This window comes from Nuphar pumila, chromosome 5 (genome assembly GCF_984573655.1).
Source record: "Nuphar pumila chromosome 5, dmNupPumi1.hap1.1, whole genome shotgun sequence".
NCBI classification, from domain to species: domain Eukaryota; kingdom Viridiplantae; phylum Streptophyta; class Magnoliopsida; order Nymphaeales; family Nymphaeaceae; genus Nuphar; species Nuphar pumila.
Window position 1 is genome coordinate 11,129,447 of NC_143253.1, and position 65,393 is coordinate 11,194,839.

Genomic DNA, 65,393 nt, shown 5'->3' on the forward strand with positions numbered 1-65,393 from the left:
CCCTCGAAAGAGCCAAATTTTTGTGCATGGACCCTTTGTTTGGTAGAACAATTTGGTGTCATGAGGAGGATCATATCACAATTTAAATATAAATATACTCTATTATAAAGTTAGGGAAAATGTGTAAGTGCGTGATCACTTTCTAAAATGACCAAAACGAACTCGTGATGGACACTCCAAGCGAGGTTCCGCCAAACAATAGCTTTAGCGGCGACAATCGCCACTAAAGGTGTTGTATGGGACATTTAGCTGCGACAAAAGTCATTGCTAAATCTCTGAGACCTTTAGCGACTTTTGTCGCTGCTAAAAGTGTTAGCACGGAAACCCTTCCGCTGAGCGCCCATCGTGTGTGCGATGGACACCCAGCAGAAGTTCACTTCGGTGCAAGTTCGAAAGTGATCATGCACATACGTGTTTATGTTTTGTATGCAAATAAATACACTTAAACCGTGGCAAGTCACAAAGATCATTGAGATTAATCACTTGTTGTCTAATTAACGATTAATCATGTTTTTTTATAACCTATTAATCACAATTTTATGAGGAATTGACTTGGTGAGTTTGACCAATCTTTTCCTGATTGATCTTAATTTAGAGACATTTAGAAGCGAGAAAATGGTAAGAAAAGTGTAATTAAAAAAGAAAAATAACAACTTTTCCAACCATTCCAAACAAGAGAACTTTTTTTTAAGAAAAAGTTTTTCTAAAAAGTGTACTTTTTTATAGAAAAAATTCCTCCACCCCCAAAGTGAAAGAATTCTTCCTAATATTTTTTTTTATAAGCGCAACTCATCTCATCCCATGTTGTCACAATAAGAGCTATTGTTTTATTATTGTGATAATAGCCTCCTTGACCATTACTATTATGATGTTGAACATAGTTTGTTGTCAGGTTTGACATTGATTCATCATGACTCATATTAGTGATTTGGGCTTCTTCAACCAGCAATAGGCTGTGAAGCTCGTCTATGGTGACTGGCTCACTCCGAGTGGAAATTGAGGTTTTAAAAGCTGCATATTTCTATGGCAAACCTCTAAGTAAATGCAATACCATATCCTCCTCGATGACAGGTCAAGAGGCCATTTTTCGAGTTGGTGAGAAAGCAATCTTGCCTTCTAAAAGTATTCATCTATAGTTTACACTCATTTCTTTAAATTGTGCAATTAATCTTTCAATTATAACACCTTGAAATGCGACTTGGCAGCATATGCATTTTTCAAAGCATTCCAAACCTCATAAAAGGATTTTAAATCAACAATTTAAGCATAAATTCACTCAGAGAGAGAGAGAGAGAGAGAGAGAGAGGATAATCTAGCTAAGAAGGAGCTGATCATGCCTAAGCCATGTGACAGTTAAAATTGATGACTTGAGTTTTACGATAAAATATAGTTGGCCGAGCATCTCTTGGTCCCGTCTATAAAACTATATAATTCATAAGACAACAGTACGTAGGGGAGTAAACTGCGACTCCCACAACAGAAAATTGACTGTTGTTAGTTTGGTATTCAAAAAATACTATAAGCTAGCAGGAGCGGGCAACATTGGAAGAGAAGGTGAACTCATCTGAGAACCGGCTGATGATGACGCTGCCATTGAGCTTTAAGATGAACAGGCAAGAAACAACACCATCTGGTATGATGTTGACGAGGCTTTTACGGTGGCTATGATACCATAAAAGTGCTGATATCTTTCAGACATTCACGGCAGATTAAGCAGCAAAGAGATGAACACAGGAGCTAACGTGGTTCCATGCAAACTGCACCCATGTCCACGATATCAAGATCTCACGCCCTTTTTCACCGTGTGAGTTAACCACTATATAAATAAGGTATAAGATCTTGGAGAGATCAAGAGATCCTTTACAATCACACCTTTCAGCATTAGGACCTATATTTTGGATAGAAGTTATCTTGTTTGTTAAGATCAACCTCTCATTAGGTATGGTGTTGCATTTAGAATCGATCCTTTCTTTTAGTTTTTTGCCATGGGCTTTTAGGTCTTTTGACCTTATAGCCATTGGGTGTTCCCCAACGGTTAGAGGACTATATTTCTAGCCATTGGGAGCTCTCAATGGCTGGATTGGGGCCCTCTTGGTCCTTGTGGTTTGCCTATAAATGGGACCTCTTGTCCCCTTCTCATGTATGTTTTTTTAAGCATTCTCACGAGCTAATAAAGATTATTTTTTTTTTTTTATGTTTTTGTGCTCTTGAGTGATACTTGTGAGGTGTGCCCATTAGTGGCTTGTATTTTGCCCTTAGTGGTTTTGTGCTTGTTCTTGTATTGTGGTTTCATTACACATGATAGGCCCGAGGAATTGGTCATACTAGGTGATATTCCAGGCTTGACTTGCTGAAGCTTCCAAGATCCACCATGTTGCAGATAAGAAATGCGGAGAGGAAGCTAAATAAATAGCACGCAGAATGTCACTTCCATAGGAGCAGCTGAGAAATAAACTACAATTTTTTTTTCGCTAAATTGTTTGCTTCAAAGTATATTTCAGCTAGTTCTTCCCAGTCATTGTAATTGACAGTTCCTTGAAGCAAATAGTTAAATCTTGTCACGATTCATATATTTTACTAGTCATTTTCTGGTAAATGCTTTGCAAAGTCGTCAAAATTTCTAACTCTACCTGCTTGTGTAGAACCACCCGATTCCAGTTGTTTTGGTTGAGAATAGTGGGAGATGTGAGACAAATGATCTTGGTGAAAAGGTATTTTATTTTGTGGCTCTTAATTTCTTTTCTCCTTTCTTTTTCTTTATCTGCACCCTGCTCTCCTTTAGTTAAGCAGCAGCATATGTACAGGTTCTTCCCAACGGTACTGTCTGGCTTCCAACCTTGGTTGAAGAAATTGTTCATGTCATTTCAAATGGAAGCAAATCAATTCTGGTTGATAAGAAACTAATTGAAGGCCCCAACCCAAATGAGAGAGGAAAGCTTTGGATACCTCTTATCCTGGCACTTCAGGTATTCTTTTGTTATTATGCAAATGTGTTACAATTTGATGAATCTGTGGACAACTGATTCACTGCTTGTTTTGGAATCTTCAGTATTTCTTTGTGATTAAACCAATCCAGCGTTCAATCAGAGACGATATTAATTAGGAGAGCCGGCCTCTCTGGGAGCTTCGAGATTTGGGGTTAGCTGATCGTCGCTTTTGATGCTTCATCTCTTGAATGTATTTTTGTGAAGAAATCTTTTAGAATGCATCCAGGCTTTAGCCTCTTCTAATGATTCTGTGTGTGTGTGGGATCATTTAGCATGGTTTGCACTTTGCACATAAGCAGGTGAATTTTTTATTATTCAATGATCAAGTGGATTGTCTTTTACTTTTTCTGAATGTGCTGAACTGTTGGAAAAAAAATGAAAATTGTGTTCTGTTTTATGCCAATGAGAGAACATGCTTCATTCTTAATCGATATCATGCTAAGGATGGTATTTTTTGTTTGGAGTCTTGGAATTGGATGTAATTGGGCCATTTCCCATCAAAATTTATTTCTTTTCCCCTGTTTTGATGGCCGAATTTTGATGGAAATTGGATTCCAACCAGTTCAGACCTCATTTTCTGAGTGTACTGTTGCGGATATACAACTATCCCAAGATGCTCCTGCCGCGTTGATCACGCCTTTCCGAAGATTCCTTTTTAAGAAGGCAGAGAATATTGTGGCATCTTTTTCATTTGATAACAAACCCCTGTTATGCTTTTCATTGGCATCACTCTGAAGACACTTTTATTTAGCTCATCAATTGGGCTTTATTACTTGACCAGCGTGCAAACTTTAACAACGAGGACTTTACAAGTATTTTAAGCCTCTTATCTAGTCTTATTGATTTGCAGGATGGCATTTGATAATGGCACTATCACATTATGTTGACTCTAGTAATCATAAACGGAAAATGACCGTATTTTATGGGTAATTTTACCCGATTCCTAAAAACCATATAAATTTTTTTTTTATGTTCTTCTGATATTCAAGATCACATATATCCGACATCGTTGGGACCTTTTTACCCTTCACAACTGCCAATTTAGGCATATTTGCAATAAAATTGTACCGCCCATCAGCTCTGTCCAATACCAACTTAAATCCAAAATAGCAGATTTTTTATGCCAAAACTCTAGAACTCTATGAAATTTCAGTGAAACTCAATTGCAAATGTCCTTTTCTCGCGAGTTTATGAAAAACAATATTTTACCATTTTTAACTTTTGTCAGGTACGCAGGACAGAAAAAAGAAAAAAATTGAGGCATAAAACCTATTTTATACTTAATTAGGTTTTTAATACCTTTGCTGAAAAAAAACTCCAATACATTAAAGAATTGTGCCTTGCCATAGATTGATTAAATTCCACTTGAGTTCAAAACCCGTGGGTGAGTCATAAGGTAAGGCTCTCATGATTAACCTTAGCTGGCGCTTTGAGAAATCTACTTCAACGACTTTTTGAGGATTGTTATCACATTTGGAACCTCGGCTAATATCACATAGGTCCAACTGGGTGGATCTCTTTGGGTATTCGGGTTGTTGGGTAGGCATCAATTTGCCTGATTTGGCCATGTACACGCCTAATTCTAGCTTTCAATGAAACTCTCTCTCTCTCTCTCTCTCTCTCTCTCTTTCTTTCAATGAAACGTTCATGATTTCTGCTTTTGAAAACCTAATTCTAATTGTGTACAGTGCTGGATGAGTTTCATCGTAACTCTAGACTGCCTAGGCAGTGTCATGTTGGATTAATCTCTCTTATTCCAAAAGAAAGTGTTGCCACATATATTATGCGCTTCCATCCCATTTCCATAATGGGAGCCTTGTATCGTATAGTCGCAAAGATATTAGCCTCAAGACTAAAATTGGTGGCGTCTAATTTTTTTTCTGCTTTTCAGTTTGCTTTTATTCCTAATAGAAGAGTTCAACAAGCATATATTTCGGCTTCAGAGGTCATTCACTCCATGCACGCGAGTCAGACTCCTTACTTCGTGTTGAAGCTTGATTTTAATAAATCATATGATTCTATGTACTGGCCTTTTCTGTCGCAAGTGGTGAATCACATGGGATTCGGTAGTCATTTTTCCAGATGGGTGTCAGAGCTTATTACCAATGCACAAGCCATGGTGTCCATTAACGGGGTAAAGGATGAGCAATTTTCTTTACGGCGGGGCTTACGGCAGGGATGTCCGCTATCTCCGCTTTTGTTTAATACAGTGGCAGAAGGACTTGCAGTGATTCTTAGACGCGCGCAGACAAGGGGCTTCTTAGAGTCATTGGATATCCAAGGCTTTTCTGGTCATATTATACAATATGCAGACGATATGCTAGTTTTTGGAAGGGCTTCAATACAGCAGATGTTTCGCGTTAGGTTTATTCTCATGTTTTTTGCAATGTTGTCTGGGCTAAAGCTAAATGAAAATAAGTGTTCGATCACGCTTCTTAATGGCGATCCGACCAGTCAAAATACGGTGGAAAAAATTTTCAACTGCGCAATAGGGCCGTTGCCGATCAAGTACTTGGGCCTCCCCCTACAAGTCAAGTCAACCTCTAAAACATCATGGGAACCCGTTGTTGACAAGGTGTGTCTTAAGCTCCAGTCTTGGCGTGCAAGATATTTGTCTCTTGCGGGCAGAATTACTTTGATCAAGCATGTTTTGTCAGCAATTCCAGAATTTTTCATGTCGGTCTGTGTCATGCTTGTCAATGTTGAGCACCAACTGAAGCGCGTCTTGTCAAGGTTTTTGTGGCGTGGTGTAAATGGACCTTATAAGAGGCACTTGGTGGGATGGGACTCCATCGTTATGCCAAAGACTATGGCTGGCTTAGGAATTTTTGATTTGCATAAAAGAAGTGTGGCATTGGCTGTGAAGCAGTGCTGGTTGGCTCATACGTCACAGGATGCATGCGCAAACTTCCTACGGCTAAAATATGGTCTAATCGATTCGCTTGCTATTCGCCGGGGGGCTCGTGGACCATACACATCGCATTTGAGGAAAATGTGGTTTAGGGCATTGCGTTTGTTTCTTGACAGGGATTTGGACGTAGGGGTAGACGGATCTTGGCTTCAATGGGCAGTCTCGAATGTGGGAGTTTTCCAAGTCCACAAGGTCTACCGTTCTCTTCTGCCTCCAGGTCAGGGCTGGATCTTCAACAATGCTCTATGGGCGAAGGGACCATCTCCGAGGACCAAGGTATTGGCTTGGTTGATTCTTCATGACCGGATACAGACCCATAACAATATCAAGAGGATGGGTTTTCAGTTTCCCAGTTGGTGTGTGCTTTGTCGACAGGCTGAAGAAACTACACAACACCTTTTCTGGTCGTGTGAAGTGTTTCAAAAATTGTTTTCTAAAACTTGGAGGGCTCCATCAGTTGTTGTGCGGGAGGGTTGCTTTGCGTTAGATCTTATCCTCGACCCTGCTATAAGTAGACGCGAAAAGAAGTGGAGGACTATTTGGAGAGTTTGGTTGTTTACAGTGTGGTGGTTCATATGGATGGCCAGAAATGATGCTACTTTTCGGGATGTCCTGTTCAACCTTAACCGTTTGACCCATAGGGTCTTGGCTGATGTGTATGCTATCTTACACATATATCTCAAAGACCTGCCTCTGCCACAAACCGATCCTCATATAGATGTTTGTGGTCCTCTATGAGTGTTCTGCTTTGTGTTATTGGTGTTCTCATGTTATGCTGTTGTGTTTGTGCTTGTGGGTCTCAACGCTTTGTTGAGTTTCACTTTTAAGTAACGTTGATCGCTTTTCGGCTCTCTCTCTCTCTCTCTCATTTTTCATTTCAGTTTTCTCATGCTATACAAACAAACAAAAAATTTTCATTTAAAAAAAAAATCATATCAAAACTTTTCATAGGCAACATCTTCTTTTTGTTTCTTTCAAACATGCCAATATCATAGAAGTTCGTAAGGAATTGGCAAGGACAAGGTAGGCTACTATGGTTACACCAGCAAATGGTTGAACACAATTTAGTGTAGTCACGAAAAGCTACCCCCAATTTAGTTGAAGGAATCGACAAAGCATGAAAATAGCCATTTAATTTGAGCTTCGAACAACCAAGTAGATCCCATGTTGAAAAGTCGCAATTAGTCGTGATTTTGTAAATGGAAATTGGCACTTGTTTTATCAAAGATTTAGTTGATTACTCGGCCAAGGATGTCTACGATGAATAGATTTAGAATCGAATCGGTCTTCAAAAAGATTCTCAAAATCGTGATTCGACTGGTTTTTAAATTTAAAAAATAAAAGAAAGTCCTAGAACAGGGAAAGAAAATAAATGAAGTAAATATATATGAATTATAGAGTTAAGTCAAATATTAATACCAACATTTAATGGTTAAGCAAAATAATAGGGAAAATATCATAATTACCACAAAAAGTGAATGAGATACGTCCTTAGAAATCATGTTGTTTCCCACAAACACGTAAACTTATACATTGAATCCTTTCGACTTAGGGGTCACCTCACCGGCCCTCCGGTCCTGGCAAGTCCCTTTTTACTTAAAACAGAGGGAGCAATTGAGCAGGTGTGCTTTCAAAAATTCCCAAATTCAACCGAATGGGAGAGAGGCAAGCGGCTTAGGTTCAAATCTCATTAGTGTCACCTATTGTGCAAGTTAAAGCATGCAGCAACTCTTTAAGAGTCTGTTTGCATGTCGCCAAAGAGGAAGCTGCGAAACCTATTCCATGGAAACAAAATCGGATCTCCCACTGAAACGTGTTCCACAGAAAAAAAGAGTTCAGTGTGTATTTCGGCACGCCTATGGGTTTTTGCATTTTCATATTTGTTTCGCTATTGTGGGCCCCGTGGAAATGCACCCCAGTCCCATCCATTAATTTTCTCATAAAGCGCCTACTTTTCGTGACAAGCAAACGGTTCTTAAGGACAAGGGGTAAACTTACGGAGTTTTACACTGTTAGAACAATGATTATAATTATGATAGGCTTACTCAGTGCAGTTAGATACCGATCATCAAAAAATACTGACTTGGACTAGAAAGATAGCTAGAGATCGATGTCACAGTTTTAGAAGCCAGGCTCCCAGAGACCCACATCTCGTCGTCCTCTACTTTTCCTGCCCTCCTTCCTCCTCCTCGCACTTTGTGCCTAATCAAACTGGTTGTCATGACTAAAGTCTTTCTACTGAGTGCATCTGCCACTACATTAGCCTTACTAGGGTAGTAGAGTCCTTTAGGAACTCTAATTATTTGTGTTGCCTCAAATTCAAATCACGCAACGTAAAAATGTACTTGAGGCTCTTGTGATTAGAAATGACCTCGAATTGTTCTCCATATAGATAGTGGCGCCAGATCTTCAGCGTGAAAACAGCTGTCGTTAATTCCAAGTTGTGCATGGGGTAGTTCTTCTCATGCACCTTTAGCTGTCGAGAAGCGTACACGATGACCTTCCTATGTTGCATTAAGACACAACCCAATTCAGTCCAGTCTCTAAAGCATCGCTATACACTACAAAACTGCCTGCCCCAGAAGACAAAAACAACATTGGGGCTGAGGTCAACCTCTTCTTCAGTTCCTGTAAACTCTCCTCGCATTGAAGTGACTAAACAAACTTCATTTCCTTCTAGAAAAGCCAAGTCACCAGAGCAGCTACACGAGAGAAGTTTTGTATGAATCGACGGTAGTAGTCCGCCAATCCTAAGAAACTCCTGATCTTCGTAACTATCTTCATTTGCTCCCAAGACAATATTGTATCCACCTTAGTTGGATCAACCTCCACACTCTTCTATGAGATCACGTGGCCAAGAAATATCTCTTTGTCAAGCCAAAACTCACACTTCGAGAACTTAGCATATAATTTATGTTCTCTCAGTGTCTGCAACATAATTCACATATACTCTCAGTGCTCCTTCACGCTATCTGAATATATCAGAATGTCATTGATAAACATTATGACAAATGAATCCAGACATAAGTTGAAGACCTGATTCATCAAATTTATAAACATTGCAGGGGCATTAGTGAGTCCAAAAGACATCATTAGGAACTCATAGTGCTCATTTATGGATCTGAACGCAGTCTTTGCAACATCCTCTGTCCTTATTCGCAGATGATGGTACTTGGAACAAAGATCGACCTTGGAGAACACCTTTCCCTTTCTCAACTAGTCGAATAAGTCATCAATCCTAGGAAAATGATATTTGGTCTTCATCATCACCTAGTTCAGCATGTGGTAGTTTATGCGAGTCACATGACCCAACCTTTTTCTTGACAAAGAGAACAAGTGCACCACAGAGAGACACACTTGGCCTGATGAAGCCTTTGTCAAGAAGTTCCTACAGGTGCTTCTTCAGCTCAAGCAGCTCTGCAAGTGTCATGCGATATGATGCACGCAAAACCGGTGTTGTGCGAGGCACTAGCTTAATCGAGAACTCGATCTACCTGTGAGGTGACAAACTTAACAAGTTCTCGAAAAAGGCATCTAGAAACTCACAAACTACATCAAACTGTTTCAAAGGTGTCTCCTAACTATTCATCGCGAACACACTGGTCAAGAACACCATACAACCCTGCTTGTGGTACTTGGAGATCTTCAATGCTGAGACAATCTTTACCTCACTCATCAGTCTAGTTGCCTGGAACACTAGTGCAAACAAGCTGAGGCACTCCAACAAAACTGTTTTCTCTCGACACTGAAGGATAGCATTGTGTCTGAGTCTATACTGAGAATGATGTCATAAAAAGATATATCCAATATGATCAAGTTGACAGATAATTCATGTCCCTAGATGATCACTCGAACTGCAAGAAGATATTTCTCGCAACAAGAAGATATATCCCTCAGACACATCACATCAAGAGTTTTCTCTTGGTTAGATGAAGCAAGGTAAGCAAACTCACAAAAGAAAATGAAATAGAGGAATGAGTAGCACCTGAATCGAATATCACACGAACATAGTGGTTAACGACTACAAAAAATACCTTTGATCAGGTCGATCTAATTGCCTTGCGTGGCAGCATAAACTCTCTCCTTTGTCCTCTGTTGTGCCTGTTGCTGTGCTTTCTGTCATCTTGTTTAAGCCGAATTGTGGCCCCAGAAACAACATTCCTAGCATTTTGTTCATGAAATTAGGCATAATCTAATGATAGCTGCGACACACTGTTCCTTGTTGTGCATGTCAAATACATTGTGAAACCCAAAGTTGTAGATCACAAATTTATCCCATGTAATTCTAGAATAGTTGCATAGATGCCCTGCTTCTTCTCAATGATGTTTCTCTAGCATAGACTTGCAGTGGCAGCCACTTAATGGGCCTGCCAACTGAAAAAAGATACCTCTGTTATGTAATATTTTTAATTTTTTTCCACTTGTGATATATACCCATTGAAATAATCTTCCTCTCCACGTCAGGTGAATACAGCTGAAAGAAAAAAAAAATCACAATATTTTTTCATAGCTTTGTATTCAAATTCAAGGCGCGTTTCTGTTGCCATGAAAAAAGTTAGGGTTTCTGCAAAAATATGCAAGGCATTTTTCGTAGGCCTCACTGTGGCAACGCAAACATGGTGCCTGCTTTTCTTGCTGTAAGTAAACCCCAAATCGACGCCCCTCTCCATTTCCACTGTGTATTAACAATCTGTGGCTCCCAAGCTTTAGTAGACGTAGCATCATTTCTCAAGAAACTTTCAGCCCTGTTTGGAAACTACCAGTCGGAGGTAGTTAGAGTGGATTTGTGGAATGCCCAGCACCAAAATCGTTTGGAACGGATGCACAGATGTAGGAAATAATGGATCTTGAGTGATATTCCTCCTGGGTGAGGTGGTAGTTACCAAATACTACAAGACTTCCACTCTGACAGAGTTCCCAACAACCTTTCTTAGTTTTAATTTCAATTTTTCAAGTGCATTCCAAACTAGGAATGGCATTGGACTGGAGGAAAACAGGCCTCGCCCGGCTTCTCTCCGTTTGAACTGGAGTTGGAGGACATGAAACGGGAGGTTAAAATTAAAACCTGTGCAGGGATGAAGGTAGAGATGAACTTATGCATTTTTCTGCCTCATCCCCGGTCTTAGTTAGTAAAAATAATTAAAATACCCTTCTATGGTTTGCCCTTTTTTTTTTTAAGGATGAAAGTGAATCGGGGAAATGAGGTCCAGTCTTGCCTTGTCCCGTTTGGACCAGAGATGGAGGTAGGGGTGACAATCTGCTCAGGTTGGTGGGTCGGGTAGGCGGGTCAACATACCTCAACATGAACCCGACCCATTTATTAAACGGGTCGGCTGTGGCAAACACGAACCCAACCCATTTATTAAATGGGTAACCCGACACGACATGGTTAACCCGTTTAATAAACGGGTCGGGTCGGGTTGGGTAAACAGGCGGGTTGGTGGGTCGGGTTTGGGTAAACGCGTTGGTGGGTCGGGTTCTAGTAAACGGGTTGGCGGGCGGGTCAGGGCCGGGTAAACGGGTTGGCGGTCGGGTTCGGGTAAACGGGTTTACCCGCCTGCCTAACCTGTTTATTAAACGGGTCAGCCGGGTTGGCGGGTTGGCATACCCCTAACACGAACCTGACCCGTCTAATAAACGGGTTAGGCGGATTGACCCATTTACAACACGAACCCATTTAAGCCAAACCCGAACTCGGCTAAGAAGCGGGTTGGCGGGTCGTGTCAGATTTTGCCACCCCTAGATGGAGGACATGAAATGGGAATGGAGGTAGGGATGGAGGTTAACATCAAACCCCGTGGGGGGATTAAGGCCGAGATGGAGGGCAAAAATTTTGAGATGGGGCGGAGGTGGAGACCTTGTCCCCTACATCAGCCCCGGTCCACTGCCATCTCTATTCCAAACAGCTGGTAAATCCTACGCTGAACTGTTCTATTTATCCCAAACGTGGATTTGTCAAAAAAAAAAAAAAAATGGAGAATCCTTATTTTGCATCCCCATCTGCCGCAGCAGTTTCCAAACAGGGCCTTAGTTGTTTCCATGCAAACAAACAACCAATCCCCCCCTCAATACCAATGGGATAAAATATTGGAATAAATCGGGGTTATCCCTGCCAAAAGCAATTTCTGTTCACATGCAATCCCTCGAGCAGTTTTTGGTTTTCATATATAAAGGCTAATTATGTTACAGCCAAATATTTTCCTCGAAAAAAATTGTTAACTTTTTTCCTCGGAAAAAGTTATTAATTTTTTCCTCAACAAAAGATAAAGCAAAATATTAGCTGTTTTTGAGTTGAATAAAATATTAAAATAAAAGCTTGGACATTATATTTTGATAAATTATGACAAAACCACCCAAACAATTGATAAGTACCTTATTCATTAAGCAAAGACAAGTAGACAACCAGGGGCGGAGCCTCATTAGGGCCAGGGTGTGCCCACCCTAACCTGAAATTCTCCCAATAGGGAGATTCTGATAAGAGTGGGCATTGCCCGCCCTTACCTTGTGTAAAATCGGGTCAGGGTGGGCACACATATACCCGACCCTTTTAACTCCGTCACCCTTCACTCTTGACCCCAACTCTCTCTCTCTCACCGATGGTGCGCGTGAGCGGCAGTTTGCCGTTCGATGTTGAGGACTCCAGCACTGGTGGCACCAGCGATGGTGCACACAACCCTGCCTTGTGGTCCTCTCTTTCTCTTGAAACTTTGACACGGCTGTCCGCTGGACGACGATCAATTTGGCACACGCCCATGGACCTGATGGCTGGGTCATGTATTTTTTTTCATTGCATTTTTTTTCTAAAATGCTTGATCAAGGCTTTTGATTTTAGGAGTTTTATTATTTTTTTCAATTAGCATAATGTATTGTTAGGCTTTGTTTTGTTTTGTTTTTTTGAAATACCAGGAATGTTTAATTAAGGTTTTAAGGTTTTTGTTGGTTATTTCAATTAACATTAGGCATGAATAATGAATTTTTGATTTTGGTTAAATTATTAAGAATTTTATTTTTTTCAATTAGCACAAATCTATGATTTTTTAAGATTTAGGGTATTGATTTGGATTTTTCCAAACGACATGAACTTGTAATTAGAGTTTTAAGGTTTTTTTATCCTAATTTCTTTTCGGTTATCATTAAGCATGATTCAATTAATGAATGCTCGATTTTGGTTATGAAACCCATAAATTTGAGTTTTGTTTTGATTTAAGTTTTTTATTTTGATTTTTCAATCAACAAATACTTAATTAGATTTTTTTCAATTAGCATTATCTATGAATGATGTCTGTTAGGATTTAAGGTTTTGATTTGGTTTTTTCATAATGACATAAATATTTAGTTTATGGTTTTATGTTTTTTAATACCACTAGGCATGGATCTATGAATATTGTGTGATTTTATTTTTTTTAGAATATTAAATATTTATTTTATCAATTTACATAAATGCTTAATTTATGATGTTTGTAGAAATTAAGGTTTTGATTTGGTTTTTTGGAATAACATAAACATTGTAAGTTCGATCCGTTCTCATAAGATTTGAGTTCTAATGAGATTTAGAAAGTGAATCTCATTTGCACAATACCACAAAAGTAACCAAACTTAAAAAGTGAGTTGCCCACAACACTCCAAATGCAAGTCTTTGCAAATGAGACCTCGTGAAATTTGAGTTCTCATGAGATTTAGAAAGTGAATTTCATTTGCACAACACCCCACAAGTAAGCAACCAAACATATTTTAGTTTGAGGGTGTTTTTGTGTATTTTTAATTACCATTAGGCACGAATATATGAATAGCACATAATTTTATTTTGGTTAGAATATTAGATTTTTTTATCAATTAACATAAATGCATAATTTGTGATGTTTGTAGTAATTAGGGTTTTGATTTGGTCTTTTTTTAGAATGACATAAATGTTTAGTTATGGCTTTAAGGGTTCTCTATGTTTTTTCTAATTATTATTAGTTACAAAATGATGAATATTGCATGATTTTATTTTGGTTAATATATTAGTGTTTTTTCAATCAATTAATGCAAATGTATAACTTATGATGTTTGTAGGAAGTAGGTTTTTGATTTGATATTTTTTAGAATTACATAAAATTTTAGTTATCATTTTAAGGTTTTTCTATGTTATGTTCAATTACCACTAGACATGAATCCATAAATATTGCATGATTTGATTTTAGTTAGAATATTAGTTTTTTTATTAGCATAAATGCATAATTTGTGATGTTTGTAGGAAATAGAATTTTGGTTTGGTCTTTTTGATATAGGTGTATGTGTATGCAGGTATAATTTTAGGTTTTTTTAGTTTGTATACCTATATACCAATGTAAATTCTAATGCACTTGTGCTACCCTAGTTTAGATTTTTGGCTCCGCCCTTGTAGACAACTATACGGAAAGGCTCTCTCTCTCATAAATTATGACAAAACCACTAAGAACCATAGCTAAGTGCCCACCCTAGTTTAGATTTTTGGCTCCACCCCAGTAGACAACTATATGGAAAATCTCTCTCTCTCTCTCTCTCTCTCTCTCATAAATTATGACAAAACCACCAAGAACATTAGCTAAGTTACCTTTCTCGTTAAGAAGCAAATAGAACTATAAGTTCAGGCTCGGCTCATGTTCGTAACCAGAGGATCCTCTAGTCAGCTGAGCAGAGCCCGACAACAAAAATGTGAAAGCATTGCCATTGCCAACAATACGATTTGAATCTCAAACCTCTCTCTGGAGCTATACAAAACTAGTTTTTATAATAAATATTGCACTTAATTTTTATATGGCATATTTTTACAAGCTCAAATGAGCTGAACTGAGCTGAGCACCGCTTGTTTGTGTTCGGCTTGTTTTTGGTTAAATGAGCAACTCATGGATCAGCTGATCTACTATATGAACGAGTTTAGGTCCAGCTGAACCATGAGCTGCTTGGCTAGTTTTCCAGCCCCAACTGTAAGAAACATTAAAAATCTCTCTCCCTTTCTCAACCTCTTTTATGTTGTTGAATTAAAATACCCACAAATTACAAAAATATAAATTTTGGATCGCAATGAATGGATCCAGTGAACCAGGTTGAGTCCAATGCGGCACTCCCACACACAACTTGAGTAGGGATACATAAGGTGCTGAGCTAGCTCGGGCACAGCTTGGCTCGAACTCTTTCAAAAAAATAAATGAGCTAAGCTTGAGCAAGGGTTCAGGCTCGGTACACGTAAACGAGTCGAGCTTGAACATGCCGTCCAGCTCAATAAGCCCAATTAAGCTTGACTCACAAAGAAATTAGATTTTATATATGTATGCACTTTGTTCATAATATGGTTAGAAAGAGAGGTCATACCTTAACGGCTAAGTCATTCGAGCTTTCCTCGAGCTTGACTGGAGCTGATCCCGGGCAATGGTTGTTCAAGCTCGGCTTGAGCTCGAGCTAAGCTTGAACAACCATATTTTCTTCTCGAGCTGAAGCAGCTAGGCTCGAACCCAGCTTGTGTGCATCCCTAGCCTTGAGGGTATTCCTGTGTCTATTACTGGATACGGATCTCATATTGCTGTAGACAGTTTGGATACCTTTGAAAATGATGGATCAAATCGGGTTGGTTAAACTTGGTTGGCTTATGACAAAGTTCACGGTTCTTTGGGTTTGGTTTGGGGTTACAACATGCGCTGCATTGGGTTCAGCTGTAGGGGTGTCAATGAGTCGGGTTTACCCGGACCCTACCCATACCAAACCCAATAGGGTCCGAGTATAGCGGTAAATAAGAAGACCCAATTAATTTTCTGGTTCGGACCCGAAGGTCCAATTAATACATGAAGCCGGATATAGTTTGTGAAATTTTATACCATACCGGAGTCCGACCCAAGTTTTGATTAAGACCCATAATTTTTCAATGTAAAAATGAGAAAAATAGTTTTTTTACTGGGTATGGCCCAGGTCTGGTTCATGTAGCTCTTATTGGATATCCGGGTGTGGTTTCTCTTATGGTGGGTCCTATTAGACCTGGGTCTAGACCCGATACCATACCCAAAAATTGGGGACAGATCTGGTTTCACCTGGGTCCGAACCAAACCAGACCCGTTGACACCCCTACTCAGCTGGGGTGATGGATCCATCAGAGTGGCTCGATGTATTGGGACCTAGCTAGCTTCTACTTGAATTCAACCTGGTTTTAGAAAAGTCGAGTCATTCTGAAGTAATTGAAAAATGGATAAAGTGCTCGACTGGTTTTGCTTGCAAATAAGCAGAATATCGGATCCCAAAATGGAACTCGACAATTGTGGACAGCAAAAAAAACCCAGCTGTGCACTAACCATGCCTGATACTGTGCATCCAAGATCTCACAAGGAGTATCGGCTTATATCACAGGGACACGTGGTTTGGAGTATTACATGTAGAGCGTTCAATGAGAGACACGGACAAGCCATGTGACATGCTACATCACACACATTTTTACCATATTTATATATTTTTGATAGGTTTTTGCATTTTTTTATTAATGAAAAATACTTTTTGCATATTTAACATTCTTAAAAAATGTTTTTATGTATAGCTATTTAATGTATGTATCACATTTATATTAGGTACTCGTGTCCATGTCACATAGGAATCAATTTTTCGGTGTCTTGTGCTATGACACTTACCTTGACCCCATGCAATTTAATAGGACCTCTGATATGTCACATAGGAATCAATGTTTGGGTTTCTACGTTATAAAACTCCACGAGTACTTTCTCTGCCCTTACTAAGATTACTTTTTTTTATGGCACACCTCTGGTATTGATCTCATGACTTCCTTCAAGTTGAACGCCTTAAACCGACCCACCTAGCCAGGTATGAGGAACCCTTGTGTGCGTTGATTCGATATTTCAGTCCAAGCTCCTATCACTTGCATGTCCAGATCCAATACAGTTCCTAGGCATCTATGTGCAAATTTCTGACTACGACTTACGGCCTTCAATCATGAGGTGGAACTCCTATCTGCACAGGCTCACACTGATCCGACTTGATCAATCAGAAGCAGCAAGTTAGCTAGGCTCTCTCCATGTTGGACTCGGATTCAGGTATCATGCTCTGATCCAAACCCGATCAGTCAGAGCAAGTACCAACATTGTTGCTACGAAACATACTCACCTTTTATATGATTCAGTTCCAGGTAGGGGTGTCAATGGGTCCGGTTTACCCAGACCCGATCCGGACCAAACCCCTATAGGTCTTTGACTCTGGGTATGGTGACAAATAAGAAGACCCACTTAAGACTCGGGTCTGGTCTCAAAGGTTCGATTAATACATGGATCCGGGTATAGTTTGTGAAATTTTATACCAGACCCGGGCCCAACCCAAGTTTCGATTAAGAACCATAAATTTTCAATATAAAAAAAAAATATTATTTTACGGGGTATGGTCCTTGTCTGGTTCATGTAGTTCTTATCGGGTCTGGGTATGGCTTATCTTATAGTAGACCCGATTAGGATCAGGTCCGGACTTGATACCATACCTGAAAATCTGGTTCAAGTTTAGTTCTACCTGGGTTGGAAGCAAACCCGACCGGTTAACACCCTTAGTTCCATGTAGTCCCACTCTTACATGAAATCACAAAAGAAAAAGGAACTAACCATTGGGTAATATTCGGTTATCTGGGGAGCCGAGATTGCAGGCCCCACCACCAGCCACACTCACCAAAGCAATTCCTTCCCAGGCCCGCAACTTACGAACCAAGGTGGCACCCACTTGTAGAAAATAAAGTTTTCACGAGTGACAGGACCCATTATTTTAATGGCGGGCCCTACATGAATCTAGGGGTGTCAACTAATCGGGTTTGGTTCAAACTCAGGTAGAACCATTGGGTCCCGACCCGAGATTAATTGGACCTAGCATAAGAGAAACCATACTTAGACCCCATAAGAATAAACCAGTAATATTTTTTTTATCATTTTTACATTGAAAATGTGTGGGTCTTAATCGGAACTCGGGTTAGGCTCAAGTCTGTTATAAAATTTCACAAACTATGCCCGGCTCTATGTATCATTCGGACCTTTGAATCCAGACCGGGTCTTCTTATTTATCACCTTATTCGGACCCTATAAGGTTTGATACAGGTCGACTCCAAGTAAACCCGATCCGTTTACACCCCTTCATATATCTAAAGGTCATCTTAGAGTTGGGCCACCATCATGCATCTCATAACCGTCATTCAAGAGTTCAAGATTGATAAGGGTTATGCGAAGGACCTTAATATTAATGAGCTATTAATAGACTTTCCGTTGGTAAAAAATTCCAATCATGGTCGTACGATTAGAAAGGACTAAACGAGGATGACGGTTAATGTGATTGTACATTTTTAGTGTACTGCTACTACTGATTACCTTGTCATTTGCGGCCCGTGGGCCCCAAAGCAATGATGAAGGGGCGACAAGGTGAAGCAGCACGGTGAGGTCTTGTGAGACCGTACATTTTGCATTAACAACCAAGTCGTTTGATATTCCAAATTAATTGATAATTAGAATATAGGAATGATACGGTGCTCGAGAAGTAATTACTCCAACCTAATAAAAACTTTTTTAGATGATCAGACCCTATAGATAATGATATAAGCATTATTTAAACACGTTTTGGATCATGTGATTATAGGATATATGTATGTTTTTTAAGATCTTTAAAAATCAATGGCTCTCAATGTATCAAAATTTGATGACTTAAAAAAAAACCTTATTTTTAAGTCAAAATAACATGCACTAATTTCAATCAAATAAAGTATGTTAAGTACATCCATAAGGTTTAATTGAAAAGATACAACCTACGATCACTATTTCTAGTGCAAAATCTTGGGAGTAAAAAACTCAGGAGATTTTTAATTTTTTCATAAATCTTACATTTTTTTGGCAAAATATTAACAATAAAAATAACTTAAAAATATAAATAAATAATTTTTATAAGAAAATATAAATAAAATACATTTAAAATTAAACATCTCACAATAAATATCTGCTAAAACCATAAATATAGCAATATTATAATTTAAAAAATCTTGCCAGAAATTGCCATTTTAAACTTTCAGGCAATTTCTCACGATTATCGCAAGATTTTTATAAATCTAGCGATATTTTGTTAGAGAGAGGGAGTAGGCTCCCGGAGCACTGCAGCATCTCTCATTAAACTAATACTAGAGTTGCCAGAGGTACTTATACTTTAATAGGATGATTAGCATTATCTCTCACGTACTCATTACTAGAGTTGCCAGTGGTGGTTAGACTTCCCAAATGAGTTAGCATTATCTTTCACGTACTCCTTCCTTTGCCAAACTGCCCTTCAAAACTTCCAAAATATCAGCTGTATCCTGAACGTCGGCATGACATGCTTTATAAAGGATCCAAGTAAAAATGTAGACCAAAAGTAACGGTTGATTGGACAGCTAGGATGGAATGTAAGATGAAACCCATCATGTGTGAAACGAATGAATCCGTACTGGGCATGCTTTTGTCCAAACTCGGTCATTTTTTCCCCTTCAATTTCCAAGTCTATGGCCTTTTCATCCTTTAATGTGCATCCAGGGTGTCAACGGGTCGGGTTTGGTTCGGACCAGGTGAAATCAGACTTGGACTAGATTTTCAGTTATGGTATCGGGTCTGGACTCAGGTCTAATCAGGTATACTATAAGAGAAACCATACTCAGATCGGATAAAAACTACATGAACCTGACCCGGATCATACCCGATAAAATAATACTTTTTAATCATTTTTACATTGAAAAATCATGGGTCTTAATTGAAACTCGGGCCGGGCCTAGGGTTGATATAAATTTTTACAAACTATACCTGGATCAATGTATTAATCGGACCTTCGGGTCTGGACCCGGCTCTTAATTGAGTCTTCTTATTTGTCACCATATCCGGAGCCTATAGGGTTTGGTCTGCATAAACCCGACCCGTTGATACCCCTACTTATATGTAGAGTGTTCAATGCGAGACACAGACAAACCATGTGACATGCTACATCACACACACACATTTTAACCATATTTATATATTTTTCATAGGTTTTTTGCATTTTGTTATTAATGAAAAATACTTTTTTGCATATTAACATTCTTAATTTTTTTTATGCATAGATATTTAAAAAAACGTGTCTTCACATGTTAGGTACCCGTATCCATGTGACATAGGAATCAATTTTTCGGTGTCTTGTGCTATGACACTTACCTTGACCCCATGCAATTTAATAGGACCCTACTGATCGGGTAGTCCTGCTCATGGGTGGATATTTCAGAGTGCGATCCGGATTTGGATGTGAAAAATGGAAACATTAAAAGCAAGTCTGACCCGGTTACTGATCAAATGCAGGATTCTTTACCAAATCTGACAGAACGGATTTGTGTTGGTTGGAGGCTTTTCTTTTTCACTTTTAGTAACAAAGATAAACCATTGTTATGATTTAGACATCTCAGTATAAGCCGAGAGGCTACATGCCTGTTTGGGTGTCTGCGTTATACAACTCCATGAGCACTTTCTCTGCCCTTACTAAGGTTACTTTTCTTTATGGCACATCTCTGGTATTGATCACATGACTTCCTTCAAGTTGAAGGCCTTAAGCCGACCCACCTAGCCAGGTATGCAGAACCCTTGTCTGTGTTGATTGGCCACTTGCTTGTCCAGATCCAATAGAGTTCCTAGTAGGGATGGCAGTGGGGCGGGGTGGGGCGGGGGGACAAGGTCTCCACCCCCGCCCCGCCTCCGTGGCGGGGATGGATTTTATCCTCCACCCCTGCCTTCATCCCCGTTTCATGTCCTCCATCCCCGGTTCAAACGGGGATGAGGCGGGGTGTGGCGGGGATATTGCGGGGAAAAGTGGTCGGGGCGGGGATGAGGCGGGGATCGTGGTGGGGCGGGGAAAAGTGCACGTCCACCCCTGCCTCCACCCCCGGACGGGGATGGATTTTAACCTTCGTCCCCGCCTCCATCCCCGTTTCATACCCTTCATCCCCGGTCCAAACGGGGTGAGGCGGGGCCCCGCTTTCCCCCGGTCCACTGCCATCCCTAGTTCCTAGGCATCTATGTGCAAAGTTCTGACTGAGACTTTCGGGCTTCGATCATGAGGTGGAACTCATATCTGCACGCCTGCATACTGATCCGACTTGATCAATCATAAGCAGCAAGCTAGTTAGTGGGTCTCCATGTTGGACTTGGATCTGGGTATTACGCCCTCATCCAAACCCGATCCTTTCGAACAAGTACCGACATTGTTGATATGGAACATACTCATCTTTTATTTGATTCGATCAGTTTCTTCCAGGTAGTCCCACTCTTGCATGAAATCAGAAAAGCAAAAGGAATAAAACATTGGCTCATATTCGGTTCTATGGGGAATCCAGATTGCAGGCCTCACCACCAGCTACACTCACCAAAGCAATTCCTTCCCACTATGTAGGGCCCGCAACTTAGAAACCAAGGTGGCACCCACCTTTGTAGAGAATAAAGTTTTCACGGGTGACAGGACCCATCATTTTAATGGGACCCTAGATGTACCCAGGGGTGTCAATGGATAGGGTCTGGTTCGGACTCAGGTGGAATCAGACTTCACCTTGATTTTTGGGTATGGTATTGGGTCTGGACTCAGGTCTAATCGAACCCACCGTAAGATTTATCATGTTCGGACCAGTTAAAAAATACATGAACCAGACCCGGGCCAGGCCATACCCGGTAAAATAATATTTTTTATCATTTTTACAATGAAAAATCCTGGGTCTTAATCCAAAACTCGGGTCGTGCTCAGGTCTGGTATAAAATTTCACAAACTATACCTGGCTGCATGTATTAATCGGACCCGAAGGTCTGGACCTATGTCTTAATCGGGTCTTCTTATTTATCACCGTACTCAGACCCTATAAGGTTTGGTATGGGTCAGGTCCAAGTAAATCCAACCAGTTGACACCCCTACATGTATCTAAAGATCATCTTGAAGTTTGACCACCATATGGCATCCCCTAATCATCATTCTAGAGTTCAAGACTGGGAAGGGTTCTAAACACGACTCTTTATTTTTTTGGTCTTCTAGGGTTAGGTGAAGAGAAAAGCCTCCATGTACCAAGGACAGTCAGGCAAAGGACCTAATGTTACGAGTGTCAATGGGTCATGTATTACCCGAATCAAAATAATACTAGAGTTGCCAGTGGTGGTTAGACTTCCCAAATTATTTATAAGACTCTCATCATTAATTATCTAAAGAGAAAGAATAAAAATGGCCCCCACGAACTCCTCCCCTGAACAAACAAACCACCCTTCAAAACTTCCAAAATATCAGCTATATATATCGGCATGACATGCTTTATTAAGGATCCACTCCTTTGACAGCATAGTCCACAGCCAAGTAAAAAATGTGGACCAATTCTAATGGTTGATTGTAAAAGTTAAAAGATTGAATGTAAGATGAAACCCATCCTATGTCGAAGTACTGGATCCCTACTCGGATCACTTTTTTCCCTTCATTTTTTCAGTCTTTGGTTTTTTCATCCTTTAATAAAAGTTTTTAACTTTAAATTATTCTGTGGGGTCGTCTTGGCCTTTGTTGTAAGAGGCAACCAAGGTTAAGGATGAGATATTCAACAACCACTCCTCATTAAGAAGGGACAGTAATAGCTTTACAAAGTTGAAGAATGAGATTCCATTTGTGGGATAAAGCAAATCTCAAAAGCCTCAGCAGGTGTCCCACACACATTTATGAAAGAGAGAGAGTATATTGATTCAAAAGGGATAATTCCTCCCCATTGGGGCCAGTGGAACAGGAACAGATTGTAGTCCGCACGCACATGATTGCGGGTCTCCTAGGGATCCTCATATCCGTTTCCCTTGATCCCAGCGTCTGATAGCGTTTGAATAGCACAATTTAATGTGAGACCCACACCAAATTTGTACTTCCTTTCAAAATTTCAAATCCTCAACCTAAGTTTCCCAAACCCCACAAAAATTTTTTAAAAAAAATTGTGGGGCCCATTTAGGTGGAGACCGTCCTGTTTGATGGGTTTTGGGTGCCGTTCATCTTCTAGATGGACGGCATCCAAGTTCTGTGCACGGTTCCTTGGACCTGATCCGCTCTCCTACTTGAGGAGGTAAAAAGAAAACCGAGGGCCAAACATGGGATGTGCGAGTGACTGACAGCAAGGAGAGGATGACATTGCCGAAACAAACCCCGAAGTCGGTGGTATTTTTATGTCGTTCGTACTGGCTGATTTACTGTTATTGATTCCGTTCACACAATGTTACATCTCAGTCCGCTCTCTCTCTCTCTCTCTGTGCGCAATGGCGAGACCGCTACTCTCGGTCGTCCCTCTCCTCCTCCTCTTTCTTGCTGCAGAGAGCCGTTTGATCGTCACTCGATCGTCTGATCTCGTCTCCGACGGAATCGACGGCCGGGGTTCTGCGGGCTACCCGTTCCTGCTGCAGCATGCGTCGACGGAGGCCTCTTCCTGCGATCAGACGTACGGGTTCCTCCCTTGCACCACGACGGCGCTCGGCAGCCTCTTCTTGGTGATCATCTATGGCTACTTCATGTTCCTCGGCGCCACATATCTCTCCGACGGGAGCGAGCTCTTCCTCCAGCTTCTCGGCCCCGGCATCGTCGGCGGCATCTTCCTTCCGGTGCTCGGCGCGCTTCCGGATGCATTGCTCATCTTAGGTGATCACGATCTTGATTTCCGTCGCTCCCCATCTTTTGCCTCAGTCTCGTACTGATCTTTTGTTTAGCTACGAAAGATGAAAATTTCAAGTATGTGTTGGGGTTTTTCTGTTCTTCCTTTCGATCTTCATCCTTATTTATCGGTATTTCTGTCATTTTTACATGTAATGACGTGAATTAGTCTCTGAAGTGTGTCTTCTGGTATCGTCTCTGTGCTAATGCTACTTCTTTCCGTCATGATTTTAATAGATACTCTTTTTGGTTTTTGTGATTGGTGTGGCTCGTCATCGCCGTAAGGATGTGAAAATTACAAAGAATATGCTATTTTGTTTCGTGAACGTTTGACTCATTCTTGTGGCCTCTGTGAGAAGTTGTTTGGTTCTGCTTTCCTTATGTCGGTTTCATCAACTTTCATGAAGTTTCGCACATTCTTGTGACTTTCTGTTTGTACTTCATTACACCGTTGTTATAAGTTTTGGATCGAATTGATTATTTGTTTTGGAAAAGTTCTGTGATTTTGCATCGTTTTTATGAATTGTAATGGATGCTTCTCTCTCTGATCCTTCTCTCTCTCACCTTTCCATGCGATGAACGGCATCCCAAAGACCATGGTTAAACTCTATGTTTTCAGCCGTTCATCTTGCAAACTCTAGATGCCGTTCGTCTAGGGCATCAACGGCTCTGAAAAAAAAAAGTGGGTCCAATCTAAGAGATGCAGAGTCCAAGCATGGTGTTTGGGATGCCATTAATAGCATGGATGAACGGCATCAGGGTGCCCTCTGACGGATCGCTCTGACCTGATACGCACTCACCTACAATCACTTAACATATCCCAAAAGCAAAGGATGCAAATCGTGTTGAATCACAAAATACAGAAGGGAAAGGCCATCAGCCTCAAGTGAATGTTATCTGGGGGTCAAAAGAAGGTTGCGATCATGACCAAACACGTGCTAGCCTTGCTTCAGTGCTTTAGCCAACAGTTCACAGACCAGAAGGATCAGAGACAGCCCAACGAAACATCAACATTACTAAGACAAAGGGTCAACAAACGTTGAACCCGAGAGCAAACAAACAGCGGACCCAAACCACGGGCCTAAAACACGAAAGGAAAACAAAAAAGCATTAGGACAGAAGGCCAAAAAAGAACAAAATTCTGACAAATTCAGCTATGGTCAGGAGGAAGAATGACATCAGAGTGACCTCTGACAGATTACCATCAGAGGTCGCTCTGACCTGATACACGCTCTTTGTAGGTAGACTTAGTATATGCCTTGGAGTACAGTGTTCTGCATCGAGTTGTACTTGGTGCTGATCATGGTATGGATTTGGGTTGGAGCGAAGTATTGATGCCCACCTTAGCTGTTCTATCGTCTCATTTTTGTTGGGTCTAGTCAAACAGACTCAGTTAATTCACATATATGCGATTGAAACAATCGACTTGAATGGACCGACAAAACATATGATGAACAGTATATTTCTGACATGATTCTTTTTCAACTTTTTCACAGAAATCTCTTAAATCCATTCTATTTTTCTGTTTGATTCTTTTCTAAAAAGATTCTCAAAAGTCGCATGTGCAATCCATGTCATTAGTAATGACGTTTCTTACGTTTTTGGTATAACAAAGTTCTAGATATTTGAGTTGTAGATTGAAGCCACCCATGAAAAATGGTAAGAATTATACATGTAAAACTTGTTTTCTTCAAACCTATGGTAGAGAAACCACGGCATATTGGCCTCTCACTTAGCTGCATACTGTTGTCAATACAACGCAATAGCCACAAAACATTTAGGGGATGCATGCCTGAGACCTGACTGGGAATATCATGAAGTCAATCCAAACTTTGAATTATGCAGTCTGACATACCAACAGTATCCTTAAATCAACTGCATTTTTTCCTGGCGACTTTCAGAGTATGTATTTCTTCTAGTGCTGTTACTTTGTTTATCCTAGATAAATACGTGGCTTCATTTCCATGGTACCACCAACTCTGGCTACTTAAATTAGATATTTATTTTGTCACATACGTAGTTCAAATAAGAGGTCATGATTCAATACAATGGATAATCAGGTTATATGTGCATTGTGTGACAGATAATTTTTTGTTCTATTTTTGGCTAAGATTGATTAATTTGTGCAGTATCTGGGCTTTCTGGAAGTAAGGAGACAGCTCAAAAACAAGTGTTGATTGGAATGGGGTTGCTTGCAGGCTCAACTGTGATGTTACTCACTGTACTTTGGGGTTCCTGTGTTGTGGTTGGAAAGTGTGATCTTTCTGATGTATCAACTGGAATAGATGGGCAAGATTCAAAAAGATGTAGTTTGACGGGTTTGTTCACTTTCCATTTTCACATGCTGTCTTCTCTGACATTTGGCTCCAAAGTTTTCATTATCTGCACTGATCTGAAATAGGTTTAATCAAGTATTGCGTTTCTCCCATTGCACATATTTTGTTGTGGTTTTGTATTGTGCTAAGCATAGGAATATATTTTGGCTTAATTCATTGCCTATTTTCAATAAAAAAGGTCACATTTCTACCTTTCACAGCCCCTGGAAATTGGAAACTGATTATATTCAAGAATTCACTTCCTAACGTTTTTCAGTCAATCTTCCACATCTCTAATGACTGATAAAGAGAATTTCAATTAAACCATTGCTAGATGAAGTCCGAGAGTGTTACAGAAATGAAGGAATAAGAGGAACTTGCCTCAGAGTAATGTGGAAAACAAATCACTAGCATGATCTGCTACACAGAAAATAAAAAGAAATCTAATTCTGAATCTGATGTGTGCAAACAATTATGAAGAAATATTAAACATGATATGGTTACAAGATGTGTTATCGAACTTTATTACCAGCAAAAATTTATAAAAAGATTCACCAAAAAGGGAATAAGCATTGCCCGTAACTCTGGAACATGAATACATTTCATGACTAACAATAAGCATAGTAAAGATAGATAAATGACTACAAGAAACATGTGGATTAGTGACGACCTAAATTCATCGTTAATCCATCGCTAATTCGTCGCTAAACAGTTTAGCGACGGATTAGCGTCGGATTAGAGACAGATAGCTTTCATCGTGATTTTTTTGATGCTAAGTAGTGACAAAACTTATCCGTCGCTAATCTGCGATGGATTAGCGACGGAAATGATCCGTCGCGAGTCTGTCACTATTTTAAATTAGCGATGGATAATATCCATCGCGAGTCCTTCGCTATTTTAAATTAGCGACCAATAATATCTGTCACTAATCCGTCGCTAAATTTAAAAAAAAAATTTAAAAATTTTTGCTTGCTGCCGGGAGGTATTCCGGCAGCAATAGGTCGGACTTGGAGCGATTCGTCGGCGGCAATGGAGGAGGAGGACGACCCACCACCGGATCCCAGCAAGTCGTACTCCCTCGACCCCAAGATCTCCGATTGGGTCTCGCAGAGGTCGGAATGGACCGATCTCGTTGTTGACGACCATGACGGAGACAAGGCCGGTGTCGGGGCGGATGGCGTCGCGGAGGCGGTCGAGGTTGAGGAGGTCGTCAGAGCCGACGGGGAGGTAGGTGGCGTGGAAGCGACCTGCTCCCTGGTGCGCTCGACTGCCTCGTCCGACTCCTAGCTGTAGAGGTGAGTGCGGGAATGGGGGTTGCCGAAGCGGCCAGTGAAGAAGGGCAGCATCGCGTCCAACACCCGCGGTCCACCGGCGATGTCGTCTGCATGTCCAGGTACAACGGCCGCCCCGCGATCCGCACGCCCTCCTCTGTTGCGTCGGAGTTGGGCGACGACAGTCACGGCGGTCGACAGTCGCGGCGGTCGACATCGTCCAGCAGGATCGTCCAGTGAGCCTTACTGCGGTGAGCATGAGGCTCGACTTCATCGACCAGCGGGAGCACGAGGCTCGGTTTAAATCGAACATCAATTTAAATTTCGAACGAGAGAGAGAGGGAAAATTTCGCGTCTTAGGTGGGACGGTTTAAATAAAAAATTAACGACGGATTTAGCGAGGGAATTTTCCGTCGCTAATCCATCACTAATTAGCGACGATATAAATTTCTTCGCTAAATCCGTCGCTAATTTCCTACAGTTTTGCAGTGAAATTTTTTTGCCGTCGATCTGTCGATAATTAGCGACAGAATTTATACCGTCGCTAATTTCAAAAATATTTCAAAGATTGGCGACCGATAATGTTCTCTCGCTAAGTCCGTCGCTAATTTGCGACGTCGCTAATAAGGGTTTTTCTTGTAGTGAATGATAATTGTGAGGAAAAAAAAAATGCTGACAAAGCATTAGAGTTCTGTGGTTTCCGAAGGTTTGTCTGTGTGGATAGTGCTTCTCAAAGAGAAGTGCTACCTTGGATTGTTCAGGGGGTTTTGCTGTCTGACATGGAGATCTTGAAAGTTGCCTTTATCCTTTTAAAACACTTTGAATTGCTCAAACATCTTGGTTGTTTGAATTGAAGTGGGTCAAACCCTTATGAGGTTTCATCTTGCTTCTTGCAACCCATTTCGAAATGCTTAAAGCTCTTTGTAGTGAGCTAGAGGGCTGAAAACTTGAGTGACAACTGCAGAGTTCAAATTGAAAAGGTTTCCGGAATTTCTTGGCAATGAGCAGATGTTTTAAAAGGTGTACAGATCATCATTGATCCTGATCCACATGAATCAGGTGGCATGGCGTTACCAGTTTTAGGCCTATTTCATTAATTGGGGTTCATGATACTGTGACAGAGATTCTTCCAGGGAATGGGTTTCTTCCCTCATTTGTTTTACTCTGTAACCACTCTTAGTTTTCCTTTTCTCTCCTTGTTTATCAATATTTCTACCAATCAGTTTGCCTCTAGTACCATGAGAGCTTTTTGCTGGTGGCAAAAAAACTGTGTGATGATGATGGAGAAAGGTATAGATAAATATAGAATCTCATGGCAGCACAGCACCAAGGGCCCGTTTGTGTGCCGCGGAAACCTATGGGTTTCCGTAGAAATGCACACAACCCCGTGCATTTCCATGGGGCCCACTGCAGCAACACAAACACGAGATCCTTTTTCTGCACGGAAAGAGGACGTCGATTTCAACGGGTCACCCCACCTTTCCGTAGAATTACTTCCCGTGGGGGGTGATCGGACTCGAGTTCCGCGGAAGAGCGCTCCGTGGCAGTAGGTGCCGCGCGCGGAGCTCTCTTCAGCTGCATGCAAACAGGCCCCAAGAGAATCATCCTACACACACATTCATATGTATGTGTACGTTAATTAGAAGGATTCCCTTTGTATCTTATCCTATTCTCTAGCTTTCTTAAGAGGCAGGCGGTCGCTTTTGCCAATTGTTGATGGCTTTTTTCAGAAGATTCTAAATAGGAGAAGTCCCCCATGGATTCGAGAAGAAGGGAATGAAGAATGTGAAGAAAACAAAATGCAGCATTTCTAGCTCTAGTTTCGGATGAGCTTCTCCCCGTGTTCAGATTAAGATCTATAATACTTGAGCATTATGATGTCAGAAAGAGATATGTGAAAGAGCAATGGGATTATGAAAATCATTAAGGTGTCTCACTTCTTTTACCATGTTTTACTGTTTCTTGCTCGACAGGCAACAGTTAATTAAGATCATTGTCCTTTTTCTTTTTCCTCATTTGAAGGGCTATTTTCTGTGTCTGGTACCTTAGGTGGATCATATCATTTTAGATATCATTTTAATACTGCTTGTCTGTGGCATATTGGGTTACAGATTAGTGATCTAGAGCCAATGCTGGAGTATCAATTTTTTTTCTTTACTCAACATATGGGTTCCTCTATTTGCAGGCTCTGGTGTTACTACTGATAAAGCTACCAGTAAAGCTTCAAGAATTATGATTCTGTCAGTGATCCCATTTATCATTGTGCAACTTCCACAAGTTTTTAAGCGTACTTCCTGGGCCAGTACTGCTGTCATGGTTGCACTTCTTATAGCTGTAATATTATTAATTTCCTATTGCCTTTATCAGGTAATTGATCTCTCTTAGTCATTTGACCACTCTAAGCATTTTATGCTCATGTTATCTTTTTCCTCTTTTTTTTTTTTCTGTTTGGGGGTTGGTTTGTCATAGATGAAGCAGGTCATTCACCTCTTGTGGATTTGCTCATATTTGGCCTCTGTTTGTCCATGTTGGATGTCACTTGTGTGCATCCTGGTTTCGTTTTATACAGGTCTTTGCGCCATGGATTCAGAAGAGAAGACTTGCTTATGCAAAGCATAAACATGTCATAGCAGGCATTTTGAGGCTTATGCACCAACGTTCACTTGGGAAGCTCCTCAAACCTGATGGTACACCTAACAAAGAGATTATAGAGAAGTTAGTATCCTTGCTTCATCTTTTTCAGTTATGATAGGTACATGCATTTCTTACTTATTCTATTTTGTATTACAGTTTGTTTGATTGGATTGATTCTGACCATGATCACTACATTTCCCCTGGGGAGTTAAAGGCACTGGTTGTTGGTATCCAGTTTAATGACACAGATTTGGATAAGCAAGAAGCTACAGACAAAATGATGCATGAGTTTGATTCTTCTCGTGATAACCTGCTTGATAGGGATGAATTCATTAATGGAATTTCGAAATGGCTTGGTGAGGCAAAAAAAGTCGTTCACACTGGTCACTATTCTTCAAAATTTTTCCTTGAATTTCATCAGGTATTCTACCAAGAATTTAAATCTTAATGTTCCTCAGAGCATTTTATGTAGCATGTTCTTATCTTTCATTTACTGTCGTGACAGCAAACTGTTAATGAGGTATCTGTTCTGAGTGAGGAGAGTGATGAGGTTGTCGAAAATTTTGCGGATCACTCAAAGGTGTATTTGAAGGCTGTGCTGCTGTTGATACTGGGAACAGTTATTGCGGCCATATTTGCAGACCCTCTTGTGGATGCTGTTGATGATTTTTCCTCAGCAACAAGCATACCTTCTTTCTTCATTTCCTTTATTGCAATGCCTTTGGCTACAAACTCCAGCGAGGCTGTCTCAGCACTAATTTTTGCTAGCCGGAAGAAGCGAAGAACTGCTTCTTTGACATTTTCTGAGGTTTGAGCATCTCCCCTCTTTTCTAATTTTCTTGCTTAAGTTGTACTAAAGGAAAAAATATGCGTTGTTTCTTATGATTTGTACTTTGAAAACTCACTGAGCTAACACCCATTAGCATGACACTATCTCATATATGAACTTGGTTAATATGCTTAGCTAGAACCCATAAGATAGATTCATCCTAAGTTTTTTTAGCTTCATTTTCTAGGCATAGTATGAGCCCACTGGGTTGATTCTTGACCTAACCATGTCAAACTGGATTAAAGGGTCAACCCAGCTGGTTTTCAGTGCTAGTGAACGCAGTGCATAATGTGCAATGAAGATATGTTTTTGATTAACTCAAATTAATTTCATATATCAAGCATGCAAATCTGACTAATGCAAAATATCAATTGGCTAAAACTTGCATGCTGTCCTTAAATTCTGGCTAAGAGGACTAACTTTCGTATGTGTTCAGATAATTTAGAATTAGGTAGACTGAGGAAGTCACTTTTTTCTAGCTAGTTTTTTCTGAAATATTTAACCTATCCGTTTCATATATTACAATAATCCATGCCAAAAGTTGTTGTTTTTCAACATTATATGTAAGGGTAAACATGTTAAGTTGCTGTTTGGAGAAAAGGCTTCTTAGTCAAAATCTTGTTTGCACAAGGTTATAGAGAAATGTTTTGAACATCTATAGTAAAGTAAATCTGTCTACACACTGAGGTTTGTGTTCTTTTGGAACAAAAGCTAAGATGGGAATTATTTTCACCTTCAGCATTTATTTATTTTGATGTCTCATGGTCTCCTTAAGTTCTATATATGATATCATCTCCTATCAGGTCACTGTTTGTTTCTTGCTGGCATCTCCTCTTACTAAGATGAAGTTATGATATTATGTTTCTAGTTGGTTATATCCTGTAGAGCATTATGATATGGTCATTGTGCCAGTGTTTTCTACTTATTGAGTTATTGGTATTGGAATTTTGTGATACTTGTTGATAATCATTTTAAGCATATGAATTTTCTTCAAGATTATAAATTTGATTTAAATTATAATTTTTTCTTGCTATATGATTATCTTGAAACTCAATTTGGTTCTAAATAAAAGTTATTCATTTTTAGCCCAAGAGGCCTATGCTTATTTGGTGGGGGTGACTTGTGATGTCACCAAGTTGAAGGGACGTCATGAGTTTGAAACCTGCAGGTGCATGTCCTGTTCTGTGAGGTTGAAGCTGGGTGTACTCCTTGGTGGGCAAGGAGGACCTGGGTTTTTAAACCAATGAACTCGTGAGTGACTGAGGTGGCTTTCCCCCAAAAAAACAGATCTTTATTTTTAGTTGGGGAAAGCATAAGCAGAGTTTTTCATAATCCTGATCTAATCACTTGAGCAAAATGATATGGTTGTCTGAAAGAAAGTGGATTTTAAGATTGCTTATGCTATATTATTCTTTTGGCTTAGAGGCAAACCACATTGCTTCCAATATCTAGCTATGAGTTTTTGCATTCCTCCCCAACTACCTGCTTAAGGTTTCAGGGTACTTGCTATGGCTTGCTTCCTCTAACAAGAAGCTACCTGAAGTCACTGAAGTGTTGTTGGTTAATATATCTAGATAATAAGAAAGGGTATAAATGTTTCAATTCTGTATATGCCTGTGGACATGCAATTTTTGATAAGTACATAATATTTGTCAGAAGAATGAGGGTCATATTTGTCGGCTGTCCTGTTGACCAGGTTTGATCTCAGGTTTGACCATGCTGGATGGTTTGACAGACATGAAAATGTTATTTTTAGGGTATTTTCAATCTTGAAAAATTACAATATTCATATACCAAATGAAAGAGAGTCAACACTTGAACCCCACAATTTTGTACCCTAAAACTTCATCTTCTTCTATCTTCTTCATTCTTTATTCTTTTCATAAAAGGGTCTTCAAGGAGAGAGTGACAAACCATCATACATAGTGTCAGAGCCTTAGGGCTTAAATGGAAGGGATTTTAAGCGCCATGTTTGTTGCCAGGGTATGTTCTCCTCGCCCCAAAGGAGCCTATGTTTCGAGCAAGAGTAGGTGCATTTGGAAGGCATGTTTGCACAGGTTTTGTGAGGATTTTATAAGTATTTTAAGATTGATTTACCTGGGTAAATTCCGTGAATACTAGTTTCTCATTTGGAACCGAGTGGCATATTTGACTAAAGGGTTGTGTTAGGAGTAGGGTTACCAGAAGCGTTGGTAGGAGCTGGGAAGCACACTTTCCCGATACGCCCTTCAGAAGCACGAAATGCGGTGCTTCCAAAACGCCTAGGGAAGTGGCCATTTTAATTAGGAAGCACGCTTCCTATTAATACGAAGTGCGCTTCCCAGTTAATAGGAAACATGCTTCCCAATAAAGGGAAGCAAGTTTTCTTTATTTTTTAATGATTGGACAGTTTCACCCCTAATTAAATATTTTTTACCAAAAAAACAAAAAGAAAACATTTTTTTGTAAGGTCCAAATGGTCTTTTTTGTGTGTAAAAAACCCTAAATAGCATAGGGTTTGGTGGTTTTCTTCATTCACAATGCAACTCTCTATGGTTTCCAGCCATCTCCAATGGTGTTCGAGCCTCCTCTGGCGACCTCCGGGCTTCCGACCTCCGACAATGGCGATGGGCACCCTCAAGTCCTTCTCTCTCTCTCTCTCTCCCTCGCTCTCGCTCTGACTCTTCCCTCTTCCTCTCTCACTTGCTCGGTCCCTCTTCTCTTTGATTCTCCCTCTCTCTGGTTTCCAGCCATCTTCGACGGTGTCCGAGCCTCCTCCTGCGTCCTTTACTTCCGACCTCCAGCAATGGCGATGGGCACCCTCAAGTACCTCTCTTTAATTCCTAAGAGGCAAGGGGCATCAAACATATCTAACTTCAGGCTGTTTCGATGATGGGTGCTCTGTATCTCATTATATCTAAGGTGTTGGCTAATCGGTTGCGCACTGTCATTGATCAACTTGTCTCTCCGAACCAGGGGGGTTTTATTCCAAGTCGAAGTTTGCAAGGGTCTTTTATTTGTGCAACTGAGCTTCTTCACTCTTTATAGTAGACTGGAGCACCGTACTTCATGCTAAAATTGGATTTTCACAAGGCTTATGATAGTTTGGCTTGAGATTTTCTGATTGAATCTCTAACAAACATGGGGTTTGGCAGCCGACTTATAGCATGGGTTAAAGAGTTGGTCACGAAATTCGTATCGACGGTTTGCATCAACGGACTGAGAGGGGAAGAATTCAAGTTGGCTAGAGGTGTGCGACAGGGTTGTCCCCTAGCCCCTATCGTTTTTAATATCGCGGCAGATGGTTTACCTATTCTCATGAAAAGGGCAGAACAAACAGGCTTCTTGAATTCCTTGGGCATTCCTGGTTTTATTGGTCACACAATTCAATATGCAGACAATACTTTATTATTTGGTCATGCGAATGTTAATCAAATGTCCAGGTTGTGCTTCATTATTAAAGTATTCGCTGCAATTTTAGGCCTTCGCCTGAACGAGAATAAGTGTACTCTGGTCTTACTCAATGCTGACCCTCTTCTCCAATCGGCTGCTGCAAGGATCTTCAACTGCCCAATATCCGACCTTCCAGTCAATTTCTTGGGTCTTTCGTTGCACTCACTGCAGTCGGCGGAAACTTTATCTTGGATGTCTACTATAGAGCGGGTGCAAGGGAGATTGCAGTATTGGAAGGCTAGATATTTATCTTTTGCGGGACGAGTGACGCTAATTCGCCATGTTTTGACCCGATTACCAGAGTTTCGTATGAGCATGTCCATTATATCGACGACAGTAGAACGGACGATTAACCGTTTGCTTTTGCACTTCCTTTGATCTGCGAATGTGTCTCACAAAAAGTACCCGCTTGTTTCTTGGCAACAGATCGTTCTCCCGAGGCAGCGAGTCGGCTTGGAGATTTCGGCTCTAAGAAAAAGGAGCATCGTTTTAGTCTTGAAGTGGGCTTGGGTAGCTTCCACATCTCAATCTCCTTGGGCTACATTTGTTAGGCAAAAATATGGTAGTCTACCTGACTTCCTTCTTTCGACGCCCAGTTCAGTGTGTCATTCGTGCCTTTGGCTAGAGTGGCGGAAGACACTTTGCTCCTTCAGTGGCAGGGATCTTAGGCCTATCCATGGCCACCCGTGGCTTCACTGGGCCATGGCGAGCGGAGATAGGTTCTCCATTAAGCAAGTTTACCATTCCTTGTTGCCATCCGGGATGGACTGGTTTTCTAGTGATTGTATGTGGGGTAAGGGGCCCGCTCCAAGGGCAAAAGCTTTGGCGTGGCTCATGGCTCTGGATTATGTTGAAACCTAGATTAACGTCACGAAATAGGGGATTCAATTTCCTAGCATGTGCGTTCTTTGCGAGAAGGCAGTAGAGGACACGACTCACCTATTTTGGCTTTGCCTGGTCGTTCTAGACTTATTTTTTCAAACTTGGGGTGCACCATCTGTTCAAACTCGTCCGAGTTCTGTTATTCGGGACCTCTTGCTTAGTCCCATGATTTTACGGAACAAAAAAAATGGAGATTATTGTGGTTGGTATGGTTGTTTTCAACATAGTGGGTAATCTGGACTGAAAGAAACAACATCTTCTTCAAGGGCATCAAATTCAATTTCGGAAGGCTTCGCCAACGGGTCATGTCTCATGTATGATGTGTATCTGGCTCTTAAATTACATAGTAGAGAGGGGGGTCTGATTTGCTTGTACTCTGAATTGTGCACAACCACCATCTAGATTGTGACTGTCTTACTCCTATGTTTCTCTCTCATCCAATATTCTGTTGGATGTATTTTGGTAATGTTGAATGGTGAATGTTCTCTCTCTCAAGTACCTCTCTCTCTCTCTCGACTCTTCCCTCTATTAAAGTCTATGTATTATGTTGTTTTAAATTAAGTAATGTAATACCTCTTTGTATTAGGACCTAATGTATATGACCTAAGATTTGGGGTTAATTTAGGAAGTTCATTAATTTCATTTGTTTGTACACAATGGGTGTTGACCCCTTTATTACTCTTGAGAGGATACCCTCTCATTATTAACTTTATTGAATACAAGCCCACGATAACTATGGTATCAGAGCTTGAGAATCGACTCAAAAAGGATTAGAGAAGGAAGGGCTGGAGCTGGTGTTTGTGGGTTGGCTGCCAAGCTGACTTCAGCTTTTGGAGGGGTGAATCATACGGTCACCTCAAGTTATTGAAGATTTGAATTTGGGGTTTGTTAGTGTGAGATTTTAGAAAGATTTTGAATAAAAAATCGTGATCATTGGAGCAGTGTGGGATTTGTTATGATTTTTCTCAGTTTTTTTTGAAATAGCAATGAACAATGTTCTGTTTTGATTCCTGTGCCTATTCTGATCTTATCTAGGCTTTGTTGTTTGGGTTTTCTTCCATTTTGGTCGTTTTTGTATAGAGAACCTATTAGAAGTTGGTTTTTTGGCCTGATTTATTGATTTGATGGAGTTTTGAAGCTTCTTTGGTTGCATAGAGGTGACGATAACAGTGATTTTGGGTGTCAATAGTGTTGTATTGTGTTGTTTGCAGCATTAATGTGTCAATAGTGTTGTATCATGCCTGTATGTGTTATTTGCAACATTAATCTTCTTGTGTGGGTGCTGTTAAGCATTTTGGATTGCTCTTTGAGTGTCTTGGAGTAAAGTTGGGGTCTTTGACACGTAGATTGTGACTCTTAATATTGTGTTGATTGAGTTTTGATTATTGGGTCTGCATTATTGGGTGTTGTTGTTAACTCATGTGAGGGTCATTGAAACCCTAATCTTGGTATTTCCAACAGAGTTGTTGTGAGAGGTTGATTGAGTGTTCCTTAGTAGGCTATATTGGAGTTTGTGAAACAGGATTTTCAGACCAGATTTCACAAATCTTGAAAATCTGATCTGGTTTCTCGTTTTGGGGTGCTAGGTTTGCATCAACCAGTAGTTGAGTTTGTGCGTACTCTCCCTCTATTTGGATCTTGTCTTGTTGTGTTTGTTGTCTTTGTGCAACACTTGATATTGTAGTTGGAGGTTGTTGTAAGAATGGAGAAGAGTGATCCGATTCAAATTATTCTGGTAAAATTGAATGGAACTAATTACATATATTGGGCTAACTTCATAGAAGCAGTAATTGTGGGGAAAGGATTGGGAGGCTACTTGAATGGCTCGAAGACAAAATCCAAGGCTTCAGATGAAGATTTTGATAAATCTATAGAAGAATGAGTCATGAACAATGCGAGAGTCAAGGCATAGATTCTTGGGTCTATGGAACAGTGAATTGCCATGAATATTTCAAAATTTTATGAGGCAAAGGAAGCTTGGGGGTACCTCAGGCAAGTCTATAGACAAGAAAATTGGGCAAGGCACTATCAACTCACTCAAGAGTTGAGGAGCATGCGCCAAGGAAGCGAGTCGATTGAAGATTTTTATTATGGAATGCAGAGAATCTGGGATGCTCTTGCTCTTATGGAGGGTCAGAAGAAGTGTGAGAAATGTACTAAGTGCGAGTCTTGTACATCATATCAAACATGTCTGGGGCTTCTTGATCAACATAAGAAAACTGACAGAGTTATTGAGTTCCTTGATGGAACAAGGAATGCTATTTTGCATCGCTCCCACTTACCATCTGTGACCCAAGTCATTGCAAAATTAATTGCAGAAGAGACTAAGATAAAGTCTCTTGGATTACATCTATCTGGGGATAATGTTATGGCTGTGCCTAGGCAGATTTGGAGGCAGAGGTGGTGGTAGGACAGGAGGACGAGGAGATTTGGGTTTTGGTAGAAAAGGTGACCTTAGTTCTGTTCAATGTCATTATTGTAACAACTTTGGGTATATGAAAAATTATTGGCCAGTTTTTAAGAAAAAGAGAGGTGTGGTATATGCAACGTCTTCTAAGAATGAAGGTGTAATATTCAATGATGAGCAGTCAGTTGTCCTATCACTTGCTAGTAGTGAGGCATTAGGTGGTGGGAAGCTTCAGGGGCTAGAACAAGTTCAATATAAGATTCAGCAACAGATCCAACAACTCCAGATTTTTGCTCAGTCAGCCATTGCCTCCTCTTCTTCGCTCACTCTTGCCTCCTCATCTGGTAGTACTTTCTTAGGTATCTTAGGTCATTTCTCTAGTTTGCTAATAGACTCTTGGGCTTCATGTCATATGACACCTCATGAGTCTGTTATAGCAAATTGTAGACCTTGTCGTGGTAATTTTCGCACTGCGGACGGTTCTTCTATGTCCGTCTCCAAAGTAGGATCAATTACTTGTGATTCTTATTTTGATAAAAAAATTAATCTTTCTCAAGTGTATCATGTTCCGTCTCTTGCTATGAATTTTATTTCTGTTGGTCAACTTACCAAATTTAACTGTAATGTTATCTTCTCTACTGTTGGTTATGTTGTGCAGGATCAGTTGTTTGGGAAGAAGATTGAGATTGACCATAGGAGAGGGGACTTATACTACTTGGACTGGATTGATATGAGTGAGAATAAGAAAGTTGAAACTAGATATGGAGCCTCAATCATAGATGAGTTGGTTTTGTGGCACCAAAGACTGAGTCATATTTTCAGTTCTAGATTGCAACTTTTGGTGTCTTCAGGAAATTTTGGAAAGTCCAAGTTAGTTGTGTCAAATCATGTAAAAGATTGTGTAAGTTGTAGACTGGCTAAGAGTCTTATTTTGTCGTTCAAGTCTAGTGATAGGGAGTCAGAAAGTCTGTTTGACTTGATGCATTCAAATGTGTGGAGACATTCTCCTGTTTTGTTAAAAGGAGGATTATCCTATTTTGTCACTTTCATAGATGATTGTACAAGATTTACATGGATATATTTTATATGAAATAAAAGTAATTTTTTTGAAATTTTTAAGAGTTTTTGTGCCATGATTGAGAATCAGTTTGCAGCTAAAATTAAAACTCTTTGAATTGATTATGGAGGTGAGTATATAAGTTGTGCGTTTGAAAGGTTCTTGCAGGAGAAAGGTGTGGTTCATAAAAATCTTATCCCTACACCCCTAAGCAGAATGGTGTAGTAGAAAGAAAGAACATACATATATTGTAGACGACAAGAGCTCTTCTGTTTGGAGGAGAAGTACCCAAAGGGTTTTGGGCAGATGCATTATAACTAAGCATTTATCAAATAAATTGTATGCCTTCTGGAGTTTTTAAGGGCATATCTCCTTTTCAAATATTATATAAAAAAGTTCCAAATTATGATGTGTTGAAGGTGTTTGGCTATGAATGTTTTTTTCTGTTACTTGACATATACCGAGATAAGTTATCTCCTAAGGCTGTCAAGTGTTGTTTTCTTGGTTTTGCTAATGGACAAAAAGGGTACAAGTGCTATGATCTTGTTGGAAAGAAAGTATGGGTATCTCGACATGTTGTTTTTCATGGGAAAATACTATACTTCAGTCGGCATGAAGAAAAGATAGGAAATGAGACTGACTTGTTTTTTTTTGGTTCTTTTTGGAGAAAATAATGGTATAAAAAAGGGAATAGAGGGTCAAGGGGAGCAAGGGGATAATTGACTTGTTAGGGAAAATAGGTTTGGTCAGTCTTACTCAAAGCAACATGAAGATGTGATTGAAATTCCCTTTATAGATCAAGTGGAAGAGCAGGGAAGTGAAGAGGCCAATTCTGATCCCATTCCCACATCAACTGATCTAGGCCAACAAAGTTTAGAGTTGTCATCTTCCTTCTTTACTCCAGGTACGTAAAAGTTCTAGATCCTGTGTGTCTCTCTCTCATTTTTGTATCATATGAGTCCTTTGCTCCTCATCATCATGCATTTTTGGCTTTAATCCATTCGTATGTTGAGCCAGAGTCCTACGCAGAAGCGACAGGAAAAAATGAGTAGCGAAAATCCACGGTTGATGAAATGAGTGCACTTGAAAGAATGTATGCATGAGAACCGGTGAAACCTCCTCCAAAGAAAAATGTTATTGGAAGCAAGTGGGTGTACAAAGTAGCTAAGGGATACAACCAACATTTTGAAATTGTCTTTGCTGAAACATTTGCTCCTGTGGCTCATATGACTATAATTCGTACACTTTTAGCAGTGGTTGTAGTTCAGCAGTTGGATCTTTGGCAGTTAGATGTAAAGAATGCATTTTTTAATAAAGATTTGCAGGAAAAGGTATAGATGGAGCTACCATAAGGATACTTAGATCCAGAAGGTAGAGTTTGTAAACTTCGCAGAGCACTATATGGACCAGTGTTGTGAAAAGCGTTGAGGCGTAGCGAGGTGCTCTACCAAAATCTGAGGCGAGGCGTAAAGCGTAAGCTTCAATTTTTTTTTTTAACTTAAAAAAACTATCTAAAATTATAAATAACTAAAAAATTCTCTATTGATGAAGCAACAACCAACAAGAAATAAAAAATCTTAAATAAATACTGAAAAAATATGCGATTAACATGTAAAAATAACATTAATGCATTCACATTTTTATCAGTTGTTGCAGAAAAAACCATTGACATCATGATATCTTCAAAATATAGTCAATATTGGTGACTGGTATTTGTATGAGTTCAACACCAAAACAACAACCTAGTAGAAGTGCCCACATCACATAGATTATATTAAATTTTTTATACCAATGTAAAAAGTGTACAAAAGATACTGATACGTAGAAAAAACAATGGCATGAGTATTCCTAAATATTAGCAAATGGTCTGCCTCTCTGCTTATTTTTCTAAAATAACCATGTTTGATGTCACCATTTTCTATAGCTACTATTATCTTGTAATATAGGGATGGGAATGAGATGAGCAGCCTGTGGCTTGTCCAATTCAGCTAATTTTAAGATCTCATAAAAGGGGCTCGATTAGCCAAGCCATGAGCTGATCGTGAAGGGTTGTCAAGCTGAGCATGTGCAAAGGGAGCACAACTTCACAAGTCAATTCTTAAACATATATTATATATTTTTTTACAAGATTCTTATGTCATGCACAATGTCGTAGAGCATTTGAATGGAGTATGTCGTTTGTAAAGGGGTGATCCAGCATGTCGATTCCTATTACTAACAATGCTAAAAGATACAATACTTTTCATATGAATCCAACTTGAGATCTACTTGTTGGCTCTGTTTGTCATGGCTTCAAGCTCGGGTCAGCACCAACACCTGAGTCTGATCTCTAATTGGGTTTGACCCAAATGAACAAGGCTGAGCAGGCCAAGCTCGGCCTATGCAATCCTAACATGACCACCAAGATCACTCGACACTACTATGAATGGATACCAGCTCACTAACATCATCCAGTTCGTTCAAAAACAATCAAAACCACCTGGTTCCTGCCAACACCTGATGGTAACAAAGACTTAGTAGACCACATAGTTGCATGGATTGACACGGGCAACTCAAGCAAGCTGGTTGCAAGTTGACAGTGAAATGAAATGGGGATCTTCGAAACACGAGCTTTGATTAACAAGAGCAAGTGTCAAAAATGACACTAAAGCATAACCCTTAAAAAGGGTATAACTGGAAACAAAATAAAAATAAAAAATGTATTCTTTATTGATATGAAAAACCAATTGCTTAAGAAGCATTGGAGTAAAATACAAGAGGGGCTGCACCCCTTTATATACACAGCTGAAAGAGGACTCAATAGAGCTGTTGGGCACAGTCCAACAGCTCTATTGCTAGTCAAGTCTGGACAGGACTTGACTAGCAACAGTCATTCTAGTTCAAACTGAACTAGATGACATAAAAACAAAAAATAAAAATAAAGGAAAAAAAATACAGAAAAGAAAGAAATTAAAAATGTATTTATATATATATATAATAATATAATATTATTATATATACATATATGTACAGTTTTACATTTTAACACTCCCCCTCAAACTTACGGTACAATGAGCGAAAGTTTGTCTAAGAGAAAGTGAAATCGGGGAGCAGCGAGAGGCTTTGTAAAGAAGTCTGCTAACTGATATTCTGAAGTGACATATGGCAGATCAATTATCCCGTGTAGATATTCCTCTCTGACGTAGTGACAATCCATTTCGATGTGTTTGGTGCGTTCGTGGAATGTTCTGTTACTGGCAATGTAGATCGCACTTTTGTTGTCACAACACATTTGTGAAGCCTTTGTTGCTTCAACTCCCATGTCAGCAAGCAGTCGTCGGAGCCAAACTACTTCCATGGTCGTGGTTGCCATGGCTCTGTATTCAGCTTCGGTGGATGAGAGAGATACCTTCTGCTGCTTTTTACACCTCCACGAGATTAATGATTCCCCTAAAAAGACACAAAAGCCAGTGGTTGAGTGTCTGTTATTGGGATCACCTCCCCAATCAGCATCAGTATATGCAATTAAATCAAGAGAAGAGGAGGAAGATAAGAAAAGTCCTCGTGAAAGAGAGGACTTGATGTATCTGATAATACGCATGACTGCTCCCATATGAACAGAAGTAGGAGCATGTTGAAATTGACTTGCTGTATGAACAGCATGTGCTATATCTGGTCTGGTAATGGATAGATAGGAAAGTGCCCCGACAAGCTGTCTGTAAGGAGTAGGGTCTGCAAGAAGTTCTCCATCATCAATCTTCATTTTAACATTAACAACTTCTGGAGTGTCAACTTTCTTATCATCAGTAATACCAGACCTGAAAACAATATCAAAAGCAAATTTAGTCTGAGATAATAAATATCCTCTAGGAGAATAAGCAACTTCAATGCCTAAAAAATATCTCAACAAGCCCAAATCAGTCATTTCAAAATGAGATTTAAGAAGTGTTTTGATTGTTGCAACTCCCTGTTTATCGCTTCCGGTGATGATCATATCATCCACATAGAGAAGAAGCACAATGATCCCTGCATCAGAATTCTTAATAAACAAAGCAGTGTCAGTTAAACAGAATTGAAAACCAATATCAATCATAACACGACTAAACCTATCATACCAAGCTTTTGGTGCTTGTTTAAGTCCATAAAGAGCTTTTTCTAAGCGAAGGACTTTACCCTTAGGAATACTTAGACCAGGAGGGGGTTCCATATATACTTCTTCAACTAGCTTTCCATTTAAAAAAGCATTTTTGACATCCATTTGAAAAATAGACCATTTTTTGATAGAAGCTAAGGCAATTAAGGTTCGGACAGTAGTCATACGAGCCACCGGAGCAAAGGTTTCTTCATAATCAATCCCATATTCTTGGGCATAACCTTTGGCTACTAAACAGGCTTTATATCTTTCAAGAGTACCATCACTCTTGGTTTTAATTTTATAAACCCATCGACATCCTATAGTTTTCTTCCCTGGAGGAAGATCTTGAATATTCCATGTAGAAGCCTTTTCAAGTGCATCTAATTCAGCTTTCATGGCTTCTATCCATTTGATATCATTTTTTGCTTGAAAATATGTGGATGGTTCTTCATATGAGTGAATTAATGCAATAACTGCCCTATATGTGGGTGAGAAAGACTCGTATGATACAAACTTTTCTGGAGGCCTCGAGATTCGGGATGATTGTCTAGTTGGAATGTTAGAATATTTCTCAAGTGCACATGGAGTATTAGACTCTTGTCGCCTGGAATATTGAATACTAGTATCTCTATGAACTTCTTCATTTTCAACATTAAGATCAATAATTCTGTGATCATCATCAAAGTTACAATCAAGGTCATATTCATCAGATGTTGATGTTAGATCTAGCAAAAAGGAGTACTCAGTGACGTCTTTTAATTTTCTAAAATCAAAGAAGCTCTCCTTTTCAAGAAAGGAAACATTTCTAGACACATATAGTTTATTATTTTTGAAGTCAAAACATCTATAACCTTTCTGGTTTTCAGCATATCCTAAAAAGGCACAGGGAATCGCACGAGGGGAAAGTTTATCATTTTTGTCAGTAAATATGAAACATTTGCACCCAAATATTCTTAATCTAGAGTAGTCTGGAGAAATGTTCATAAGTTTTTCAATGGGAGTGATATTTTGTAACGAAGAAGATGGCATCCTATTAATGAGATAGGTGGCAGTTAAGGCAGCTTCTGCCCAAAAGTCTTTAGGGACTTGATTTGCTATTAATAAAGTTCTAGTGGTTTCTATAATATGGCGATGTTTTCGTTCTGCCAGTCCATTTTGTTGAGGTGTATAAGGACAAGATCTTTGATGTGTGATGCCATGCAATTTAAGATAATTTTGAAAATCTGTGGATAAAAACTCTCCCCCTGAATCTGTGCGAAAAATAGTAATATCATTTTGAAACTTGTTTTTAACCATATTATGAAAAGTTTGAAAGTATGAAAATACTTCAGACTTATGTTTGAGAAAGTACATCCACGTATGTCGGGAGAAATCATCGACAAAAATAACATAGTAAACAAATCCTCCTTTAGAAATTACTGGTGCAGGACCCCAAACATCCGAGTGTATTAATTCAAGTGGTCTTGAAGAGAAAAAGGTTCTGTTCTGAAATGGTAATTTTTTCATTTTGCCGAGAATACAATCTTTACAATCAAATGATTCAGAGTTACAAAATTTCCCTAGATTTGGAAAATGTTGGATTTTGGCTATATGTGGGTGACCAAGTCTCTTATGCCACAGTTCCAACTCTATTTTTTGAATATTATAACAAAAAGCTTTCTTCGGCATTTCCAAAAAATCCATGTAATAGAGCCCTCCTTCTCTATGGCCTTCCCCAATCAGCTTGCCTGACTGGCGATCCTGTACCCAACAACCATGAGAAGAAAAAGAAATATTACACCCATAATCAGAAATTTGAGATACAGATAAAAGATTTAAATTTAATTTGGGAACATGTCTAATTTCTGGAATAAAAAATTTTTTTGTTTTATAATTTTTTTCAAAATTTCCTATTCCTTCTATTTCAAGAGAAGTCCCATCAGCAGTAAAGACCTTTGACACACTTGTTTTATTTTTAACACATTTGGATAGACTTTGATTATTTGGGGTCATATGAAAAGATGCACCAGAGTCAAGAAGCCAAGAAATTTTACCTAAATCAGAAAAAGATGAGGCTGCTGCGCCGGTTGAAGCTTCAGATGAGGAAGAGGCACCTTTGATGAGAGGCTGAAGAATCTCCATTAGTTGGGCCAGGGAAACTGGTGCATCCTGATCTTTAGGCTCCGATCCAGCAATTGCAGCTCTTTTTTCTCTCAGTTCCTTAAGTTTGGGACATTGTGGCCTGTAGTGTCCCGGTTCATGACAGTGATGACAAATAACTTTCTTCTTATCATAGTCACCATTTTGTCGGTTAAAGTGAGGAGGCCTATATGATCGAACATGATTCCCTGGTCTAGACACGGCTAAAACGGAATCATCTTCAATTTTTAAAGAACCTTTCCGGAGACGATTTTCTTCCATTGTTAACTCTTCAATAGTTTCAACAATAGAAGGAATTTTTCCCCTGTGAAGTAGGGCCGATTTAGTGGTTTCAAATTCCGGCCTTAATCCAGTGATAAACTGGTAAAAATGTTCAGCATCGAGTTGTTTCTGACGAAGCTCGATGTCTTCGGCACAATGCCATTTTGGTTCTAAAAGGGAAAGTTCTTCCCAAAGTTCGGACAACCCATTGTAATATTCACGAATAGTTTTGTATCCTTGTGTCATCATTCGAACTTTTTCTTGGAGGTTGCACACGTGTGCAATATCTTTAAGGGAATACATATTCTTAAGGTATTCCCATGCCTTATCGGCATGATCAAATTTGGCAAGACTTGAGCATTTTTTAATGTCAACGCTATTGATAAGCCATGACATTATCTTCGCATGAGATATTCTCCATTCTTTCCATTTCTTCTCGTATGAGGCAATAGCCTTGATTTTCTCTTCTTCCGATAGAGGGACCTCTTTATCTCCCTCCTTTTTAGTAAGAGATAGCTTAGGTTCCGAATCGGAACCATCCACAATCCCCCATAAGCCTTTTCCCCATATATGGTGCTTCATGATTGAAGCCCATGTTACATAGTTCGTATCGCTTAGTTTCATAGGCATGATGGTGACTTTATCATTGTCATCCATCGATTACAAGGAGAGAAAGAATAGGGATAGAAGAGAAACAAGAAGAAAAATGAGAAAGAAAGAAAAAAAAAAAAACAATACAACAAGATGTGAAATCTTCTTCAATGAAGTGATAAAACACTTCTCTTCAAGTGGCGAACACTTTTGCAAACGGGCACGAAAACCGAGGCAGCTTTTCCTCAAGATTTAGTACTTCCGCGGCTCTGATACCATGAAATGAAATGGGGATCTTCGAAACACGAGCTTTGATTAACAAGAGCAAGTGTCAAAAATGACACTAAAGCATAACCCTTAAAAAGGGTATAACTGGAAACAAAATAAAAATAAAAAATGTATTCTTTATTGATATGAAAAACCAATTGCTTAAGAAGCATTGGAGTAAAATACAAGAGGGGCTGCACCCCTTTATATACACAGCTGAAAGAGGACTCAATAGAGCTGTTGGGCACAGTCCAACAGCTCTATTTAGAGCTGTTGGAATGTGTCAGTCCAACAGCTCTATTGCTAGTCAAGTCTGGACAGGACTTGACTAGCAACAGTCATTCTAGTTCAAACTGAACTAGATGACATAAAAACAAAAAATAAAAATAAAGGAAAAAAAATACAGAAAAGAAAGAAATTAAAAATGTATTTATATATATATATATATAATAATATAATATTATTATATATACATATATGTACAGTTTTACATTTTAACAGACAGCACAACAATCCGCCAAAATTAGCCTAAATCACTGACATTTCACAGGAATTTGGTGTTCTGCTCCTGATTGAATTGCTCCAATTCGAAAAACCTCCTTTTCTGAGAGAGAGAGAGAGAGAGAGAGAGAGAGAGAGAGAGAGGAAACAACATATCTGACCTCTGGGAGAGGGAGAGCGAGCGGGTGCAGCAGTGGAAGTGGTGTCGATGTGGGCGACGATGGCAAAGGAGGAGCGTGAAGAGAGGGAGAGCGGGTGGGAGAATAGAGCGTAAATGCCTCGACTTGGTTAAAACTGATTAAAAAAACCCTAATTTTTGGTCAAATGAGGGCTTTGACCCTCATTTGACTAAAACATTTGAGCCGTGTACGCCTTGGCTTAAGGCGTGCCTCGTCTCGAGGCGTGTGCCTCAAGGGGCACGCCTCAGAGCTTTGGCACTTTGTATGTACGCCTCAAGGCATAAAGCCTCTTGCCTTGAGGCGAGGCATGCTTTTTGCGCCTTGAGGCATGTTTTTAATAACATTGATATGGACTCAAACAAGCACCTCAAGCTTGGTTTGAGAAGTTCAATTCTGCAGTGAGATCACTCGGTTCCTGCCTTGTTTGTGTCTTCCTCTGCGCTTGGGAGATGTATATTGCTTCTTTATATTGATGATATGATATTTACAGAAGATGACATAAAGAAGGTTGAAAATACCAAAAAAAACTGGCTAACACGTTTGAAATTAAAGACTTGGGCCGCTTGAAGTACTTTCTTGGACTTGAAATAACATACTCCTCAAGGGGACTGTACTTGTCTCAACATAAGTATGCTAAAAATTTGATAGTGAAAGCAAGATTAACTGATGATTCAAAAAGAGTAAATTCTTCCATGAAAACTAATTTAAAGATGACGGTTACAGATGGAGTGGAGCGGGAAGATCTAGTAGTATATAGGCAATTAGTTGGAAGCTTTATATACTTGACTATATCCAGGCCATATATAACTCATGCAGTTCATATAGTTACTCAGTTTATGAGCGCTCCAGATCAGTTCATTTGGCAGCTGTACTCAGAATTATCAGGTATGTAAGAGACTCAATCTATGTCACATGGGTGCGGGTGTGGGTGCGACACGGGTGCGGCGCAATTTTAAAAATTTTGGACACGGGGACTCGGCTATATATATATATATATATATATATATATATATATATATATATATATATATATATATATATATATATATATATATATATATACAGTGTGTGCATATATCTATATAAATTTTGGACACGGGGACTTGGCTCGTGACTCTTCCGAGTTATCTCAGATCCTGAACTAACCGAGTTAAAATAGTAGTATAACTAGGTTAGAACCAAACTCGGCTGAGTTTATCATTGACTCGGCCGAGTCTTAGCTACCATGGGAATAAAACTGTGAAAATATCTCAAAAAATGAGATAAAGTGTGCGATGAGCACAACACCACCAATGTGCACAAAAGCATAAGAACACTTAGAACAAATGTACACAAAGGTACAATAAAGAAACTCAAATGCACAAAGGCATACAAAATATAAAGAATTTTATTGAGAGGATTGGAGAACAAAAGCTCCAAGAAGTGAAGTTTACAAAGGGGGAACTCCCCTATTTATAAGAGGGAAAAGGAGCCTTGGAGGGGCTCCACTAGCTGTTGGAGCCCCTCCAACGGTTAGAATTCTAACCGTTGGAGAGGCTCAACAGCTAGTGTTGAGCCCTCCAAGGTTGACTTTGAGTCAACAAAGAAATAAAGAAGAAAAAGACAAAAAAGGGAAAAGAAAAAAGTAAAGAAGAAAAGTAAAAAAGGAAAAAGAATTACAGCATATTCATAATTATGAATATGCACAAAATGGAGAGAAATGACTAAAATACCCTTTCGGGTTTTACAGAAAAAAGAAAACATATATATTTACATATATATATATATATATATAGATAGATACATATACATATATACGTGATGTATATATGTATATGTATCTCTCTTTATATATATATGTAAATATTTACATAAAGAGAGATACATTTTAACACCCTCCCTCAAATTTAGGGCACAATGACCGAAAGTTTGCTAAGGAGAAAGTTGAATCTTGGGGAGCAAAGCGCCTTGGTGAAGAAATCTGCCAACTGATATTCTGACGTCACATAAGGAAGATCGATGACTTTTTGTAGATATGCCTCACGGACATAATGACAGTCCATCTCAATATGCTTTGTCCGCTCATGAAACATGTGGTTCTTGGCAATATAGATTGCACTCTTATTATCATAAAATAACTTTGTGGGTTCTTGAATTGGAATCCCCATGTCTTGCAGCAACTGATGAATCCAGACAATCTCCATAGTTGTAGATGCCATGGCTCAATATTCTGCTTCGGTGGATGATAGAGACACCTTCTGTTGCTTCTTACATCTCCATGAGATCAGGGATTCACCTAAAAAAATGCAAAAGCCTGTAGTGGAGTGACGGTTATTTGGGTCACCTCCCCAATCAGAGTCAGTATATGCAATTAAATTCAACTCAGAAGAAGAGGAAAGAAAAACTCCCTTGTTTAAAGTTCCCTTTAAGTATCTGACAACTCGGAGAACGACACTCATATGAACGGATGTAGGAGCATGCTGAAATTGGCTTGCAGTATGCACGGCATGAGAGATGTCCGGCCTTGTGATGCTAAGATACATTAGAGATCCCACAAGTTGCCGGTAGGGGGTAGGATCCTCCAAAGGTTTCCCATCATCGATCTTCATTTTTGATCCCACAATTTCAGGGGTCTCACAGATTTTATCATCAGTAATACCTGATCTGTCAAGAATCTCACAGACAAGTTTAGTTTGAGACAAAAAATAGCCTCTATGAGAGTAGGCTACCTCAATACCAAGAAAGTAAGTCAGATACCCCAGGTCTGACATTTCAAACCTTTCTTTTAAAGTGGTTTTAATGTTTCTGATGCCTTTTATGTCACTACTTGTTATCAACATATCATCAACATATAACAGTAAAATCACAATTCCTGCATCAAACTTTTTGACAAACAGAGCAGTGTCAGTGTAGCATGAGGAAAAACCATTTTGAACCATTACATCATTAAATCGATCATACCAAGCCTTAGGGGCTTGTTTTAAACCATAAAGCGCTTTTTGCAAATGAAGGACTTTCCCTTTTGGTATGTTCATACCAGGAGGAGTATCCATGTAGACTTCTTCATTAAGGTCCCCATTTAGAAATGCATTTTTAACATCCATTTGGTAAATATTCCATTTTTTAATAGATGCAATGGTGATCAAACACCTTACAGTAACCATTCGTGCAACAGGAGCAAAGGTTTCTTCGTAATCGATGCTGTATTCTTGACTATATCCTTTTGCGACAAGACGAGCTTTATATCTTTCAAGAGTGTCATCACTCTTGGTTTTGACTTTAAAAATCCATCTACATCCTATTGTTTTCTTTCCTTCTGGAAGACATTGAAAAACCCACGTTTTGGCTTTGTTGAGGGCTCTAAGTTCGTTGTCCATGGCATCCCTCCATTCAATCATTTCCGTAGCTTCTTTAAAATTTCTAGGTTCTTGGTATGAGTGAATGGCACTAAGACATGCCCTATGTTTTGGAGAAAAAGACTCATAGGATATAAATCTAGAAGGATTTTTCCTAGATCTTTCAGTTCTTCGAGAGTTGTTGGAAGATTCACTAAGATCACTATATTTCTCTATTGCACTTCTAAAAGTGCTTTTATCTCTATGAGTATAGGTAATTGGTTCATTTATCATTTCTTCTTCATCATGAATGGTTTGAGGAATACATTCACTTATATCCTCATTCTCTTTTAATTCATCATCGCTAAAATCTTCATTTCTAGATAATAGTTCAAACAAAAAAGAATAATCGACATTATCTTCATGAGTTTTGTGTTCTTCAAAACCACTTATGTTTTCTAAAAAGGTTACATTTCTTGAAACATATAGTTTATCATTTTTAATATCATAACACCTAAAACCTTTTTGGGTTTCCGAATATCCTAAAAAAGCACAAGGAATAGCTTTGGGAGATAATTTATCATTCTTATCGGTGAGAACAAAACATCTACAACAAAAAATTCTTAACCTATTGTAGTCGGGTTCTTTTTTATACAAGATTTCATATGGAGATATTTGGTTCAAGTTTTTGGATGGAAGTCGGTTGATGAGATAAACCGATGCAAGAGCCGCTTCGGCCCAAAATCTTTTTGGAATTTTTTGAGAAATTAACAAAGTTCTTGTAGTTTCAATTATGTGTCTATGTTTTCGTTCAGCCAACCCATTTTGTTGGGGAGTTTTGGGACAAGACCTTTGATGAACAATCCCATTATTTTCAATATAACTTTTGAAATCATTTGAGAGATATTCTCCCCCGAAGTCGGTTCTAAAAATTTGTAATTTACTATTGAATTGATTTTGTATTAACATGTGAAAGATCTTGAAAGTAGAGAAAACCTCATGTTTATGTTTGAGGAAGTATATCCAACTATACCTTGAAAAATCATCCACATAAATAACATAATATGAAAAACCTCCCTTTGACACAACGGGTGCCGGTCCCCATACATCCGAATGCACAATTTCGAAAGGTTTGGTTGAAAACATAGTTCTTTGTCCAAAAGGTAAGCTTCTCATTTTACCAAGAATGCAATCATTACAATTGAAATTGTCTTTACGTAAGGTTTTAGCAAAATGTAAATATGAAAGCTTAACAATATTTGGATGCCCAAGGCGTTTATGCCAAACATTTATATCCTTATGTTGGGCAACATTACAAAAAGAAGTTTTTGGAATTTGAAGAAATTCCATGAGATAAAAATCTCCCTTCCTAGAGCCTTCCCCAATCAACTTCCCGGACCGACGATCCTGTATCCAACATTTATTTGATGAGAATTTGATATCACACCCATGATCTGATAGTTGAGAGACGGAAAGCAAATTTAAATTTAGTTTTGGTATAAATCTAACTTTTGGAATAAAAAAACCTTGTCTTTCAAAATCACCAATTCCTTTTATTTCAAGAGAAGCCCCATCCGCGGTGGAGACAAAAGAGGGTGACAAATTTTTTGAGTATTTAGAAAGTGACAAAACATTTGGAGTCATATGAAAGGATGCACCCGAGTCTAAGAGCCAAAGAGTCTTACCGGGAGGAGAGAAGGTGGTCATGGCGGCTCCGGAAACGGATCCCTTGAGGAGTGGTTGAAGAGCTTCCATGATTTGATTGAGAGCCAAAGTAGCATGATTGGAAGTAGAAGGACCTTCCTCCTTGGTTGATTGGAAAGTAGTAGACATAGCCACCATCTTCTTCCATTTAGGGCATACCGGTTTAATGTGACCCGGTTCTTTGCAAAAATGGCATATGATCTTACTATAATCTCTCCTTCCATAATGCCCACCATTTTCTCTTCCTCCTTGATTTTTGTTAAAATGAGGGGGTTTATAGGTTTTAACATTATTCCCCGGTCTTGAGACAGCATAAACACCTTCATCCTCATCTTTAGAGGGAACGGCCAACACACTTAGATTGGTTTTATTCATTCCCAATCTAGTTTCTTCTCCACTTAATTTGGTAAGCACATCTTCCAAAGGAGGGGAAGAGAAAGAAGATAAGAGAGAGGATCTAGTTTGTTCAAACTCGGGTCTAAGCCCATTTAAAAAGTTAAAGAAATGATTCTCTTCTAGTTGTTTGGCCCTTAATTCAATAGCCTCACCGCTCCATTTAGGTTCTTGGAGGGCAAGCTCATCCCAAATAGTGGATAACTCGGCGAAATACTCTCTAACGGACATTTCTCCTTGTTGAAGGGTTAAGGCCTTCTATTAAAGATAGTACTTATGGGACAAATCTCTTGAAGTATACATTCTTTCAAGATATTCCCATACTTGACATGCCTTTTTGAACTTTAGAATATTGGCATTAATTTTGGTCTCAACCGAAGAGAAGAACCATGAGAGACTTTTGTAGTTTTTCATTTCCCATTCTTCATGCTTCTTATTGTAATCTTCAAAAGCCTTTTCTCTTTCTTCACCCTCAAGAACCTTGATCTCCTCTTTGTCAAGGGTAGTAATTTTTGGTACGGGTTCGGGAATAGTTCCTTGAACATATCCCCAAAGTCCCTTTCCTTTTATATGGGCCTCCATATTCCCGGCCCATACATGATAATTCGTTCCATTCAATTTGAAGCCAAGAGAGAAGTGCGAATCCTTTTCGCCCATTAGAGAGGATACAAAGAGGAATAAATGCATACCACAATGCGAAGTGAGTCCCTTCTTGATGTAGGAAGCTTGCAAAATATAGAATGAAGAGCCGAGTCTTCACTTCCACCACCACAACTCAATGGCACGCTTTACGAGGTATTCCAACGAAGAGAAATAAGAGCACGATCTTCTTTTCCTTTAAGCCTAGCTCTGATACCATGTGAAAATATCTCAAAAAATGAGATAAAGTGTGCGATGAGCACAACACCACCAATGTGCACAAAAGCACAAGAACACTTAGAACAAATGTACACAAAGGTACAATAAAGAAACTCAAATGCACAAAGGCATACAAAATATAAAGAATTTTATTGAGAGGATTGGAGAACAAAAGCTCCAAGAAGTGAAGTTTACAAAGGGGGAACTCCCCTATTTATAAGAGGGAAAAGGAGCCTTGGAGGGGCTCCACTAGCTGTTGGAGCTCCTCCAACGGTTAGAATTCTAACCGTTGGAGAGGCTCAACAGCTAGTGTTGAGCCCTCCAAGGTTGACTTTGAGTCAACAAAGAAATAAAGAAGAAAAAGACAAAAAAGGGAAAAGAAAAAAGTAAAGAAGAAAAGTAAAAAAGGAAAAAGAATTACAGCATATTCATAATTATGAATATGCGCAAAATGGAGAGAAATGACTAAAATACCCTTTCGGGTTTTACAGAAAAAAGAAAACATATATATTTACATATATATATATATAGATAGATACATATACATATATACGTGATGTATATATGTATATGTATCTCTCTTTATATATATATGTAAATATTTACATAAAGAGAGATACATTTTAACAAAAACATCATCAAGGTATTAATTAAAAGCATTAACTAAAAGCATGTTATGGTAAATGCATTAAACATCTTTTGCAGTTTTGCTAAAATTCATAACATTAATTAAAAGCATTAAAAGCTTTTAATTTTTTAAAGCTAGATTTGAAAAAGAGAGAGAGAGAGAGACAGAGATCTCGGTGGATGATAAAGTGTTGCTACTCGTGGATGAGGATTTATTAGCTTTTATAAGAGAGAGAACTGGGTGGATGAAAAGTGTTGGTACTCGTGGATGAGAATTTATTAGCTTTTAAGATTGAGGGAGAGAATTAAATGATAATATTTAAGAATATTTTTTTTTTTCTGGGGCTTATGTTTGATACTCATGCTATATATATATATTTTTAAAAAATATATAAAAAGATCATTTTTTTTGTTTTTTGCCCTAAAAATGGATATTTTTGGACTCAGTCAATGTTGACCGAGTCCAAAACAAGAACGGACTCGACCTCGACTTGTTGACCGAGTCCGACTCGGCGTTGACCGAGTCCGGGCCGTGTCCGAGGCCGCACTCGTGTCGGGGCGTGTCGACTCGGGTGCGGCGTCGCCCTAGCCGAGTCCATGTGACATAGGACTCAATGCACTATGGAATGTTTTTTTCAGCTTCATCTGGTATAGAGTTGAGAGCATCTTGTGATGAAACTTTCTACTACAAGGTTCTGTGTTTTTCTTGGATGCTCTTTGATCTCATGAAAGAGCAAGAAGCACTAGGGAGTTGCCTTGTCTACTGCAGAAGCAGAATGCAGAGCTATGACTTAAGTCACCACTGCGATTACTTGGATAAGTTAGTTGTTAAATGAACTAGGAATCTCATGTGAAAAGAAGACTTAGTTATAGTGTGATAATATGAGTGCAATTCATATTGCCAAGAATCTCGAGTTTCATGAGCGCACCAAACATATTGAAATTGACTATCATTATACAAGGGACTTATGAAGATGAGATTATAGCTTTGGAGCTGTCAACTCAAAGAATCAGATTGCAGATGTATTTACAAAAAGTCTCTGCCCCTCTCACTTTAGCACCTTCCTTTTCAAACTTGGAATGATCCCTTTGCATCCTCCCAAGCTTGAAGGGGAGTATTGAAGTCTATGTATTATGTTGTTTTACATTAAGTAATGTAATACCCCTTTGTATTAGGACCTAATGTATATAGCCTAATATTTGGGGGTAATTTAGGAAGTTCATTAATTTTATTTGTTTATACTAAGGGGGGTCGACCCCCTTTATTACTCTTGAGAGGATACCCTCTCATTATTGACTTTATTGAATACAAGCCCACAATAACTTGTGTGCTTCACTTTCGTCTTCTCCTTTGTGTCCCATGTACAATACCTTAACCCTAGATCAGGTTTGAGTTTCGACACCCTCTTCCTCTCTCACTTGCTTGATCCCTCTTCTCTCTCACTCTCTCCCCCTCTCTCTCTATCTCTCACTCTCTCGCCACCTCTCTCTCATTCTCTCTATCTCCCACTCTCTCTCCCTCCCTCTCTCTCTCTCTCTCTCTATGTCTCTCACTCTCTCCCCCCCTCTTTCTTTATCTCTTGCTCTCTCTGTCTCTCACTCTCTTCCCCTCTCTCTCTCTCACTCTCTCCCCTTCTCTGTTTGTTATTACATGCAGAGATGTATGCATTATGTACACACGAGAATGAGCTTCCATGTGAGTTTGTCCCTGTTGAGAATAAATGTTGGTTATTGCATAAAAAATGATTTTTCTTTCAAGTAGTGAGCATTTTTTATACTTTGTGGATCAATGTTGTAAGAAAGTTCTAGCTTCAAATTTATGTTGAATAGTTGATTGAGTAGGCTGTTAAGCAACTTAAGCTTGGGTTCTTGTTCAGTTTGACTTGGCTCATTTGTTATCTTTTGTTCCATTATAGACCTTAGCTTCTATTTGCCTATGTAGTTTTTTACTCGTAGATCATGGATTGATGATCCCAAGTTGCTTGCATATATAATTCAGTTTTGAAATTAATAGATTAGCTTTAATATTATATGCCCATGTTTTATTTTGTCAGCGATAACATAAATCTTATGTTTTGGTAAATTAGAAAAAATTACATTTTCGCTTCTCTCTTCGTTTTCCCTTAATCCTGGTTTGTTTTCGGTTCGATTCCTAGGTCGCTTCCGGTTCGCTTCTGAGACAATTCTCGATTCGCTTTTGAGTCGTTTCGCGTTTCCCGCTTCCTAAAATTTTAGAAGTTCTTCGCTTCTTGCTTCCGCTTCTCGAATCGCTTCCTTCTCCCGCTTCCTCGACTTACAACTCTGGTTAGGAGCTTTTCCTTGGGTGATCTACTCTGATATATCCACAAGGTGATGGAACTTTTGAAGAAATGAAATATCCTAGTGTGAATGAGGTCCTATGAGTTGTGGTAAGTGGAGGACGCTTGTTAAGAATGGCTTCCTCAAGTGAGAAAGGGTTCATCGCTCCTACTGATGAATCTTTAAATGTAATGAGGCACATAAGTGGAGCTTCCTCATCTTCTAATGACATCCCAATTTTCCAAATCACGTACACTACTTCAACAAGAAAAATTAAGAGGTATGGTCTGGATTGATCAAGATTAGTATTGGCTTATGGAGTCTAGGATACATTGATGGAGGAAGGAAGGCACCCTGAATGATCCAAAGGCCAAACTATATGGATAGGAAATGTGAAAATTTTATTGCGATGCATGGTTTGTACAATCTATGCAACCATATATTGGTGAGGTATTCATGACTTAAAAATTGCAAAGAAAGCTTGGAATGTGGTGTTAGATACTTATTCAAGAAGAATTAATGTGGCTGAGAAGTGTAAAATTATAGATAAAATTTGAAGGTGCAAAAAAGGGGACCAGCCATTAAATTACTATTATACGAGCTCGGAAAACTTTCAGAGGAGCTTGACCATTATGATAAAGTTAAAATTTGTTCATTGTGTAAAACAACAAATAGACAAATTGGAAGAAAATAAGGTATTTGACCTACTATGAGAATTTGATAGTGAGTATGAACAGGTCAAGTCAAACATTATGGAATGGGAGAAGTTACCCTCACTAAGCACTCTCTTATAGAGGGAAGAAGGTAAAAGAAATTTTGTAGACTCACATGAGTTGGATGATGAATATTTCTTCTAAATGGAACCCTGTTCTTGAAGATGACTGGTGAAAGGAGAGCAACCATTGGAGGTCGAGGTAAAGGAACCAATATCAATGATGAGAAAGAAAATCCAAGGTGTACTCATTATAATAAGTCTAAGCACATTAAAGACGAATATTGGTAACTAGTAGGAAAACCTAATGCTAGAGGCAATGGGGAATATAATGCTTCATCCAACAATCTCACTCAAGAGAAGAAGGAAGACACTGGTAAAATTTCTCTTTTGAGGACAAGGATCAAAGAACTAAAGCTCCGTGCAGCTGATCAAGCTAAGGACATGTCATCTGGCTCAACTTCCAAATCCTATCATGCTCAACAAGATATTGATAACTCGATGCACATGGCTTCTTCATGGGTCATAGATTTTGGTGTGAGCTATCATATGTCAGGTATGAGGTCTCTGGTCTCTGTTCACTAATTTATCATGCATCTAATCTTAGTGGGGAATTAAATTGGCTTATAGATCCTCATCTCCTATCCTTGGAAAAGAAACCATTTGTTTTTCATCATGTTCAGTCTTGCTGCTCTTGCATATTTAAAAATTTCCTATTAACCTTTTTATCCGTGGGCTCTCTTATCGAAGATCTTCATTGTTGTTTGACCTTTTAACCTTTTGTATTGTTTATTGCAAGACTTGAATGATGGAGGGGATCTTTGGTGGTAGATATGAAGAGAGGAGATTGTATACTCTAGGTTGGGATTAACTCATAGTCTTATGAAGGATCTAGGTTGTATTGTGGTGGCTTGAGTATTAACAAATGTTGGGATTAATGCCAACTGGATGTTGAGAATGCATTCTCATATAATAAGTTGAAAGAAGTTTTTATGAAGTAACCTACATGATTCAATGAGGCCTATTTAGTGAGGTATGTATGTTAATTAAATAAATTGGTTTATTTCTTAAAACAGGCTCCTAAAACTTGTTTTCGTAACTTCCATAAAGCATTGGAAGAAAGAGGCTTCATAAGGGTAATGATAGATTATTCTCTCTTTATTTATAGAGGAACATGAGGTATGATGATTATTTTATTGTATGTGGCTGATATTATCATTATAGAAAGCTCTTCATATTTGATTGTTGAAACCAAACCATTCTTGCATAAGAAATTTAGAATAGAAGATTTGGGCAGCTTACGCTATTTTCTTGGAATTGAAGTTGATAGAACAAGTAATGAGTTAAAGATGTGTCAACAGAAGTATGTTAGAGATATGTGCATAAATTCAATATGATCAATTGCAAACTGATTGAGAAGTAATGAGTTAAAGATGTGTCAACAGAAGTATGTTAGAGATATGTACATAAATTCAATATGATCAATTGCAAACTGATTGAGATTCACTGTGCGATAAAGAAAGGATATTCCAAAGGAGAACATATTCTCAAGAAACAAGAAAATGTACAAGCGCGTAGCTGGAGTTTTGTTATCTTTGCTATAACACGGCCAAATATTTCATATGCATTGAATCAAGTATGTCAGTTATGCATGCACCTGCTGCTGTTCAAGTTGAAACCTTCAAATGAATTATGAGGCATGTTAAGATCTCTACTAGTCATGGCACTGTATAGTAAAGAAATGATCTATGGAAGAACACTATTACATCAATGATTGGTTATTTTGATGCAGATTGGGTTGAGGATCCTGATACAAAGAAAACCATATCTGGACAACGTGTTTTCTTTGGAAGAAATTTGATTTCATGGAGGAGCACGAATGGAAAGTGTTCTGGATTGTTGACCTTGTAACCATGCATTTTGACATTAGGATACAATAATGTATTAAGAGGATGGAGTGTATCAAGTTTGGGTGCCATCCTGCTCAATCGTAATGTTTTCTGTTATGGCTGTTCCACTTCTTTTCTTTGGAGCAGATTGTAGGTTGTTTCATCTAGCCCAGCATTCTCCTTTCTCATCTCCAAACTATTATGCTCTTTGATTGTTCTTCTATGTGAGTGCAAGGTTGAAATATGTGTTTGCTCTTGTTCCACATTCTTTATGTTTATGGGCAACTTATGACTTTTCGTTCAGGCTCATAAATATGTCATGACTAGTGCTAATTAAATTAGAATGTATACTAACTTCTGCTCTTTTTACTGATAAAAAAGAAAAACAAATACTATCTCCTCCACTTTTTTTGTCTCCATGCTCTAGATGCACAAATTCTCTGAATCATATAGGATGCACAATCAACTTTGACATCATTGCGCCAATTTGTTTTAGCAAAAAAACATGCACTTTTCTATATTGATTGCATTAGTCAACGTCCTTGCCCCATCTACATAATTTCTAATTTTTGGGTACTTCACTTTCATTCTTATTATTGTCACAGTATACCCTGAGTAATTGCGTATTCATTCTTCGCCTTGATACGTGAACGGGATAAAATCCAGATCAATGATTGTTAGATGCCCGTCCTTTATTGGATACCCCTGTTTCATTGAGAGGAAAAACAAAGGGTATCTAGCTCTTTATTACCTTTTTCCTTCAAAGGACTGGCTTTTCACAGATGGGCACGATGAACAGCTTGTCCTTCAGACATGAATTGGTGGTCCACCATTTCCAACTATTAATTCTCATTTTATTGTGATTTGGAGATTATTATTTGCCTCAATTGCCAGTTGCATAAATTTGATCTTATTGCTTATGTTACAGATCTATGGTGCAGTTACCATGAATAATCTCTTGTGCTTGGCAGTCTTCTTAGCGCTTATATATATTCGAGGTTTAACCTGGGATTTCTCAGCTGAGGTACTCGTTATTCTCATTGTTGTGATAATAATGGGTCTTTTTACGAGCTTCCGCACTACTTTCTCACTTTGGACATGTTTTGTTGCATACCTCCTGTACCCACTATCCCTGGCATTGGTTTATGTTCTGGACTATGTTTTGGGATGGTCATGAACATTTTAACTTTTTGTTCTACATGGGAGAAGGGATACAACAACCTATTTAACGTGGTCTCTCTGAATCTTGTCTTCACGTTTGTAGTGAAGATGAGCTTTGTGTGTTGTTGATGATAGTTTTTTGGTGGTGGAAATTATTTGATGAGCTTGTAAACCTTGAACATGGATCTAACTAGTAGTCTTGACCTGAGAAAACTTTTATATGCTTGTTGTCTTTCCAATGGTGAAATCAATTAAGGAGTCCATCCTGCATTTGCGAACCCAGTGAGTCAACTCAATTAGGGTTTGTGGTTTACATGCACAAATACAATGGTTTAGCTGAGAATAAAAAGAACAGTGATATGATGGTGCAATGATAGTAGTGAGAAACAAGAAAGTATTTGGGTCGTTCGTTCTGTTATACATTGGTTTAGAAAGAAAGAAGGGTGATATAATGGTGCAACGATAGTAGTGAGAAACAAGTATTTGGTTTGTTGTCTTACATTGGTTTGGAAAAGTAAAACACTGTTATGGAAGCAATCTTAGTGAAAGTTTTACCCAAAATCACCTGCACCTTTCTTACCTGAATTTGCAAAATCTGACAGCATCAATTGATGGAGTTATGATGTTTGGTTTTTATCTAGTTCACCCTGTCCCCACTCGACATCTGGTTGCAAAGTCAGATGTGCTGCTTCTGATAGACAATTTTCCTCCCATTATCCAAGATTGCAATTGTTGCTAAACAGTAGTGGGGTGTCAACGTGTCGAACCTCCACTAAAATGGGTGGGTCCAAATCCGGGTTTGGGTCCAACCAATTTTTTCATAAGAAAAATCATACCTGAATCAGATAAGAATTACATAAATAATATTTTTAAAAATTGTTTACATTGAAAAATTGTGGATCTTGATCGGGACTCTAGTTGGACTCTGGTTTGGTATAAAATTTCATAAACCACACCCGATGCATTTAATAATCAGGCCTCATGGGTCTGACCCGGAAAGTTAATTGGCCACCCTTATTTGTAACCAAGCCCTGACCCTATAGGATCTTGTGCGGGTCGGGATAGGTATAACCCGACCTGTTGACACCCCTGTGGATGTAACTTGTGATGAATTAAAAATGGCCTTATCTGTCCTGGTTGTGTTCATAAATTCTAGACTAATTTTCAATTGGCATGTAGGTTTTCCTCTTGAAAAAAACACGTGAGTTTGTTTTCATTATAAATGAAAAAGGCACCTACTTTTGAAAACATTTCAGAGCTCCTAATCTTTGGTAAACGTTGCTTTATACAGATTACCACCACCAAAAACAGCCCATTAACTTGATGTGCTCTACTTACAGCACCCTAGTTCCTCGCACAATTTGAAGATTGATCTGATGGGTCTATTTGGCTACATCTGATTTAACAGTCTACTCTGTAGACTTGATCAAGTTCATATATCATTAGATAAATGCGGTTGTCATAAACGTATCCCATACTCTCGCATCTATCTCCGGTCCCTTCTTTTCCATGGATAGCTGCAGCTTATTCATTTTTCTCAAGAAATGAAAATCCTGTATTTCAATTAATTACTTGAAATACCATTCTATGTGAAAAATATCTCTGTTAAATATGCGTCTGTGAGCTGGTGGAGTGTACGATTTTAAGTAATAACAGTTGAAATTTTGCCTGATTGAATATGAAAGGATGAGTTTTTCTCAGTCGACTCATGATGGTTCATGGTATTTGTCACCCAACATATTAGCCTAGAAGATTGTGGACTTTGGCCACATAATTTATCTCTGTTTTTTTAGTTGAAGTTTCTTTTTAATATTTGTGAGTTTAGCAAATCTTGCCGTCAAAATAAGAAAGAGGTCATTTTCAATTCCGACGCCACCCATATGGAGAAATGTATTGGATTGGGTGGGGGATGTGGAATGTATTGGATTATGATATTTGGGTCATCCTCAGGATCACCATATGAGAAGTGGCAGTCTTTGTGACTACTGCTCATGGGAACAAAAAAGAAAAATAATAATAAGAAAAAAGCTTCTCGGGTTGCCTGAGTGGCAGTGGGCCTGGGCTCCGGAAGAGCTTGGGTGTTGGTGACCCACCTGAGGTTTACCTGGCAGTGTGCGGGCCCATTAAGTGACCTGGTTCTTGGAGAGGGTTCCTCGTCATACAAAAATAAGGCAAAAGCTGAGACCCGCGGAAAGGGCGACTGCTTCCTAGAAAAATTAGCGTAGATCCAATGGGGGCTCCGCTTGTCTGGTAGGAGCAGCTAGTGCACGTCATCTTGTGTTGGAACGTTGCTAGTTCAAATCCCAATAGTATCATTGTATAACTGGCAGGGCTCTGCCTAACCCCAGCTTGCCTTTCAAAAAACAAAAAAAAAAGTGTAGATCCTCAAAGAAAATGGCAATTAATGGAATCTGTTCTTGTAGACTAAAGCAACTCTCTGCCAACTGTTTGTTTATAGAGTGAAAACACTGGTTGTTTGGGCAGGGCTGGCCAAACGTAGAGTCACTATGATGGTATGATCTTGCTGAATCAAAGGCATGGGCTTGTTGTGCTGTTTTAACAGGCTCAGCAAATGCCTCCCCGGCCTAAGCCTGGTTGGGATGCATCTAGGCTCACCGAAAACGGTTTTGCCTTCATTTGCTTGCCACAAGCTATGCCAATAAGTGTGCATGTGAAATGCACCCTAACACAAAATTGTGCATGTCTCGGTTTCAAAAATCAAACGCAGAGGGAGAGAGATAGAGAGAGGATCAACATTACCACTCATGAAGATCAACAAAATGTTGAACCCATGAACCGAACAGGATAGAATACAGAAATAAAAATATAGAAAAATAAAAAGCTAAAGAAAAAGAAACTACAGACAGATATCAACAGACAACAAAGCCAAGCTCAACCAGGATCCGCTTGATTAGAAGGCACTACCGATGAGTGAATGTTGATTAGAGGGAAGAGGAGGTCTCTAAGATGCATACGTAGAATCACATATACATCATCCAGGATTTTATGGACAAGATTATTAAGGACGACTGGAATTTATCAGAAAATAGCATCATTGCACGTCATCCAAACAAACCACCAAGTAGTAAGCAACCACGTCTTCCAGATCAGCCTCCACCGCTTGCATCGTCTAATCCGAACAAAGCCCAGGAGCAGATCAAGCATGAAAGACTCCTCTTTGACAATTACGTTCAGAGATCTTTATGTCCTATTAAAAAGGACCACAAAGATTAGGCAGGACGAGAATAAATGAAAGGTAGTTTCTTCAGTAACTTGACAAAACACACACCAGCTAGGAAATTAAAAACCCAACTTTAAATAACTATGAGTCTGAACTCTATCATGCAGAATTAACCAAGCCAAGATCCGAGATCTTGAGGAAGGGCCCTTAGCCTATAACACATACTCAGGGAACCAATCGGCCCCTAGGGGGAGCAACGATCTATACACTTTGTGGGTGTGGAACACACCATTTGGCGTAATCGCCCATTGCGACCACTGATCGTAATATTCTGCATCCCCAATTTGATCTCTGAAGAACGATAAAGCTCTCAGCCACATGCTTCGCAAGTGCGAGATCGACAACCCCGGGTTCCATGACGAAGAAGAAATAAATCAGGAGCACCATATTTAGCATGAAGCAAACAAGCACATGGAGAATCCAGTTGATGGTTCATCCAACATTGCTTGGCCACAAGAGCAATACTCCTTTGTCTGGGCACAAAAACACCTAAGCCACCCATACGCCTAGGTAACACCACCATTCACCAACCAACCAAATGGCGCTTACCTTGGAGTTGACACCCAGACCAAAGGAAATTCGCCATTAAATGATAAATTTGCTTCTCCACACCCACAAGCATCACAAACATTGACATAAAAAATTCACGGATAGAGGAAAGAACATGTCTGATTAACGTCAGACGACCAACGATAGAGAGATAAGACGCCTGCCACGAAAAAAGCTTTTTTCACTTTTTGAATAGTTGAAGCCCAAGCAGCGGATGAGAGGCTCTTCACTTATAACGGCAGACCCAAATACGTCATCGACAACTCAGAGATCGTGTAATTAAAAATCCGTTGTCCCGCTGCAAGCATAGAAGACTCAACATTGAACATAGTAAGAGAGCATTTGCTATCATTTAGAGAAAGCACAGAAAGAAAGATAAAGAACTGGAGAATAAGTTTGAATCTAAGTATTTGCTGCACGTTTGCTCACCCAAAAATAATCATATCATCAACATAAATAAGAATATGGTCGAAGAAATCCAGAGCATCTAAAGGATCAATCAAGTACTTCTCTGCAACACGCTTAAGCAACACCACCAGACATGACCCTTAGCAATGGCATTGAACAACAAATGCAAGAGAGGGCAGCCTTGCCGTAATCCATGCCCCAACTTGATCTAGCCACCTCTAATGTCGTTAATCTTGATCATGGCCTGAGCATTAAAGACCAATTCCCTCACCCACCTAGAAAAATGATGACCAATGCCAAAATTGGATAACATTTGAAATAAGAAGGGTCAATGCACAGAATCAAAGGCTTTATAAAAATTTAATTTAAGAGAAAAATAGGACTGACCACTAAGATGTAAGGAGTGAATGACTTCAAAGGCTAAAATGAAAAAATGGTGAATCCTCTTATTGTGGATAAAAGCGAACTGAGAGTTCAAAAATATTTAGTGAACCACGACCTTCAACCTATTAGCCAACACCTTGGCGATCATCCGATAGAGGGCACTCATAATAGAAATCGGGCGAAACCTAGAGATATAAGTGGCATCATCATCTTTTGAAATTAAAGATATAATTGCCAAGTGGGTTTGAATAGGAAATCTGGAGTTGCGATAGAATTCATCAAACATGTTAATAACATCAGGCTTGACACAAGACCAAAAAGTTTTAAAGAAATCTACATGAAACCCGTCAGAAACTGGAGCTTTTCACCCCGACAAACCTTTGATGGCCCTAAAAATCTCGTCTTTAGAGAACATCATTTGCATAGATCTGGCTTGATCTTGTTGAATCGACCCAACAGAAACATGACCAATGACACCCTCTGCGGTAAGCAAAACAAAGTATAAATCTTTAAAATACCAAGTGATAACTGAAATAACGTGTTGATTAAAGTACGAAACACTCCCAATGGTGATTGATGGAACAAGATTCCTCCTATGACGATGAGAAGCATATGAGTGAAAAAAATTAGTATTACCGTCTCCAGCCGCAAGCCATTTCACCCTAGCCCGCTGCTTCCATCTAATTTCCTTTTTGACCCTCCAGTTTTTTAAAAGCATTGATAACTCAATGGATCTGGCCTGCAAATTCTGCAAGTGCAAATCAGAGAGAGACTCCGGGGAAGACATAGTTTGATACAATGCCGAAATCTCTTGCTCCCAAGCAACCATTTACTGAAATTTAACCACATCTCGATTATGGAGCCAAGCCTTGATATCCTTAGCGAGATGAGACAACTTTTTATGACACCGGATAGCCGCCCATAACTCATTTGAGGGCTTGTTCTAAGAGTCAGAAATAACCGTGTGAAAGTCTGGCTCCTGGATCTACCATTATTCAAACACAAAACTCCTGACGGATTTAAAACCATCCCCCCAAAGAGTGATTAACTGACCATGATCCGAGAAAGAAGGAGCTGGCAAGACACACCTGACATTGGGAACGAGATCCAGTAGATTTGTAGTGACAAAAATCCTGTCAAGAACTCTGCAACATGGGCGAATCCTCCTATTCGACCAAGAGAAACACTCTACGATAAAAGGAATAGGGTAAAGGTGATGTCGATGAACAAAATCTTGGAAACCTTGCATAGATGGATTAGGAAGAAGGAGGTTATTAGAACAATGAATAGATAAAAGGCAATTAAAATCTTCCATTCAAAAATGATACTCCCTGTTTGAGAAGACAATCCTATTTAAGTCATTCCAGAAAGTAGGCCTAATGACGGCATGATTAGGGCTATACACAACAGT

At 39.2% G+C, this 65,393-nt stretch overlaps 1 protein-coding gene and 1 long non-coding RNA gene across 3 annotated transcripts; both read left to right on the forward strand.

Moving 5' to 3' along the window:
- Positions 1–2,657: 2,657 nt before the first annotated feature.
- On the forward strand, positions 2,658–3,180 carry LOC149836773 (uncharacterized). The gene is made up of 3 exons (XR_016432056.1): positions 2,658–2,711; positions 2,805–2,966; positions 3,050–3,180. It is a non-coding gene; the product is annotated as an uncharacterized LOC149836773 (long non-coding RNA).
- Positions 3,181–23,118: 19,938 nt separating this feature from the next.
- Positions 23,119–59,621, forward strand: LOC149836774 (sodium/calcium exchanger NCL2-like). Of its 2 annotated transcripts, none has more exons than XM_090005571.1 (7): positions 23,119–23,553; positions 25,695–25,883; positions 29,337–29,518; positions 29,721–29,866; positions 29,942–30,206; positions 30,291–30,593; positions 59,168–59,621. In XM_090005571.1, exons 1-7 carry the CDS (start codon positions 23,178–23,180, stop codon positions 59,414–59,416), a joined length of 1,710 nt encoding a protein of 569 aa, XP_089861697.1. In that variant the 5' UTR covers positions 23,119–23,177; the 3' UTR covers positions 59,417–59,621. The 2 variants fall into 2 exon arrangements, with proteins under 2 accessions (XP_089861697.1, XP_089861698.1); XM_090005572.1 differs by lacking the exon at positions 59,168–59,621 and adding an exon at positions 58,143–58,261.
- Positions 59,622–65,393: the final 5,772 nt, after the last annotated feature.

Bases quoted from the DNA above. Each gene is read 5' to 3' on its own strand.
- LOC149836774 (XM_090005571.1), top strand. From the start codon at position 23,178: ATGGCGAGACCGCTACTCTCGGTCGTCCCTCTCCTCCTCCTCTTTCTT. The intron at 23,554-25,694 runs GTGATCACGATC...TAATTTGTGCAG, and splicing joins GGATGCATTGCTCATCTTAG to TATCTGGGCTTTCTGGAAGT. The intron at 29,519-29,720 runs GTAATTGATCTC...CGTTTTATACAG, and splicing joins TTTCCTATTGCCTTTATCAG to GTCTTTGCGCCATGGATTCA.